The sequence below is a fragment of the Phyllobates terribilis genome, unplaced genomic scaffold (assembly GCF_046119375.1).
Source record: "Phyllobates terribilis strain yellow unplaced genomic scaffold, ASM4611937v1 Scaffold_5__5_contigs__length_657084704, whole genome shotgun sequence".
NCBI lineage: Eukaryota > Metazoa > Chordata > Amphibia > Anura > Dendrobatidae > Phyllobates > Phyllobates terribilis.
Genome location: NW_027362765.1, coordinates 238,171,960 through 238,244,048, shown reverse-complemented (window position 1 = coordinate 238,244,048; position 72,089 = coordinate 238,171,960). Strand labels below are relative to the sequence as shown.

Here is a 72,089-nt window from a genome sequence, read left to right as displayed (position 1 = left end):
CCTAATTTTTGGCAGCTTTTGCTTGGAAGGCATAAGCAAATACTATGGGAGACACACTCCCCAATAATGGGAATAATGTTTGTAATATGCTGTACTGCATTGCTCTTGTAAGGGGCATTGCAAGTTCCTCCATCGTAATTTTTGGCAGATTTTGCTTGGAAGGCATAAGCAAAGACTATGGGAGACACACTCCCAAATAATGGGAATAATGTTTGTAATATGATGTACTGCATGGCTCTTGTAGGGGGCATTGCAAGTTCCTCCATCCTAATTTTTGGCAGCTTTTGCTTGGAAGGCATAAGCAAATACTATGGGAGACACACTCCCCAATAATGGGAATAATGTTTTTAAGATGCTGTACTGTATGGCTCTTGTAAGGGGTATTAAAAGCGTCTTGTTAAGCTACTGCGACCTCCACCACTTTTCCGAGGGGCATTAAAAGCATCTTGTTAAGCTACTGCGACCTCCACCACTTTTCTGAGGGGCATTAAAAGCATCTTGTTAAGCTACTGGGACCTCCACGTCTCTTCTGAGGGGCATTAAAAGCGCCTTGTTAAGCTACTGGGACCTCCACGTCTCTTCTGAGGGGCATTAAAAGCGTCTTGTTAAGCTACTGTGACTAGAGATGAGCGGTGTTCGACTAGAACTGTTCGCCAATCTCAAATTCGAGCTGTTTTGGGCGGTGTTCGAGTTGTTCGACGAACCCGAACGATTTGCAAAAAATTCGGCTGTTCGAGGTTATGTTCGATAACTGTTCGTACACCAAAAGCTTGTCCTGCATGTCTGGTGCTATTTAGAGCACCAATCATGCAGGGATTGTCTGCCACTCACTGTAATGCCACAGCCATGGTGGTTGTGGCATTACAGTGATTGCCCAAATCGATGGGAACAGTGCCAACAGTGAAACATGAAAAGCCGGCAATTCATCAGCGGCATACACCGGTACCCGACAATTTAGAACCGAAAGAATAGAGCTTCACACATAGATTAGATAGATAGAAACATGTCAGCCACATATATATGAAGCACAGTGACAGTGTTGATTACTGTACTTGTCATTTAGTGTAAAGGATTTATTAAAAAAAATAATAGTGTTTTTATGCACCGTCTCTTTAAAAAAGCCGGCCGGCAATTCAGCAGCGGTACCCGACAATTTGGAATAGAAAGAATAGAGAATCACACATAGATTAGATAGATAGAAACATGTCAGTCACATATATATGAAGTACAGTGACAGTGTTGCTTACTGTACTTGTCATTTAGTGTAAAGGATTTATTAAAAAAAATAATAGTGTTTTCATGCACTGTCTCTTTAAAAAAGCCGGCCGGCATTTCAGCATCTGTACCCGACAATTTAGAATAGAAGGAATAGAGCATCACACATAGATTAGATAGATAGAAACATGTCAGTCACATATATAAGAAGTACAGTGATAGTGTTGATTACTGTACTTGTCATTTAGTGTTAAAATAAAGGATTTATTTAAAAAAAAATTGGCGTGGGGTTCCCCGTAATTTTAGTCTCTAGCGGAGGTTAAGCAGACGGCTGGGGCAGATGTTTGAAGCCTGGGAAGGGGGTAATACCCACGGAGCTTCCCAGGCTACTAATATCAGCCCCCAGCTGAATACCTAGCCTTTACTAGCTATTAAAATGGGGGACCCCCCCCCCCCCAAAAAATGACGTGGGGTCCCCCCTATTTTAATAGCTAGCAAAGGCTAGGCAGACAGCTGGGGGCTGATATTAATAGCCCAGGAAGGGTGCCATGAATATTGGCCCCCTCCCAGGCTAGAAACACCAGCCGTCAGCTGCCCCAGAAATGGCGCATCCATAGGATGCGCCAATTCTGGCACTTAGCCTCGCTCTTCCCACTGCCCTGTAGCGGTGGCAGTGGGGTAATAGGGCTGGGGTTGATGTCAGCTTATAATGCCAGCTGACATCAAGCCCAGGTTAGTAATGGAGAGGCGTCTATAAGACACCCCCATTACTAACCCCATAGTCAAAGTTAAAAGAAAACACAAACACCCAGAATAAAGTCCTTTAATTGAAATAAAGACACAATCCTTTATTGTTCTAAATTAAACCATACTTACCACCACGCCCATTCCAGCTGAAGCCAACGATCTCCTGCAATAAAAGTAAAATAATAAAGCAACCTCATCCTTACCTTTCCATGGTTCCCAGGACAGCTTCAGCTCTGCTACATTGAGATGACAGGCTGGACCGCAGCAGAACGCTGCCATCCAGCCTGTCATCCCGCAGACACTGAGAAGCGCAGGCATGCTTGCGCTCCTCAGTGTCTCGCTGTGACGGCATAAAGATGAGCCGACAATGAACTCGGCTCACCTCATGCACGTCACTGACAGCGTGGGAGAATTCTCCTGCACTCAGCGCTTCAGCGTGAGAATTTTCCCACGCTGTCAGTGACGTGCATGAGGTGAGCCGAGTTCATTGGACATGAATGAGCTCACCTCATGCACGTCACTGACAGCGTGGGAAAATTCTCACGCTGAAGCGCTGAGTGCAGGAGAATTTTCCCACGCTGTCAGTGACGTGCATGAGGTGAGCTCATTCATGTCCATTGAACTCAGCTGACCTCATGTACGTCACTGAGGAGCGCAAGCATGCCTGCGCTTCTCAGTGTCTGCGGGATGACAGGCTGGATGGCAGCGTTCTGCTACGGTCCAGCCTGTCATCTCGATGTAGCAGAGCTGAAGCTGTCTGGGAACCATGGAAAGGTAAGGATGAGGTTGCTTTATTATTTTACTTTTATTGCAGGAGATCGTTGGCTTCAGCTGGAATGGGCGTGATGGTAAGTATGGTTTAATTTAGAACAATAAAGAATTGTGTGTTTATTTCAATTAAAGGACTTTTTTCTGGGTGTTGTGTTTTTTTTAAATACTTTACTTGAAATTCATAGTGGTCATGTCTAATATTGGCGTGACCCCATGAATTTCGGGCTTAGGGCCAGCTGATAATGCCAAGCTGGCCCTAACCCCTTTATTACCCAGTGAGCCACCGCACCAGGGCCCTGGATGAGTTGGGTACAGCGCCAGAAGATGGCGCTTCTATGAACGCGCCATTTTCCGGGGTGGCTGCGGACTGCAATTTGCAGCTGGGGGGACCCAGAAAGCTTGGGCCTCCCTGCGCTGCAGATTCCAGCCCCCAGCTGCCTAGTTGTACCTGGCTGGACACAAAAATAGGGCGAAGCCCCACGTATTTTTTTTTTTAATTATTTCATGAAATTCATGAAATAATTAAGGAAAAAAGGGCTTCCCTATATTGTTGTGTCCGGCCAGGTACAAATAGGCAGCTGGTGGTTGGGGGCAGCCCGTTCCTGCCTGCTGTACCTGGCTGGACACAAATATAGTGCGAAGCCCCACGTCAATTTTTTTTTAAAATTATTTCATGAAACTAGATGGTGGCCCGATTCTAACGCATCGGGTATTCTAGAATATGTATGCGGCAGACCCGGCGCAATCAGCAGAGCGGTGTTTAAATTTGGCGCCAAAATCGCTGACTGGTCGCGGCCAGCAACCGCGACCAATCAGCAAAGCGGTGTTGAAATTTGGCGACTATATCACTGATTGGTCACGGCCGGCGGTCGCGACTAATCAGCAGAGCGGGGTTTAAATTTTGCGCCAATAATGCTGATAGGTTGTGGTTGCGACCAATCAGCAAAGCGGTGTTTAAATTTGGCGCCAATAATGGTGATTGGTCACGACCTCGACCATTCAGCAGAGCGGTGTTTAAATTTGGCGGCAACAATGTTGATTAGTCGCGGCCGGCGGTCACGACCAATCAGCAGAGCGGGGTTTAAATTTGGCGCCAATAATGCTGATTGGTCGCGGCCGGCGATTGCGACCAATCAGCAGAGCGGTGTTTAAATTTGGCGTCAAAATCGCTGATTGGTCGCGGAAGGCAACTGTGACCAATCAGCCGAGCAGGGTTTAAATTTGGCGCCAATACTACTGATTGGTCGCGGACAGCGACCGCGATCAATCAGCAGAGCGGTGTTTAAATTTGGCGCCAATAATGCTGATTAGTCGCGGCCGGCATCCGCGACCAATTAGCAGAGCGGGGTTTAAATTTGGCGCCAATCTCGCTGATTGGTAGCGGCTGGAGTCCGCGACCAATCAGCAGAGCGTTGTTTAAATTTGGCGCCAATCTCACTGATTGGACGCGTCTGGCGTCCGCGACCAATCAGCAGAGCGGTTTAAATTTGGCGCCAAGCTCGCTGATTGGTCGCGGCCGCTATTTAAATGTGGCGCCCAAATCGGTGATTGGTCGCGGGCAGCGTCCGCGACCAATCAGCAGAGCGGTGTTTAACTTTAGCGCCAAGATCACTGATTGGTCGCGTGCGGAGAGCGCGACCAATCAGCTAATCGTATTGGTGAGGACCGGGGAGCGCCGCTGCCTGGTCGGATACTTCCGTTGCGAGAAGCCGGGAGATGAGCGACTGCTCGCAGCAGAAGTATCCCGACCCGCAGCGCCGCTCCCCGGTCCTCCCTTGACACCCTAGCCGCTGATGTCCCCACAGAATCCGCATGGTGTTACAAAGATCCGGACATTTGTGTTAAAAATCGCTGATCGCGACCAATCACCAATTTGGGCGCCAAATTTAAATATCGGCCGCAACCAATCACCGATCTTGGCTCCACATTTAAACAGCGCTGTGCTGATTGGTCGCCGACGCTGGGCGCGACCAATCACCGATTTTGGCGCCACATTTAAATAGCGTCCGCGACCAATCAGTACAGCGGTGTTTAAATGTGGAGCCAAGATGGGTGATTGGTCACGGAGGATATTTAAATTTGGCGCCCAAATCGGTGATTGGTCGCGGCTGATATTTAAATTTGGCGCCCAAATCGGTGATTGGTCGCGGGCAGCGTCAGCGACCAATCAGCGATTTTTAACACAAATGTCCGGACCTTTGTAACACCATGCGGATACTGTGGGGACATCAGCGGCTAGCGTGTGAAGGGAGGACCGGGGAGCGGCGCTGCGGGTCGGGATACTTCTGCTGCGAGCAGACGCTCATGTCCCGGGTTCTCGCAGCGGAAGTATCCGCACAGGCAGCGGCGCTGACATCCAATTGGTCGCGGCCGCTATTTAAATGTGCGGCACAAATCGGTGATTGGTCGCCGTCTTGACCGCGACCAATCACTGATCTTGCCGCCAAAGTTAAACACTACTGTGCTGATTGGTCGGATATTTAAATTTGGCGCACAAATCGGTGATTGGTCGCGGGCAGCGTCCGCGACCAATCAGCACGGTAGTGTTTAACTTTGGCGGCAAGATCAGTGATTGGTCGCGCGCCAAGACCGCGACCAATCACCGATTTGGGCGCCACATTTAAATATCGGCCGCGACCAATCACCGATCTTGGATCCACATTTAAACAACGCTGTGCTGATTGGTCGCGGCCGATATTTAAATGTGGCGCCCAAATCGGTGATTGGTCGCGGTCTTGGCGCGCGACCAATCACTGATCTTGCCGCCAAAGTTAAACACTACCGTGCTGATTGGTCGCGGACGCTGCCCGCGACCAATCACCGATTTGTGCGCCAAATTTAAATATGAGCCTCATGCACGTCACTGACAGCGTGGGAAAATTCTCCTGCACTCAGCGCTTCAGCGTGAGAATTTTCCCACGCTGTCAGTGACGTGCATGAGGTGAGCTCATGTCCAATGAACTCAGCTCACCTCATGCACGTCACTGACAGTGTGGGAGAATTCTCCTGCACTCAGCGCTACAGCGTGAGAATTTTCCCACGCTGTCAGTGACGTGCATGAGGTGAGCTGAGTTCATTGGACATGACCTCGGCTCATCTTTATGCCGTCACAGAGAGACGCTGAGGAGCGCAAGCATGCCTGCGCTTCTCAGTGTCCGCGGGATGACAGGCTGGATGGCAGCGTTCTGCTGCGGTCCAGCCTGTCATCTCGATGTAGCAGAGCTGAAGCTGTCCTGGGAACCATGGAAAGGTAAGGATGAGGTTGCTTTATTATTTTTCTTTTATTGCAGGAGATCGTTGGCTTCAGCTGGAATGGGCGTGGTGGTAAGTATGGTTTAATTTAGAACAATAAAGAATTGTGTGTTTATTTCAATTAAAGGACTTTATTCTGGGTGTTTGTGTTTTTTTTTTTAACTTTGACTATGGGGTTAGTAATGGGAGTGTCTTATAGACGCCTCTCCATTACTAACCTGGGCTTGATGTCAGCTGGCATTATAAGCTGACATCAACCCCAGCCCTATTACCCCCTGCCACCGCACCAGGGCAGCGTGGAAGAGCGAGGCTAAGTGCCAGAATTGGCGCATCCTATGGATGCGCCATTTCTGGGGCGGCTGACGGCTGGTGTTTCTAGCCTGGGAGGGGGCCAATATTCATGGCACCCTTCCTGGGCTATTAATATCAGCCCTCAGCTGTCTGCCTAGCCTTTGCTAGCTATTAAAATAGGGGGGACCCCACGTCATTTTTTGGGGGGGTCCCCCATTTTAATAGCTAGTAAAGGCTAGGTATTCAGCTGGGGGCTGATATTAGTAGCCTGGGAAGCTCCGTGGGTATTACCCCCTTCCCAGGCTTCAAACATCTGCCCCAGCCATCTGCTTAACCTCCGCTAGAGACTAAAATTACGGGGAACCCCACGCCCATTTTTTTTTTAAATAAATCCTTTATTTTAACATTAAATGACAAGTACAGTAATCAACACTGTCACTGTACTTCTTATATATGTGACTGACATGTTTCTATCTATCTAATCTATGTGTGATTCTCTATTCTTTCTGTTATAAATTGTCGGGTACCGCTGCTGAATTGCCGGCCGGCTTTTTTAAAGAGACGGTGCATGAAAACACTATTATTTTTTTTGATAAATCCTTTACACTAAATGACAAGTACAGTAAGCAACACTGTCACTGTGCTTCATATATATGTGGCTGACATGTTTCTATCTATCTAATCTATGTGTGAAGCTCTATTCTTTCGGTTCTAAATTGTCGGGTACCGGTGTATGCCGCTGCTGAATTGCCGGCCGGCTTTTTTAAAGAGAGCGTCTTCTGAGCAGTTTGTCAGCTTTTGGACACCTTTGAAGGTGTTTTCTATGTGTTTCTATGTGTTTTTGTTTGCCTGCCATTGGTTTTAAAGGTGTTCGACGGTGTTCTAAGGTGTTCGACGAACAGTTCGACGAACAGTTCCTCGAACATCCCGGTGTTCGACGAACCGAACCGAACCCGAACACTACGGGGGTGGCTCAACACTACTAGAGACCCATCTGTTCCCTGCCAGGTTACAATTATAGAGTGCCCCAAGGGCAGACACCTGAACTTTAAGTGTTCCCGTAGCCAACCCTAGGTCAGGTCCCTTTTGTAAAAACTCTAGGACTTCTCTAACTGCAGGTTTATCCGACAATGGGGAGTCTATAAAATCCAGGAATTTTCCCCAGATTCTGGAATAAATTTTAGTTGTTATGGGCTTTCTACTACCCAACAGGGTAGAAACTAGGCCAGGTGAAAACCCCCTATTGCTCAGTAACAACCTCTCAAATTCCAAGCTGCCAGATGGAAACCTTTGGCTTGTGCATGGAATATTGGCCCCTGGATGAGAAGGTCCGTCCTGTCCGGCAGGACCCATGGATCTGAGACCGACATTAGGCGAAGCAGGGAGAACCAGGGTCTTTTGGGCCAAAAGGGGGCTATTAGAATTATCCTCGCCCCCTCCTCCCGAATTTTCCTCACAACTGCCAGGATCATCACTATCGGTGGAAACGCGTAGGCCTTCCTGAACTTCCAGGGAATGTGGAGAGCGTCTACAGCATAGGGATTCTCTGTTGGATATAGTGAACAGAATCTCTCCACCTTCCTGTTCGCCCTGGTGGCGAACAAATCTATGTCCGGTGACCCCCATAGCTGGATAATCTGTTGGAAGACTATCGGGTTTAGAGCCCACTCTCCTTGTCTTTAAGTGTGGCGACTGAGGAAATCTGCTCTTGAATTTTCTATCCCCCGGATGAAAAGAGCACTGAGGGATGGGAGATGTTGTTCTGCTAGATGCAGGATCCTGTTTGCCACTACCATAATGGAACGAGATCTTGTTCCTCCCTGGTGATTTATATACGCCACTGTCGTCCGATTGTCGGACCTGATCTGGACATGGTGACCCTGTATGTGGGGAAGGAAGCCTATCAGGGATTTCTCCACTACCAAAAGCTCTTTTAGGTTTGATGACGCTTCTTTTTCGTGACGTAGCCAGAGCCCCTGAACTGAGAGCTCTGCCAGATGACCCCCCCCCAGCCGGAGCCACTTGCATCTGTTGTAATTGTGTGGTCGACTGGTTTGGACCATTGTAAGCCTGCAGTCAGAGTCTCCCTGTTTGTCCACCAGGAGAGGGAGTTTACTGTCTCCAAAGAAAAAGATAGTTTTCTTCCTAAATGTCCGTTGAAGGATTTTTGAGCCGACAGGACCTCCCACTGAAGAAGCCTCATATGACTCTGGGCCCATTTGACTGCCGGGAGACAGGAAGTCATGGAGCCTAGTAGGGACATTGCTTCTCTCAAGGACATCACGGGAGACCTTATGGCCCTTGAGACCAGGCTGATTATTTTGCAAACCTTGTCTTCCGGGAGGAAACAGGATTGGTGTTGGGAATCTAGGGTCAAGCCCAGAAAGATCTGAGTCCTTGAGGGGGATAGCTTTTGATTTTTGAATATTTATTAACCACCCCAGGTGATGTTAAGCTGTCCTGACCTCTAAAAGTTGAGAGGAACAGTGGTCCTCCGATTTCCCTATTATCAGAAAGTCGTCCAGATAGGGAACAATCACCACGTTCTTGATTAGGAGAAAAGCTGTCACCTCCGCTATAACCTTTGTAAATACTCTCGGTGCTATCGAGAGTCCAAAAGGTAGGGCAGTGAATTGGAAATGTCTCAATTGCCCTTGGATGAACAGGGCTACCCTTAGGTACTTCCGGTGGTCTGGATGGATTGGGACGTGATAGTAGGCATCTTTTAGGTCGATGACCGCCATGAAACAATTGTGGTGTAAGAGTTTCACTCCATAGTTCACTGATTCCATCTTGAAAGTCTGGTTGATTATCAGCTGATTTAGACTTTTGAGGTTGATAATGGTCCTTAACCCCTGAGGGTGGTTTGCACGTTAATGACCAGGCCAATTTTTACAATTCTGACCACTGTCACTTTATGAGGTAATTACTCGGGAACGCTTCAACGGATCCCCCTGATTCTGAGATTGTTTTTTCGTGACATATTGTACTTCATGATTGTGGTAAAATTTCTTCGATATCACTTGCGTTTATTTGTGAAAAAAACGGAAATTCGGTGAAAATTTTGAAAATTTAGCAATTTTCAAAATTTGAATTTTTATGCCCTTAAATCAGAGAGATATGTCACACAAAAGAGTTAATAAATAACATTTCCCACATGTCTACTTTACATCAGCACAATTTTGGAAGCAACATTTTTTTTTGTTAGGGAGCTATAAGGGTTAAAAGTTGACCAGCGATTTCTCATTTTTCCAACAAAATTTACAAAACCATTTTTTTAGGGACCACATCACATTTGAAGTCACTTTGAGAGGTCTTTATGACAGAAAATACCCAAAAGTGACACCATTCTAAAAACTGCACCCCTCAAGGTGCTCAAAACCACATTCAAGAACTTTATTAACCCTTCAGGTGCTTCACAGGAATTTTTGGAATGTGGAAGAAAAAAATGAACATTTAACTTTTTTCACAAAAATGTTACTTTAGACCCAATTTTTTTTATTTTCACAGGGGTAACAAGAAAAAATGGACCCCAAAATTTGTTGTGCAATTTCCCCTGGGCACGCAGATACCCCATATGTGAGGAAAAAACACTGTTTGGGCGCACGGCAGGGCTCGTAAGGGAAGGAGCGCCATTTGACTTTTTGATTGTGAAATTTGCTTGAATAATTAGCGGACGCCATGTTGCGTTTGGAGAGCCCCTGTGTAACCAAACATTGGAGCTCCCCCACAAGTGACCCCATTTTGGAAACTAGACCCCCCAAGGCACCTATCTAGATGCATAGTGAGCACTTGGAACCCCCAGGTGCTTCACAAATTGATTCGTAAAAATGTAAAAGTGTTTTTTTTTTTCACTTTTTCACAATTTGAGCCGATTTTCCATTCAATTTGTTAGCGGACACCATGTAGCATTTGGAGAGTCCCCAGGTGCTTCACAAATTGATTCGTAAAAATGAAAAAGTCAGCGATCACCTCCCCTTGCCACCGCAATGCTGCGATCGACTTCGATTGCAGCATCGCGGGAGTTAATGTGCTGGGAGCGGTGCAGGACCGCTCCCTGCACATAGTACCGGGTGTCAGCTGTGACAATCAGCTGACACCCGGCGGCGATCGCGCCCGCACACCCTGTGTGCGCGCGCGATCGCCATGACGTACTAATACGGGTCTGGCTCTTAAGTCCCAGGGCACAGACGCGTATTAGTACGTCAAATGTTGTTAAGGGGTTAAGGACCCATTTGTTTTTTTTACCACAATCAGGGGGGAATAAAATCCCCATCCCCATTGTGAAACTGGAACTTCGTGAAGGACCTGCTTGTTGACTAAGTCTAATACCTCTGATTCTAGAGCCATCTGCTCCTCCCTGGACTTCCTCCTGGAGGTGATCATCAAGGTTCGGTGAAGGACCTGACAGAAGCGTATCTTTAGGCCGTTCTTTATGATATCCATTTATGATATCCAAGTGATGGCTTCCCAAGCTGGGATAAAATGGGAAAGCCTTCCCCCGACCTCTAGCCTCGCGTCATTGGGGAGATTTTTTGGAACTGGAGGATGGTCCTCCAAACATGTAACCAGAGTCCTTTTTCGATCTGGGCTCCCATCTTTTCCTTTCTCCCGGAGGGCGACCCTTGTTAAATCTCTTCCTCCGAAAATAGGACCTTTTTGTTTCCCCCGTGAACCCTGGGAAACCTCTCTTTCTGTCGCCAGCCTTCTCCAAAAGCTCGTCCAGTTTTTGGCCAAACAAAAGTTTACCATCACAAGGAAGAGAACAAAGCTCATGCTTAGATTGTAGGTCTCCTGGGCAACCCTTGAGCTACAGGGCTCGTCTGGCAGCATTAGACAAATTAGCAAAGGCAGATTGGAGAGGATTTTATCTCTGGACATCTTTTTATCCTTGAGCTGGTCTCCTAATTGCTGAAGCCACACCATAAGTGACCTAGCGACACAAGTGCCTGCTACTGCTGGCTTCAGGCTCCCTGCCGCTGCTTCCCAGGTGTGACGCAGGAAGGAATCTGCCTTCTTATCCAGAGCATCCTTTAGGCTGCCCGAATCTTCCAGGGGTAGGGACGATCTTTTGGATGATCGGGCGACAGAGCTGTCAACTTTAGGAATTTTGTCCCAGGACTCAGAGACACTATCCTCGAAGGGGTACCTCCTTTTAGAGGATGAGGGCAATACTCCTGATTTCTCCGGCTTCCTCCATTCCCAGTCTATAAGGGTCTGAATTTGGGGATTCACTGGAAAGGAGCGTCTCTTTTTTTCCTCCAGACCTGCGAACATAATATCTTCCAGGGACCTGGCTGCCTTCTCCTCCCTCAACCACATGGTAGATCTGACCGCTCTGACCAACTTGTCAGTATCCTCAATAGGGAAACAGGGCCTACCACTGTCTGATGAAGAGGAGGATGAAGAATCACTGAGGCAAAGATCCTCTGACTGGGAGGATAAATCATAGTCGGAGGAGATATCTTTATGGGATCTCTTTTTCCCCTTTGGTAAGCCTTTCAGGGAATCCTGCACCTCTGAACGGATTACGGACCTCAAATTAGAAGCGAAATCCGGGGTGCTCTCCGCTATCGTTTGGTTAATACAGCTTGCACAAAGCTGTTTCTGCCAATCTATGGAAAGGGGGGCCTGGCATAAGGCGCAAACCCTGTGCTTCTTTTTGGCGCTACTCTTCTTAGGTTCCTAAGGAATGAAGCACATAATAACTTTCCATTACTATTAAGTGACATTCACGAAGATCACTCACCCCTGAAGTCACAAAAGGGTACCGGATTTGGAGGCTGTGGCGGGACATAAGACGAATCCCTTCTGGATGGCCCTGAAGCGTCCGACACCTTACTCCTCCTGCTGCCGCTGCGGTTGCTGGAGCGGCCGTCCGTGTGCGAGGTGTCCGACTGCTTCTTCCGCTGGCGTTGATGCGGTGGAGGGGTCAGCTGCTGCTGCTCCTGGCTGTCCTGGTCTGCCACAGCTGCTATACCCGAGCTTGAGTATAAGCAGCGCTTGTCAGGAGCCCCCCCCCACCTTAAATAGGGCACATCCGGACCTCCTCCGGTCCATGTGTCCTCCCCCCCTCCTGACACCCACCGGCCGATCTTTGAAAAAACCGTCCGGCAAGCGTTTACAGGGCGCCGCCACCTAGGTTCTGGGTGCCGCCCCCGACGTCATCGGGCACGCCTCTCCCAGCGTGCACCACGCCGTGACATCAGGAGCGTCATACCTGGAAGACGCTGCTCCAGGAGTGCGACCGGCAAGGAGCCTGCGGCAGGGAGAGGACAGCGCAGCGGTCTGCGGGGAGCCGGAGCCCTCCTCACCGCCTGCGCCCACTCGGACACGGCTCCAGGGAACCGCGGATGGCGCTTCTGGGACCCGGAACACAGTGCACAGGCAGGTGCCCGCTCTTCCACACCGGAACGGGCCCAGGTAAGAAGACACCTTTCTTCAGACAGGTTCCCATCAAGGAGAGGAAACCAAACTGAAGCGAGGGAGAGGTACCGCCCTTTTATTTCAGACGGTTTCCTGTCCTTGGTGGGGCGGATCCCTCTCTCAAGGTGTGCTGTCATGGGTGAGGGGAAAAAAATCCTTATACTCAACTGTCCGAAGATGTCCCCCGCTGTAATCCACCTGACCGCTCATGCAGAGGAGCCAGGGAGAATGACTCGCTCTGGCGACAGGACACTGCTCGCTGAGCGCAGCTCCGGGTCCGCTAGCTGGAGCGAGACATTCTCCCCGCTCCTCGGTATGAGGGGTCAGGTGGATTACAGCAGGGGACACTTAGGACAGGTGAGTATAAGGATTTTTTTATTTCATTCTTATTTTTACAGTTGGAGACAGCGGGAGCAGAATACTACTCTCAACATTGTCTCCTGCTAGTGCTGATCGCAGCGCTGGCAGGGGAAAATGATGAGGGTAGCGTTCAGCATCGAGACAGCTCTGTCTGTACGCTTATTCCCAGGCGCTGGTACGTGTGCTCCTGATGCGGCACATGGTTACCACACAGGTACACACAGACACAGATATCTCCGGTACAGGTTTTTCCTGTACTGGAAATATCCGGACACATGAAACAGGCCTAATCAGGTGATCAGCAGGAATAAAACAGAGTAAAAACATGCTACTTTTTGACCAGGGGTCTTCTTTAATATAAACAATTTGTTCCATAAGACCCATGGACTTTCTATTAAATTCTGATGCTGAATTCCTCTGCCCCATAGAATTAGCAATTAACAGGGATCCCGTGACCTGGATCGATCAACACTGCTTCAAAGAGGTCATAATATGTAAAAATGTGTTTAAGTGCACTTCCAAGGGAACTAGTCAGTACATTTTTACATTTGGGAGCTGTACAAGCAATTGTCCGCTTAGGAAATGATTCCTCTTTTGTGGAGATCCGATGTACCAATCATGAAAAATCTTACGTGGCATGTAAATTAGGCTGGTAGTGTGTCTTTCAAGTGCATTAGCTTACAAAGTGCACTTCCAGCCTGAGATGCATAAGTGTTCTACAGTAGATTTCTCATAAATGACATATTAGGTCTAAAAAAAAAGGTATACTTTTTATAGGGGGACAATGCCTATACTGTCAGATCAGTATTTCTTTATATAAAAATTAGCTGACAGGATCCCTTTAAAGAAAAACGGTCACCTGATTCATACTGCCCAAACTGTGAGCAGCATGAATCAGACCTGGCAATGGCTGGCTGAGGACACCACACTTTCAATGGAGATACCGGAGCAAATAACAGCTGATCAGTGGGAGTGTCAGATCCCCACTGATCTGCTATTAATGACCCACTGTATCATGCAGACAGGTCATCATTACCATATGCCAGGACAACCCCTTTAATGTAGTATTTGTCAATATCTGGAAGCAGGTGACACAGAATCATACCATTGACAATGTATGGACACAGCTAACCTCCCCTCCCCCAGTGTTCAATGACCTCTGCACATGTCACAGAGCATGCCCACAACACTTTATGAATCACTTTCTGCTGTAAAGCAATTTAAGTGAATCAATAATAAAAAAAAATAAAGGTGATCTATTCTCTTCTAATGAAATATCCAGGAGGGATGTTATATTGCATATTTCTCTAGATTTCAAACTGCAGCATATAATGAAAAAAACTAAAGAGATGAACTGGAGTATAAGTTAGTGTTGGTATGCATGCAACATGTAGGAGCATGTTCACACTGGCCAACAAACACACAAATCCTAAAATAAAAACAAAATGTACTACTGCTATTTATGTACTGCAGGGTATTTGCTCATTTTATTTTTATCTTAGGTTTCATATAATGAAAAAGCATAAAATAATAATATGTTGATTTAAAGGGGTTCTCTCATGAAGATGAGACCAATTTTAATGGAAGCCAGACAGACAATGGTATTTATTCATTTATTATGTATTTATTTATTTAATTAGTCATGTACATTATAATTTAATCATTGTATCTATTCATTCATCATATACTTATTTTAGTCATCATTTATTTTTTTGCCATATGTATTATTTTATTCATTATTCTTTTAGAATCATCATGATGTTTTTGATCAAAGGGTATTTACATTACATAGATATGATAATCTGCTCTCTAATCCATCTCACATACTGTAATCGGCTTCTTTTAATAAGGTTTATTTTATGCTAATAAATGTCCATTCTCTTAATTTAGATGACTGCAACTGTTTTGTGCATCTTCACCTTCCTACCCAGGATCGCTGTGTTTCAACAATGGCTTCCCATGTGACGTAGCATCTTGTGGTCATGGTTCGCCTTATGGCACAAGACATTAGCTATTGGACAGATTTAGAACCACTGTTTTATCATTAGGAGAGTAAATCTGCAGCCATAACTCCTCCGTATTCATGCGCTCTGTATAACCCCATCCCCACCACTGATTAACAGCTTTCTGCCTATGCAGAGTATACACAAAAAGCTGCCAAGCAGAGGTGTGGGCGGGGTTATGCTGAGCTCAGTATTCAGAGAACTGGTAAATCTGCAGCAGATAAAGGGATTTTACCAAAACTGTAGCAAGCAGCCCAGTAAGTGATACATCACTAGAATCAGGGTCTCTGACCCTTCATCATGTATGAATGGGGTAGCAAAACTTGGTGACAGATTTTCTTTAATGTGCTCGCTGGCACTGCCCTGTAATGAGAGCAATTGATTTTAACTCATATTGTCATATTTCCATTCATTCCTTGGCACTGTGCACTTTTTCTGGCAATAAGTTATGTTTGTTCAGAATTCAAACTTTTGTCTGTATGGCGTTGACAACCCCTTTAATTTCTAAAATAGTGCAAGCCAATAATCGATAAATGGTGTTATTGATTATTTTTAGTGCTCATGCACACAAATGTAAAAATCGGAAGAGTGCTACCCGTCATTTTGACGGATAGCATTGTCCCCATGTTATTCACTAAGGCCGAGCACATGTCAGATTTTTCCTCGGATTGAGTCAGTCCAAGGAAAAATTCACAGCATGCACAATTTGCCTCAGATTCGTATTGCACTCAGCCATATAGGTCTATGGGTCTGTGGGAAAAATCAGACCCCACTCGGATGACATCCGAATGCGGTCCAATTTTCACGGACTGACAGAATGGAGAAGATGGAGACTTTTTTTTCAGCCCCACTTCCGGGAGAAGTCGTGTGAGCTTAGCCTTACAGAATCCTATTTATCAAAATTAAATCACATTATACTTGGTTTACAGCATCCATTTCAGCATTTGGGATAGTGCGGATAGTGATATTTGCATCTTCTCCAATCCAAAAAACTGGGAATACCTTCTCAGTGAAGAGGCAGGAGAAAGAATGCAGAAGATGCAGGCAACCATCATTAACTCCATAGAATGTCAGACTGCCAGAACTCAAGTCAAGGTGAACGCCAAGCTCTGTGAACATTGATGAATGAAGCTTAGTTTCTTTCTTGTCATGCCAAACAGACTGGCGCATACTACGCAGCTGCAAGCTCCATGAGGAACTGTTATGTCCAATTTTATTTTCCTGTTCCTTACTACGTTTCAAGGATCCGTACGCTACTCCTATATCTACAAAGTAGGTGGATAGAAGAACCTCCCAGTAGTGACTTCCCTCAGAAAAGCCCTCAGTGCACATTACATTCCAGGTCTGAAATCTGTTTGGGGAATCTTCCACATCATTTTTCCGGAACCATTCTTTATGTGTGGCTTTGCAGTTCTCATGTGATATATCTATGTATTTGTTGGCAGTCTCAGGGTCGAATTTTAAGTTACGGTAATCTGTGGATCAAAACAGATTCAGTCATAGTGTCCATTTCTGATTTAGAGTAGCCATGTAAACACCTACGTTTTAGGTCACTTGTAACCAGTGAAAAATGTCCAAATGAAATAAAAAAAGGTTAACTCCTGACACTCATATTGCTAGGATACACTTTCACTTTGTTATAGTTGGGGGTCCGACTGCTGCCCCTATCCATCCTGAGAATGAAAGGACCTCAGTGCTGGTTTGGCGCTGCGCATTTTTCCCCTGCACAGTAATTGAGGCCATCCTGCAGTTCCATCAATAAAAAAGTGGCTAGCAGTGCCAAATCACAGCTATGGTCTCTTAATCTTCAAGATTTGTAGGGGTTGCGGCAGTCAGAACTTTGCTGATCATAATATAATATCTAAACCTAGGGCTACATGATGATTTTTGACTGAGACACAAACAAAGATCGCACTATGCAATTGCAACATCACAGCATAATGTGCTTGTTGTGACTTACAAGTTGCTCTAACCATGACATGCAAGTTGCAAAAAAGTCCTCGAATGCCAAAAGTCATGAAAGATAGTGGATGATCTATGAAATTAAAATAAAATTGATTTTTGATGAATAAACAGTAATTTTTTTTATTGCATAATGGTTTCAAAGAGCCTCTTGTAATTTCCATCAGCAGTCATTGCATATTAAAGGCAATTATGCCACATTTATTAAGCTCAACCCTCACCAATCCTCCTAAATTGATATGAAGACAAACAGCAAATTCCGTATGTGCTAGGTAAAGAAGGAATGGCCTTCAATAGCACAATGTGCACCTGATTTATTGAGAAAAATGGTAAAGGACAATTCCATGTAAACTATGTTGCATGTGTATTGGGTAACACAGCACATAATACTATGCCACACTGATCTAAGTAATGTTACTTTACATTTCCCCCTTGAGGAAGCTAGATGCGAAATGCACGTGAGTGCGCAGGTTCCTGGAGACTGGTATGTGTGATATATCATCATTTACATTCATATCTATGCGACTTTATATTACTGTTATGCTTTCCTTCCATACAATCATGATTAGATATATTTCATTAATTTAGTTGCACATGATCATGTTTGAATATATTAATGCACTTTATAATTATCTTATCTATGATCAGGTCTAAATATATCAATGCACTTGTACTTCATATTTATGATATCTATGATTTATGTTTTTCTGATTGTATTTATGAGATGGCTATTCATGTGATATGGATCCCTTTTAAATATATACAAGCTATAAGCATCACACTTCCAGCTTTTACGGTGATCCGCTCATTGTGCTGACTTTTCTGGAACTTCTTTTTAATATAAGGGCATATGTTTTTAGCAAGATTTAATAAATATTATATTCTATTCTCTATAAAAGTGTGGCCAATTTTTCTTATAGGATTTATGATTTACCTTTACAAAGCTGCGTTCTGAGGGCGCTGATCCTTCCCCTTCCGGGGGTTTTCTGCGGAGATGTTTTATGTTCACTCAAAGATGGTCCTGCTATACAACAGGCGTCATTTACAGTAATACCAGATGGAATACCGGAGGCCTCTAGAGAACAGAGTGGGAAACGTTATCTGATATAACACTATGCACATCTCTTCTATTATTCTGCCCATTACACCAGCCTTACCTATTGGTTTTTGAGGGTGTAAAAAATTAGGAAGTTCCTGTTGAAGCAGCCTGGTAACTTCTGGAAGAATCTTAGTCACGGCTTCCATTTGTAAGTTACCACATAACGGAACATTTGGAGAAGCTGGAGCGGTCCCGACTGGTACAAGTTTAGGAACACCCTGAAACAGTTACATGCTAGGATTTAGACACCCATGCAGAGATTTTATTTATTGACCTTAGTGCACAATTGTACTGTATACCGTATTTTTCGGACTATAAAGACGCACTGTGGGGTGTAGGGGGTAGCGGCGGAGGAGCAGGGCACAGGAGGCAGCAGCCGCCTGCTACAGCCTACACTGTCCCCGCTGCTAAAGAAAATGAATATTCACGGCTCCCGACGCCCATCGGTGTGGGGAGCACTGAATATTCATTCTCCTTAATCGCCGGCATAGTGTAGCCACAGCACGGCTCCTGCTGTTGCCAGGCGATCGAGTGTGCCCGCTATTAAAGGGCATGAATATTCACCCCTCTCTACGCCCATTGGAGTGGAGAGGGGTGAATATTCATGCCCTTTAATAGCGGGCACACACGATCACCCGGCAGCAGCAGGAGACGCGCTGCAGCTACACTGTGTGCCAGCTATTAAGGTGAGTAAAGTCGCTGCTCCCCACGCACATAGTCCCGGAGTGGGGAGCAGTGACTATTCCCGCAGCTGATCTCGCCTTGTGAGGGTTCATGGCAGTGACGCCATGCGTGGCTCACGTGTTGAGATCAGTGCTGGCAGCAGAGCAGGACGCAGCGCTGGAGGAGAGAGAAGGAAGGTGAGTAGAAGTGTTAATTTTTTTTATGTGCAGTGTGATGGGGATTCCATACCAGTATGGGGATTGCTGTGGCATGCATCCCATGATAAGGATGAGGGATGCCATGCATTCCAGGATAAGGATGAGGGGTGCCATGCATACCATGATAAGGTTGAGGGGTGCCATGCATACCACGATAAGGATGAGCGGTGCCATGCATACCAGGATAAGGATGAGGGGTGCCATGCATACCAGGATATGGATGAGGGGTGCCATGCATACCAGGATAAGGATGAGGGGTGTCATGCATACCAGGATAAGGATGAGGGGTGGCATGCATACCAGGATAGGGATGAGGGGTGGCATGCATACCAGCATAGGGACGAGGTGTGCCATGCATACCAGGATAAGGATGAGGTGTGCCATGCATACCAGGATAAGGATGAGGGGTGCCATGCATAAAAGGATAGGGATGAGGGGTGCCATGCATACCAGGATAAGGATGACGGGTGCCATGCATACCAGGATAAGGATGAGGGGGGCCATGCATACCAGGATAAGAATGAGGGGTGCCATGCATACCAGGATGGGGATGGGGGCCACGTAACATAGGAAGTGGGGGCATATATACCAGGATGGGGGATATTAACAGAATTGGGGGACATTACCCCTATACCAGTGTCAGCAGCAGATCCTCTCCCCCTTAACAGTGCATCATGACAAAATTTTTGGCTTACATTCTTTTTTCTATCTTCCTCCTCTAAAACTTAGGTACGTCTTATAGTCGGAAAAATATGGTATATATTTCCACTCCTGAACAATGAAATTGCAAACACTAAGATGAAAAAGTCTTGGAATTATGGAAATCACAGGATGAATAGACATGTTACTGATATGTAAATGATAAAAAGATGGAAAATTTTCAAAACGTTTTGATATTTTCAGTATTAAGTATGAACAAATGCAGAAATCCCCGGACTTGCACACCTTTACTGCTATCAATGAGGTTATTAATGGCTGTCTTGAGGAATATTCTGCCATGCTGAATGCACTTGGGCAAATCATCAAGATTCACTGCTGGCAGCTCCCTTTGCAATTGCTAAACAATGATGTCCCAGATGTGCTCGATGAGAGATAAGTCCAGAGACGCTGCAGGCATGGTAACAAGTTTAGGCCACACAAACTACTCACAGTAGCACAAGCAACATGTAGCCTGGGGTTGTCATGTTGAAAAACTGGGCCACTTTGGAGAAATGGCCATACCACTTGTTCCACGACCAAACCAACGTAACATCAAGCTGTTCGTTAACCTGGAACCTAGTCACTAGACCTAATATGACGTCATGTGGCCAAGTAAGCGCCAGAGGAGCCAAGGATGCCACAGAAATGAAGACCGTCTGCCATGTAGTAATGGACTGGACATTGGACCAGGGCAGTGCTAGTCAAACTCGTTATCTGTATTAACCAACCAGTCTTTTTCTGTACAACAGAGGGAACTGCACCTTCCTATACAGTTGGCCACTGCAAAAAAATAACAATGTGTGGTTTACATTTTTTTAACATTGCGGCCACATGGCAACGTCTGCCACTGTTAGGCTATATAACAGAGCAAGTAGGAGTCTCTGGCAGAGGTATACTGCTGGAACTACTCTCAATGTATACCTCTGACGTAATGTGAACAAATCCTTACAGAGACAAGCCCTTTAAGAAGAACTCCCATGTGAAGCGCTACAGAGCTAAGTCATCTTGAGCTGCATATCTACAAGAGTCTCAATTTACTCTATATTACTTCCTTGTCAAGTGTGCTGCACAGGATTATCTGGTCTGATGAAGATCTTACAACATATTCATTGTCCTGTTAGCTTGCGTGACCAAAACAGAAACTAAAATTATTTTGAGAGTGCAGTACGTTACTAAATACAGGTGTCTGGTTTGAGAACCTGGTTTCTATACGGCTCCCCCAGTGCAGAACAGTGTGCTGTCAATAGGTACTTAGTCCACCTATATGGGTAGGTTTAGAGGGGTTTTCCACTTTAAAGGGGTATTCCCATCTCCAAGATCCTATCCCACTATGTAGTAGGTGTAATAATAATAATATTAGCAAATACCTCCAATTAGAAATGTAATATAGCATTTTTGATTCGCTATGCCACTTACCTCATGAGCAGGCATTGCAGGACCTTAGGTATCCATGGTTCCGACCACTAGCAGCTAGCTAACTGTCAATTTATCAATGGACGTAACCATGGATACTCAAGGTCCTGCAATGCCTGCACATGAGAAAGAGACATAGCCAATAAAAAAAAACAACTGTACAACATATCTAATTGGAGGTATTTGTTAATATTATTATTTCACCTACTACATATTAGGATAGGATCTTGGAGATGGGAATACCCCTTTAAGCAAAGTGAATCCCAAACGCTTTTATATATGTAACATAACAAAGCAAGCAGGTACTCACCCTCCCTGGAGTCAGCGCCAGATGTTTGGCGCTGCTCCAGTCTCAAGATTTTGCTGCAGTGATGACATAGAATTGACAGGTAACATCTCCAATCCAGCCAACCACTGAGCTCCACAGCTCTGCCGATGTAGACGACACTAGCCACTGAGCTCATTGATTGGCTGCAGCCAAGAAAAACAAAGTTACATAATTAGTACGATTGAAATAAGACAAGTGTCCATCCAGCTCAACCACAGAATGGGAAAGGATAAAAATAAGGTTTGTATGTACAGCCACAATGTATAATCCGCTCCGCTGCCAGTAGAGCTAATAAGTTTACACATTTACATAGTTCTTCATGTTATTTTCTTCTAAAAAAGCATTTAAGCCTATTTAGAACCTTCAATGGTTCCCACTGTGACCAGCTCCTGAGGTTGATTATTCCATAGATTGATAGTTCTTATGGTAAAGACGGCGTGTCTGCTTTGGAGATTGAACTTGTCTTTCTTCAGGTGGAGAGATAGAACCCCTTGTCTTTTGAGGGTTTTTACGTGAAACAGCTTTTGACCATATTTTTGCATTTATGTACTTATACAAGTTAATCGTGTGTCCCCTTAGACATCTCTTCTCAAGACTGAATGAATTTAGAAATAATGTAAAATTATTTTTTAATCATATAAGCAAAATCTAAAAGTTCAAAATCACCCTTTAAAAAAGAAAAAAAGAAAAAAGAAAAAGGAAATAGCATACTAAAAAAAATTAACATATTTGTATCGCTGTATGCATAATAGTCAGAAATAATGAGCGATCATAATTATTATGGAATAAAGAGATCAGAAAGTCATATGGGACATAAAAATGGTACCAATAAAATATGCTGTTTGTCCAACAAAAATCAAGCCTTCACACAAAATGTATAAAAGTTATGGCTGTCAGAAAGTGGCGACAAACCAGTTTTATTTTGTTATTAAATGAATGGCATGATCCAAAAGCAGCAAAAAAAAAAAAGTTATAGGGTTAAGAACAAAAAAAGTGCAGAAAAACAGCATGCATTTTTACCACAAATAGATTAGAATGTGTATTTTGTATATGTAGAAATTATGAACAAAGCATGTTTTATCAGGGTTGATGCAGACGAGTGATCGGAGGGTGATCAGATTTTCTTGGATGTGGAGAATTTCAAAAATAAAAAGTTTCTCCTATTCAGTCTGCAAAAATCTGAGTGTGTCATCCGAGTGTGGTTTGAGGTTTTCCAAGGACACATAGACACGAATGGGCAAGTGCCATCCGATAATGGGAGGCAAATAGTGCATGCTGTGATTTTTCCTCGGACCACTCGACCCGAAGAAAAAAAATCAGACATGCACTACCTCATTGATTAACATTGGTCCGAGTGCAACCCGATGCTTTGACGGAACCCACTAGGGCCGAAACTAACGTCTTCTGCATGAGCCCTTAGGATGATTTTCAGACTGGCTAAGGATACAAATCCCCTTTATCAGAATATATAAGTTCATAGTTCAACACAAAGTGTGTTAAATAGGTTTCTATGTATAATAAAAAATACATTTTACACAAGATTTCAATACCCTTTAATTCAGCATATGACCACTTTACCTCAAGAAATGCCACCCCATCCTTCCTCAGCAGCATTGCCGCCTCCATGCGATGCTGTTCCAGGTTTTGCAGGTGGCTCTGTAGAAGCAGGACATGCTCTTCTGCTTGTGTCAGCGCCGCAGTCTTTTCACAGCCCACAGCCTCTACAGCCAGAATGCGACATTCCTCCAAAGTCTTTTGCACTTGATTAAATTTCCCTGTCATTCCAGACACAATCTTTTCATAAGAATCCTAGAGTTATTGAAAGGGTTATAAAAGCAGGTTGGACATCACTGGGTTTAGCACAGCTTTTGGATTTCTACCTCCAGACACATCTGAATTCTAATGTTTAGTCTCCCTGTGAAGTCACAGAACCTGAGGTAAATCACTCCAAGGTAATGCCTTTCCACACGTCCTCTTACGCCACGTGCACACGGTAAGTATTTGGTCAGTTTTTTACCTCAGTATTTGTAAGCCAAAACCAGGAGTGGGTGATAAATACAGAAATGGTGATGTGTTTCTATTAGGCCATGTTGAAATAATTCAGTATTTTGGGAGTTTTTTACCTCAGTATTTGTAAACCAATACCAGAAGTAGGTGATAAATACAGAAGTGGTGACATGTTTCTATTAGGCCACGTTCACACATACAGTTTTTGGTTACTTTTTTTACCTCAGTATTTGCAAACGAAAATCAGGAGTACATCGGTCAGAGGAAAAGTATAATAGAAACACGTCACCACTTCTGTATTTATCACCCGCTCCTGGTTTTGGTTACAAATACGGAGGTAAAAAAACTGACCAAATACTCAACGTGTGAACGTGGCCTTAGAGTATGTGCACATGAAGCCTGTTTCTGGTGGATTTTGCCTGAAATGTGCCAGAAAAAGTGCTCAATAAACATTATAAAGAATGAACAGATCTACTGTACTGTCAAAATGACTTGCTGTTTATTTGTTCAGTCCTTTTCAGCTTCAGGCTTCGAAAGCTGTGAAGCGACAAAAAAGAAGCGACCTGAGCATTCTTTTCACTACTTTATATATTGTTAACAAAAAGAGCAGCCAAGCCGCCCCAACAATGACATAAAAGACGACAAAAGATGCTTCCCATAGCTTCTTCCTATAGCAAAAACTCAGCGATATGTCACCATGTGCACATAGCCTTAAAGGGAATGTGTCACCAGGTTTTTACTATGTAATCCGAGAGCGGCATGATGTAGGAGCAGAGACCCTGATTACAGCTTATGTCACTTATTTGGCTGTGTGTTGCTGTTTCAATGAGATAAGTACTTTATCAGCAGGAGATTATCAGTATCTGACTAGCTGCCTTGTGCATCCTGGTGCAGGCACCCAGCACAGATTAGCAGCTCTCTGTCAATAAACATTGTACAGAGAAAGCAGCCAATCAGTGGTGTGAGCGGGACTCATCATTCCTAGCTCTGCTAAATCTCCAGGAGAAAAAAACTGTGATTCTGTCATAATTGCTGCATGCAGTAAACTAACTGATACATCGCTGAGCTCAGGGTCTCTGTCTCTACATCATGTTGCTGTCAGATTACATAGCGAAAACCTACTGAAAGATTCCCTTTATGCCCCCCATACACAGACTGATGTCGGCTAAACCCGCTGATATTGACGGGTTCGGCCAACAGTATAATGTAAATGAGGACGTCAGGAGAAATGTCGACCACACGTGTTCGATTTCAGACTGCCAATCACTTTGTTCTCCCAGAGATAAGCTTTTGGTTGAAGTGTCAACCGGCGGCTTTCTCATAAAGAATACAGGGGCGCTTCTGCCGAGCGAGCGCTTTTGTGTATGGGAATGTCAGTTGAGATAGCTGACGGGCGAATGATTGACTCTTCGGCCAACAGCAATCTAATGTCAGGGGTGTGTCAGAGGTGACAGACAGTCGTCCTGCAGTTGGTTGCAGGAGATCTCTATGTTTGGCATTACAGACATCTTCTTAGAGGCTGGCTGTCTCTAGGACCCAGCGGCTACCTCCTTCTGGTTAACTAACTCCCTTGCCTGGGTGTATAAATACCTGGTGTGTCTGAGAAGGAGGTGCAGGCGATATTCATTACTACTTGTGAGGCTTTAGCAAGAGCAGTACTTTGTCCTCTCTGGAGCTTGAGGCCGTGTGCGCATTTGTCTGGTGTCGTCTAAAGCTAAGCAATCCCCCCTGTTTGTCTACCCTTGTTGTCTATAGAGTTTAGTGGAGATCGACTAGTGCTCATCTCCTCCTCTTCCCTAGCCTTAGCAGTACGCCAGGGAAAGTCAGGGCGAGGCATTGGTGAAGAGCCAATATAGGGATGGTAGCTGAGACAGGGTGACACTAGACCAGACTAGGAGGTCTCCACTCCCCCCTTTACCTAGTGTGTGGGCTCCCTTTCCTCTTCTCTCTGTGTTGCACTAAGTCTTTCCCACACCTTGCGTGACATTATCGCCGGCCGAGCACGTTTTGAGAGAAAAAAAAACAACTGACATTTTGCTCGTTTTTTTTCCTGTGTGTTTTTGGGCGTGAACCTTTTTTTTTTCCCTTTCTCACTTGGTATGGATACAGCTGCAGAGCTCGCAGATCAGTTCTGTCGTCTCTGGAGGTGAATCCATCCGCTGTGAGGTACAGTAGCAGCATCAGTGGTTACAGGTCGCCAATGTGGGGGTCTCTGCAGGTAGGCCTATCCAGCCTAGGGACAAGTTTTTTGTGTTTAAGGAGGCATGCAAATTGTATTTCAAACTTCGTCCTTACTCCTCCGGTAATGAGGATCAATGGGTTGGTATTGTAATCTCTCTATTGCAGGGAGATCCTCAGTCATGGACTTGGCTTGTTAAACATAATCCGTTGGTGGATTGGCAAACCGGAGAGATTATTGAATGGGGAGATTACTGCCATGAGAACTGTTTACATATTTCCCTTGCTACTGTCCCTATGGAAATATTACCTACCTTTCTGTCTGGTTTTGAGGACGTTTTTTCTGAGAGGGGGTGTCAGGATTTGCCTCCTCATCGTGCTTATGACTGTCCTATTAACCTGACCTCCGAAACTAAACTACCTAAATCCAGATTGTATAATCTTTCTGGCCCTGAGAGACAAGCCATGAAGGATTTAATTGCGGAAAGTCTGGAGAAGGGACATATCAGACCCACATCTTCGCCCGTGGCGGCAGGGTTCTTCTTTGTGAAGAAAAAAGATGGCGGTCTACGTACCTGTTCAGATTTCCGGGAATTAAATCAAATTACCATCCATGATCCATAACCTGTTCCTCTGATTCCTGATTTGTTCAGCCAGGTTGTGGGAGCTAAGGTATTCTCCAAGTTGGATTTAAGGGGAGCCTACAACCTGGATAGAATCAGAGAAGGGGAAGAATGGAAAACAGCATTCAATACCCCGGAAGGACATTTCGAGAGTCTGGTTATGCCTTTTGGTTTGACCAATGCACATGCGGTATTCCAGAATTTCATAAATTATAATTTCCATCATTTGGTGGGGAGGTTTGTGGTGGTCTATCTGGACGATATTTTAGTTTTGAGACTCATCGAGGGCATGTTAAGCAGTTGCTCCAGCTATTAAGGGATCACAAACTTTATGCCAAACTAGAAAAATTAGTGTTCACCGTTCAGGAGGTGCAGTTTTTGGGGTACTTGTGGTCATCTTCGGGTTTTCGGATGGATAACGGAGAAGATCCGTGCAGTCCTTGATTGGGAATGTCCCGAGAACCTAAAGGCCCTACAACGTTTTCTGGGTTTTACTAATTTTTACCGGAAATTCATCCAAAATTATTCTGTTATAGTGAAACCCCTTACTGACATGACTAAGAAGGGGTCTCATTTTTCCAAATGGTCAGATGCTTCCCTTCAGGCGTTTTCTTCCTTAAAGAATCATTTTGCCACTGCACCTATATTCAGTCAACCCGATGTTTCCCAACCCTTTATTGTGGAGGTTGAAGTGTTGGATGTCGGGGTTTGGGCTGTGTTGTCTCAGAGTCCGTCCCCTGGTAAATGGCGTCCATGCGCCTTCTTTTCTAAAAAATTGTCTTTGGCTGAGAGAAATTATGACGTGGGTTATAGAGAACTTTTAGCGATCAAACTGGCGTTCGAGGAATGGTGACATTGGTGGGAGGGGGCTGTCCATCCTATTACTGTTATTACTGACCATAAGAACTTGTCATATCTCCAGTCAGCTAAACGTGTCAATGCTAGGCAAGCCAGATGGTCCCTGTTTTTTACTAGGTTCAATTTTGTTGTCACTTTTCGTCCAGGGGTCAAAAATGTCAAGGCTGATGCTTTGTTCCGGAGCTTCCCTGGTGGTGGTGATCATGAGAACCCTGCCCCGATATTACAGAAAGGGGTAGTCAATTCGGCACTTTATCCTGAACTGGAGGGTGAGGTGTTGGAGGCAGGGGAACGCCCCAGCCTGCTGCCCTTCAGGAAAGTTATTTGTACCACCTGATCTGCACCGCAAAGTAATTAAGGAACATCATAACTCTGTGCTTGGTGGGCATCCAGGTGGTAAGGCAACCGCAGACCTCCTCTCTCGTCGTTTTTGGTGGCCGGGGTTGCATCGGGATGTAATTGAACACGTAGCTGCTTGCAGTATTAGCGCGAGTAATAAGGTTTCGTATACCCGTCTGTCTAGTACTCTTCTTCCGCTACCTATCCCTAGTAGGCCATGGACACACTTGTTCATGGATTTTATTACTGACCTACCAGTTTCTGTAGGTAAAACGGTGGTTTTGGTGGTAGTAGATAGGTTCAGTAAAATGGTTCATTTTGTCGCATTGCCTGCACTTCCAAATGCCAAGACACTTGCTCAGGTGTTCATAAATGAGATAGTGAAGCTTCACGGGGTTCCCTCCAATGAGGTGTCAGATTGGGGTACCCAGTTTGTTTCCAAGTTCTGGAAGACACTCTGTTCTCGACTGCGGGTGCAGCTGTCTTTATCCTCTGCCTTCCACCCTCAGTCGAATGGACAGACCGAGCGTGTCAATCAGAATTTGGAGACCTACCTCAAGTGTTTCGTTTCCAAAAATCAGGAGGATTGGGCATCCTACCCAAGGCTGTGAAGTCTGTAAGCCAAACCTCCAACTCCTCAATTTCCATGACACAGACTCCAACTCCGATTCCACAACTCCGACTCCCTCATACATGGCTCATATTTAAGTGATAAATTTACTGTAGCACAGATTCATCTCCGCTAAAAGTCTAGACCCTTAGATCAGGAATAGGACAGACATTTATAGGACATTTCATAACTTTCCCAAATTCTTATGAAAAAAATATTCCCCACAAACTGCATTGAACTACTGTACCCAATTTATTACATATTTTAGGAGTTGGAGTCGGTCCATTTTATACCAACTCCGACTCCAGCTCCAACTCTACAGCCCTGATCCTACCTACCACTGGCAGAATTTTCCATTAATAATCATCGTCAAGAATCCACTAGCAGGTCACCGTTCTTCGGTGCTTACGGTTATCACCCACAGTTTGGTACCTTTAGTGGGGGAGGAGCTTCAGGAGTTCCCGAGGAAAAAGGTTTGCTTCGTCGCTCTCCTCGTTATGGCAGGGTATGCTGAGTAATTTAAAGTTCATGGGAGACAGGTATAAACGTATGGCTGACAGAAAACACTTGCCAGGTCTGGACCTGAATGTGAATCATTTTGTGTGGCTGTCTACCAGGAATATAAGATCGAAAGTTCCTTCTTGGAGGCTGGAACCTAGGTTTATTGTTCCCAATAAAATAACTGCCATCATTAATCCAGCAGTGTTTCGTCTTGAACTTCCTCAGGCCCTTAAAGTCCACAACGTGTTCCATAGGTCCTTACTTAAAAATATGTGGAACCTCTTGAGCCCTCGCCTCTACCATCGCCCCCAGTAATGGTTGATGGTAATCTGGAGTTTCAGATTTCGAGGATTGTAGATTCTCATCTCCAACGTCTTTCTCTACAATACTTGGTGCACTGGAAAGGCTATGGTCCAGAGGAGAGGATGTCGGTTTCAGCATCAGAGGTGAATGCTCCTAGATTGGTTCGCTCATTTCACACCTCTTTTCCTGAGAAACCCGGTCCTGAGTGTCCGGAGGCCACTCGTAGAGGAAGGGGTACTGTCACGGGTGTGTCAGAGGTGACAGACAGTCGCCCTACAGTTGGTTGTAGGAGATCTCTACGTTTGGTATTACAGACTTCTTCTTAGAGGCTGGCTGTCTCTAGGACCCAGCGTCTACCTCCCTCTGGCCAGCTCCCTGGCCTGGGTGTATAAATACCTGGGGTGTGTAAGAGGGAGGTGCCGGCCATATTCATTACTACTTGTGAGGCTTTAGCAAGAGCAGTACTTCGTCCTCTCTGGAGCTTGAGGCCGTCTGCGCATTTGTCTGGTGTCAACTAAAGCTAAGCAATCCCCCCGTTTGTCTACCCTTGTTAGTCTATAGAGTTTAGTGGAGATCGACTAGTGCTTATCTCCTCTCTTCCCTAGCCTTAGCGATACCCCAGGGAAAGTCAGGGCGAGGCACCCGTGCGGCCATTGGTGAAGAGTCAATATAGGGACGGTAGTTGAGACAGGGTGACACTAGACCAGACTAGGAGGTCTCCACTCCATCCTTTCCCAAGTGTCGGGGCTCCCTTTCCCTCTTCCCTCTGTGTTCCACTAAGTCTTTCCCACATCTTGCGTGACATCTAATAAGTATGGCTGTCATTAGAGAATATGGACAATGTAAAACAGACCTTGGAAAAGTGTCTCGCAGGCTACATCTGTCTCTCTGGCTGTTCCAATCCGGCCCGCGGACCAAGAGAGCCGAAGGGCTGAAACAGTAGCCCACTAGCCGCGCCGTGTCTTCCCCCGCCCGCCATCCATCCACTGCATCGGTCATGTCATCGCCTTAGCTGTACCCTGCAGAGAGTCAGTGCATCGGAGAGAGCAGAGGCGGAGCGCCGTAGGAACTGGAGCGAGGAGCGTATGTGGTGTTGTTTTTTTTTCATGTGTTTGGAATATTTGTATGCATATAGGGGGCTGTGTGGGGCTCATGCTGTATATAAGTGGCTAGGTGGTGCTCATTTGGTATATTTGGGGCTATGTGGGGCTCACACTGTGTATAAGAGGCTATGTGGGGCTTATACTATATATAGGAGGTTATGTGAGGCTAATACTGTACATAGGGGGGCTACGTGGGGCACATGCTGTATATCAGAGGCTACGTGGGACACATGCTGTACATCAGAGGCTGCGTGGGGCACATGCTGTACATCAGAGGCTACGTCGGGCACATGCTGTACATCAGAGGCCACGTGGGACACATGCTGTACATCAGAGGCTACGTTGGGCACATGCTGTACATGGGAGGCTACGTGGGGCACATACTGTACATGGGAGGCTAAATGGGGCTCATACTGTACATGAGAGGCTACATGGAGCACATGCTGTACATGAGAGGCTACGTGAGGCTCATACTGTACATGTGAGGATATGCGAGGCTCATGCTGTATGTAGGAGGCTATGTGTATATAGGGGCTGTGTGTGGGCTCCTACAATATATAGGGGGGCTATATGTGGTCTCATACGGTATATAGAGGGATGTCAGCATACTTAATTCTGTTCAATATTAAGTCATTCAATTAATATAAAAAGATTATAATTGCGGTAATATGTTAATATTAATATTGAGCAGAATTAATTTTAGCTTATTGGTTTGGCCCTCCATAACAGTTATGGTCTCTCATGTAGAAAATGAATTGCCCACCCCTGATATATATAGTGCTCACTTTATGCGGTAGAACAAACTGCAATGTAAGTATACCTTGCACTGAAGCATGCGCTACAACCCCCCCCACTGCCCTGCCCCATTCCCTAGAAATCTCCAGCAAAGATTTTGTGATCATCTAGCACAATAACAGGCACATTAACCCTGCTGCATGCATACAGTACCTTAATGTCTTCTATTTTACACTTCCATTTTTCAATCTCTTCTTCTGTATGCTTCTGTTGACGGTCACTGGCTATCAAGTCATTTGAGAGTATCTCCTATTTATGTGGAAATAAAGAAAATGTATGAAATAAAAAACAGCATTATACAGGTACAGGATGAATGAATTACTTATCACATCTAGCACTAGAGTTGACTTAACCCTTTCGTGCTAGAGTCTGTTTTCGCCTTCGTGAACGGGCCAATTTTTTCAATTCTGACCAGTGTCACTTTATGAAGTAATAACTCTGGAACGCTTCAATGGATCCCACTGATTCTGTATTTTCGTGACATATTGCACTTCATGATATTGGTAAAATTGGTTCAATATACCTTTTGTTTAATTCTGAAAATATCAAAAATTTGGGGAAAATTTTGAAAATTTCGCAATTTTTAAACTTTTAATTTTTATGTCCTTACATTTGTCACACAAAATAGTTAAGAAATAACATTTCCCACATGTCTACTTTACATCAGCACAATTTTTGAAACATATTTTTTTATTAGGAAGTTAGAAGGGTTAAAAGTTGATCAGCAATTTCTCATTTTTCCAACAAAATTTACAAAACCAATTTTTTTTAGGGACCACATCACATTTGAAGTGACTTTGAAGGGCTTATATGACAGAAAATACCCAAAAGTGACACCATTCTAAAAACTGCACCCCACAAGGTGCTCAAACCCACATTCAAGAAGCTTTTTAACCTTTCAGATGGTTCACAGGAATTAATGGAATGTGGAAGGAAAAAAAGAAAGTTTTACTTTTTCCCACATAAATGTTTCGCCTTGTTCCTTCTATTCTTCTGTCCTTTTCCAGTGATTGCTCTCTTCGTATCATGTGCTCAAAGTAGGCAAGTTGTAGCTTGGTGATCCTTGCTTCGAGTGACATGTCTGGCTTGATTTCTTCCAAATTTGATTTGTTTGTTCTTTATGCGATCCATGGTATTGATAGAATCCTTCTCCAGCACCACATTTCGAAGGCGTCGATTCTTCTTCTGTCCTGGACGTTTCGTTATCGTCCAGGTTTCGCAGCCATATGTTACTACAGAAAAGACAAAACTATGTACGAGCCGTGTCTTCGTTGCCAGTGAAATGTTCCTTGATTTGAAGACCTTGTCCAGTGACTACATTGTAGATTTGCCCATAGCTATTCTCCTGTTGACTTCCAGTGTCGTTGCTGCATCTTGAGTGATCATTGATCCGAGTAGGTTGAAGTCCTTTACAACTTCCAGTTTATCGCCGTCCATCTCAAATGTGTCCTGGTCATACCTGGCAGTAGTCAATATCTTTGTCGTCTTTGTATTGAGTAGGAGTCCCATGCTCGAGCTTTCCATCTTGACACTCCGTAATAAGTCCTTCATTCCATCTATGCTTGTTACTATCAATGTTGTACCGTCAGCGTATTTAAGATTGTTGATAATTCATTCAGCAATTTTGATTCCTTCCTTTTTTTCAGCAAGCCCAGCCTTCCTGAAAATAGCTTCTGAATATAAATTGAAGATAAATGGTGACAGGATGCAGCCTTGCTGACGCCTCTACCTACTTTGACAATGCCATGTCGCTGTGTTCCGTTTGGACTGTTGCTTCTTGGGAGGTTACACAGAGCTCATGAATATAGAGAACTACAAGTGCTTCGCACTAAATTATAATATCATCAAAAAGTTAATTTATTTCAGTTCTTCAATACAAAAAGTGAAACTTATATTATATAGAGTCATTACAAACAGAGTGATCTATTTCAAGTGTTTATTTCTGTTAATGTTGATTATGGCTTACAGTCAATGAAAACACAAAAGTCATTATCTCAGTAAATTAAAATAATTAACAAAAAACACCTGCAAAGGCTTCCTAAGCATTTAAAAAGGTCCCTTAGTCTGTTTCAGTAGGCTCCACAATCATGGTGAAGACTGCTGACTTGACAGATGTCCAGAAGGCAGTCATTGACACACTCCACAATAGGTCATTGCTAAAGAAGCTGACTGTTCACAGAGTGCTGTATCCAAGCATATTAATGAAAAGTTGAGTGGAAGGAAAAAGTGTGGTAGAAAAAGGTGCACAAGCAACCGGGATAACCGCAGCCTTGAAAAGATTGTTAAGAAAAGGCCATTCAAAAATTTGGGGGAGATTCACAAGGAGTGGACTGCTGCTGGAGTCATTGTTTCAAGAGCCACCACACACACACATATCCTGGACATGCACTACAAGTGTCGCATCCCTTGTGACAAGCCACTCATGACATATAGACAACTCCAGAAGCGTCTTACCTGGGCCAAGGAGAAAAAGACCTGCGCTGTTGCTCAGTGGTCCAAGATGTTGTTTTTTTAGATGAAAGTAAATTTTGCATTTCATTTGGAAATCAAGGTCCCAGAGTCTGGAGGAAGAGTGGAGAGGCCACAATCCAAGCTGCTTGAGGTCTAGTGTGAAGTTTCCACCATCAGTGATGGTTTGGGGAGCCATGTCATCTGCTGGTGTAGATCTACTGTGTTTTATCAAGACCAAAGTCAGCACAGCCGTCTACCAGGAAATTTTAGAGAACTTCATGCGTCCCTCTGCCGACAAGCTTTTTGGAGATGGAAATTTCATTCTCCAGCAGGATTTGGCACCTGTCCACACTGCCAAAAGTACCAATACCTAGTCTAAAAACAACAGTATCACTGTGCTTGATTGCCCAGCAAACTCGCCTGACCTTAACCCCATAGAGAATTGATGGGGTATGGTCAAGAGGAAGATGAGAGACACCAGACCCAACAATGCAGATGAGATGAAGGCTGCTATCAAAGCAACCTGGGCTTCCATAACACCTCAGCAGTGCCACAGGCTGATCGCCTCCATGCCACGCCGCATTGATGCAGTAATTGATGCAAAAGGAGCCCCGACCAAGTATTGAGTGCATTTATTGAACATACATTTCAGTAGGCCAGCATTTTGGATTTTAAAAACATTTTTCAAGCTGTTGTTATAAACTATTCTAATTTACTGAGATAATGACTTTTGTGTTTTCATTGGCTGTAAGCCATAATCATCAACATTAACAGAAATAAACACTTGAAATCGATCACTATGTTTGTAATGACTCTATATAATATATGAGTGTCGCTTTTTGTATTGAAGAACTGAAATAAATTAACTTTTTGATGATACGCTAATTTTGTGAGAAGTACCTGTACATGACAGAAGGTTAGTAGTCCTCTGGTGTTGTTTTCCTGATGATAAAACAGTGATTTTATCAAAACTACACTAAGCAGTCCAGTTAGTGACATATCGCTGGAATTAGGCTGCGTGCACACGATGCGTTTTTCATGATTTCCGCAGCGGAAACGCATCAAAAACGCATGGTAATCCGCACCCCATGGTCCCCAATGGCATTCCGCAATGTCAATGCACATGCTGTGGATTTTTCCGCAGCGTTTCTGCAGCGCTCATAAATCCGCAGCATGTTCATTAATTTTGCGGAAGCGCCGCCATTGACTTGCTTTGAGACGCATAGAATCCGTGTCTGTACATTTGTACAAGCGGATAATATGCGTTTCAATGTGCGTATGGTACCCAGTTCTGGAGGAGAGAAGACTCTCATCCAGACCTGGGTACCATTGTACCTGTGAAAAAAAGAATAAAATAAAAAATAGAGTTTATATTCACCTGTCCGGCGGCCCCTGTAGCGCTTCTCCTTCCAGGACCTGAGATGACGTCGCGGTCATGTGACCGCAGGCTGTCTCGCGAGATGCCGGCAAGCCAGGAAGGAACCAGGAAGGAGCGCGACAGCATCGGAGGTAAGTATAGCTTTATTTTTTTATTTTTACGGTCACACTGTATAAATCCATGCCGTTTGCATGGATTTATACAGTGTGACCTAGTTGTCAAGCACTTTCCAAGTGATGCTATCGCCTGGAAAGTGATTGTCAGTCCGCATGCGGAAACACATGCGTTAACGCATGTGGATACGCATGTGAATCCGCATGTATTCCGCATGTGTTCTGCAGGAAAAACAGATTGTGCATGCGTTTTTTCTGCCAGGGGGATGCAGAAATGCTGCAGAAATTTTCTGCTTCATTTCTGCATCGTGGGCACATAGCCTTAAGGTCTGTCTTTACATTATTCTACTCTAGGATTAGGTAGTAAAAACCTGTTGACAGATTTTCTTGAAATAGGTAGTATAGTTTGCAACATCCTTTTTTAAGGGTCATAATATCTTTACGAATGAATATAAACCCCTCGCAATGAAATTGCAATTATAAGCCATACAGTTGTTATACATAGGCTACCATGTTATAAAACCTATACTGCGCAGGATACATTCTTTGCCAAGTCCAACAGTTTGGAGCAGCGGGATACAGGTTCCTGTACTGTAATTACCACCATAAACCTGCCCAGTGATACCAAAAATACACCCCTGTGACATTAATAGGATGTACCACTCCTTGGCAGTCCCCGATACTGCGGCTGCAGACCCCAGGGGTCAGACTCGCAGACATGGACTGGACTCGGAGTAACTGTCAGGACAGGACACAGACTCTATTCAGACTATACAAGTACTGGATCCTCAGACAGAACAGCTGCTGACACAAAGTCACAGACAGGGCTGGATTTGGATACTAAAACAAGCTCCGACACTACGGACTTAGAAACACTAACCAGGACAGACACTGGTGCTGGCTCAGGTACGGTCATGTTCCTGGGGCTGCGGGTGTGGCTTTAAGCACCGCCGAGAGCGGTGTCAGACTTCAAATACTATGGATGCGGCTTTAGGCTCAGTTACCGTGGGTTGGAGTGTCAGGCTTCAGGTGCCGCCGGTGCGGCTTCAGGCACAGGTATCGCAAAGATAGGTGTCTGGGTTCAGGGACTGCCAATGAGGTTACAGGTTCAGGGTTCAGACTCTCGCCACACAGGCCCAGGGGATCAGAATCAGGCTACAGAGGAAACAGGACAGGGAACTAGCCACTCACTAGTTGCACACAAACTAACAAGGGAGAACATTGCTCAGGCACCTCCCTACTGGGGAGGGTGCCTTTTATACAAGGTGCCTCCCAGAGCCGGCCATTTGAAAATAGGGGGCGTGCCACTGGGAAGCCTGTGCGATGTGCACAGGAAGCAGGAGACAAAGAGGTCACGGTGTGGCTGGGGCAGTGAGTATGTCGGCGTCCCTGCAAGGACGCTAGCATTGGTGTAACACTATACGTATGACTCGCCCCCTGGGCCGTGGGGCACTCGGATCTGGGCAATAGGGCAACGATGGGGGTAGTAGTGGCGACCCGGTCCGTGGCTCAGGGTGGTCAGACCAGTGGTAGTCCCTTTATAAGTTTTAAGTGATGTCCGACTACGCCACCCGTGGATCGCGGTCAGTGCGGACCGCCGCTGCCAGGTAGACCGCTGGGGCTGATGATATATGCAGCTGGGATAGTGTGACTCCCCACGGGAAGAGTGCGGCCCCAGGGCAGTATAATGGAAGATGGGGTTGATGGTGTAGGGCGTCCCAGTAGCGTTAGTGCTGGAGGAGCAAGGAGCACACAGACAACAGGTTGCAGTCCAGGGTCTTTACTAGAACAGGTGAACTGACCCACAAACAGTCCCGGCTAGGAGGGGACCTGGATGTCTGAGAGCAATTGGGAAATTGGCCCTGGTCAGGGTGAGGGTGTAGGCCTACCGTGCTCTCTGCGCTCCTTCTGGCTATCTCCTCCTGGTAGGGTAACATCCCACGGTCCCGAGCTCACCGTGTATTCTTGCCTGTATGGCCTGCAACGTGGGTTCCTTTCTGCTCCCGGCCTGGTATGGCTTTGCTGGTCCCTTCTGTTGTGGCAGAGCCACCGGGCTTCTTAGGCCAAGGAACATACAGTCCCCTGCGGACTGGTTATCTGCTGCAGGATGTGGAATCCTCACAGCCTCAGACACCAAAGTTTGGTAAATTGAGTTCTTTGTCTGCCAAGACAGGCTCACTTCGCCTCTTGTCTCTGGCTTGTGGCTCTCCTACTGCCACACTTCCTCTTAGGGTGCAATACAACTGTCCCTCTCTGCTCTGGCACACTTCTCAATCCTGAGACAGGTCGTCCAGTTCTCCCTAACCCTGCCCCCAGTTCCAGCTTTTATAGGGGCAGCCTGCTCCCCCTACTGGCCTGTGACAGGAGGTATTGCATGCTAATGTTCCCCTGACCAGAGAACCTACCCCTTGCTATCAGACACAGCTTTATTATATTTGTGGCATCCAGGCCAGGGTGACACACATACACTTGGTAGGAACTAAGTGATGAGACTTACAGACACTCTCACAATGTCCTGAGCATGGAGGAGGGAAGCAGAGAAGCTCATACAGGGAGACAGTGTGTAAATAGTATTTGGACTCTTGCTAGAGCAGCAGCTCAAAGCAGCTACTAATGGAGCATGAATTAGGCAGTTAAAACAGCATTTTCACTTTCAGCATGGTGTTTTGAGAGAAGGAAACATAGTAACCAAGTATAATTGGTTCAAATTGATGTGCAGTGCCTGGTTTATTGGCCACGTCAGTCATTTCTGACTGCTGGATGGGGCCCTGAGAACTGCCTCTAACCTGACAGCATCCATGGGTCTTGTTATGATTAACAGCTCTGGTGTGATGTCCCATGTACATCTCTCTCTCTCATTATATATATATATATATATATATATATATATATATGCACCGTCGGATCATAAGCCAGACGGCGTCCACAGTGCTTCCATCTGCCTCATTACAGGGAATCTTCCGTCGGGGGATCGGTCTGAATCATGTATTTCAGATTTTTTTTTTTTTACAAAACACTAGTTTTTGCATCACCATATTTTGAGAGCTATAATTTTTCCAGATTTCTGCTGACAGAGTCATGTGAGAGCTTGTTTTTTGCGGGATAAGTTTTTATTGGTACCATTTCTGGGCACATAATGTTTTTTGATCGCTTTCTATTCCAATTTTTTGGAGGCAAAATGAACAAAAACCAGATTGTTTTTTTTTATGCTGTCCACCGTGTGGTAAAAGTGATAAGGCAGCTTTATTCTTCTGGTCAGTACGATACTACATTTTTATAATTTTATGTTTTCTCGCTTCTACACAATAAAAACTATTTTATAGAAAAAATATTGTTTTTGCATCGCTTTATTCTGAGAGCTATATTAATTTCTCTATATGGCGGCTTGTTTTTTGCGGGACAAGATGACATTTTCAGTGATACCATTTTTATTTAGATTCGTCATTTTACTTGCACTTTATTTCATAGTTTTTTGCCACGTTTTTTATCTATTTACAGTGTTCACTATAGGGGTTACCACTGGTCCTTAACCCCATTCCGACCTTGTCAGTAATAGTATGTAGCTGCACCCTTGGCCTTATGGGCCAGCTAAGTACTATTACGCGCGCTGACACCCGATGCTATGTGCCAAGAGCGGTCCTGCACCGCTGCTGGCACATTAACCACCGAAATGCTGCGATCGAAGTCGATCACAGCATTGCGGGGGCAAGGGGAGATAAGCGCCGATACTTACCTCCTCTGCTTATGTTCCTTGCTGTCTGCTGCGGCTCCTGGATGTTGTCACAGTGACCCGATGTCGTCATGACAACATCCGGGTCACCAGACAGCAGGAAGTTACTTTGGTCATGCGCAGTGCATGACCAAAGTAACTTCTCCCTGTGCAGCGCTGACAGGCTGCATAGCATAGGGAGCTGCTGCTCTCTATGCTATACAGGCGATCAGGCTGCAAAAAGTGAAAGTTCCATAGTGGGACAAAGTTTAAAAGTAAAAAAAAAATTATCCCCAAAAAATAAAAATATATTGTACCCATAATATTTATTTATTATGAAAAAAAAAAATAAACCAATAAAAGTACACATATTTGGTATCGCCGCGTCCGGAACGACCTGACCTATAAAACTGTCCCACTAGTTAACCCCTTTAGTGAACACGATAAAAAAAAACAAATCAAATTAGCAATGCTTTATCATCATACCTCAAAACAAAAAATGGAATAACACGCGATCAAAAAGACGAATGTATATAAAAATGGTACCGCTGAAAAAGTCATCTTGTCTAGCAAAAAACAAGCCACCATACAGCTCCATCATCCAAAAAATAAAAAATTTATAGCTATCAGAATAAAGCAATACAAAAATGTTTTTTCTATAAAATAGTTTTTATTGTCTAAAGCACCAAAAAAATGATATAAATGTGATACCGCTGTAGACATACTGACCCGAAGAATAAAGCTGCCTTATCAATTTAACCACACGCGGAACGGCATAAAAAAACAAAAACAAAAACAATTCCTGAATTGTTGGTTTTTGTTTATTCTGCCTCCCAAAAATCGGAATGGAAAAGCAATCAGAGAATGTCACGTGCCTAAAAATGGTACGAATAAAAACGACAACTTGTCCCGCAAAAAACAAGTTGTCACATGACTCTGTTGGCCGAAATATGGAAAAATTATAGCTCTCAAAATATGGCGATGCAAAAACTAGTCTTAGGAAAAAAAAAGTGTCTTTTAGTGTATGACACCTGTCAATCATAAAAACCCAATATGAACTTGGTATTGCTGTAATCGCACCGACCCAAAGACTAAAGTCGTCTAATCACTTATACCGCAAGAGGAACGGAGTAAAAAATAAACCCTAGGATTAGGGTTGTGCTAGGGTTAGGGTTGTTTTAGGGTTAGGATTTTTTCAAAAGTGAAAAAAAAGAAAAAAAGATGACGATATGGCGACCAGTGTTGAGCGCAAGTGCTCGCTACTTGAGTTTGTATCGGGTGCTCGGGTATGCACCGAGTATCGCGGGTACTCGAGTGACATGCTCGAGTCTACGCCCCATATGCTTCACAGCCAAAAAACGTTGCTGGGATTGCCTGCCATGCACGAGCGATCCCTGCATGTTTTTTTTTGGGTGTCTAACAACCGTGAAACATGCGGGGCAGGGACTCGAGCATGTCACTTGAGCACCCGCAATACATGGGGCATACCCGAGTACCCGATGCAAACTCAAGTAGCGAGCACTTGCGCTTAAGACTAATGACAACTTATTCAATATGATGACCTAATTATCAAATTCTGTCATACCTCTGGGTTCAAAATGTACACTATACTCCTTGATAAAATCCTTGAGGGGTCTAGTTTCCAAAATGGAGTCAATTGCAGGGGGTTTCCACTGTTTAGGCGCATCAGGGGCTCCCGAAACGCGAAATGGTGTCCGCTCTTGCTTCCAGCCAATTTTGCGTTCAAAAAAATCACACAGTGCTCCTTCCCTTCTGAACCCTTCTGAACCCTGCCATGAACCCAAACAGTGTATTTTCCCCACATATGGGGTATAGGCGTACTCAGGAGAAATTGCACAACAGTTTTTAGGTTCCAATTTCTCTTCTCACCCTTGTGAAAATAAAAAAATTGGGGCTAAAAGATCGTTTTTTGGAAAAAGTTAGATTTTTTTATTTTCACGGCTCCATATTATAGAACTTCTGTGAAGCACCTGGGGGTTCAGGGTGCTCACCACACATCTAGATAAGTTCCCTGAGGGGTCTAGTTTCCAAAATGGTGTCACTTGTGGGGGGTTTCCACTGTTTAGGAACATCAGGGGCAAGCGCAACATGGCGTCCGCTAATTATTCAAGTAAATTTTACATTCTAAAAGTCAAATGGTGCTCTTTCCCTTCCGAACCCTGCCGTGCGCTTAAACAGTGGTTTTTCCCCACATATGGGGTATCTGCGTGCTCAGGGGAAATTGCACAACAAATTTTGGGGTCCATTTTTTCCTGTTACCCCTGTGAAAATAAAAAAAAATGGGTCTAAAGTAACATTTTTGTGAAAAAAGTTAAATGTTCATTTTTTTCTTTCCCATTCCAAAAATTCCTGTGAAGCACTTGAAGGGTTAATAAACTTCTTGAATGTGGTTTTCAGCACCTTGAAGGTTGCAGTTTTTAGAATGGTGTCATTTTTGGGTATTTTCTGTTATAAAGGCCCATCAAAGTGACTTCAAATGTGATGTGGTCTCTAAAAATGGTTTTGTAAATTTTGTTGCAAAAATGAGAAATCGCTGGTCAGCTTTTAACCCTTATAACTTCCTAATAAAAAAAAAATGTGGGTCCAAAACCATGTGGGAAATGTTATTTAATAACTATTTTGTGACATATCTCTCTGATTTAAGGGCATAAAAATTCAAATTTTAAAAATTGCAAAATTTTCATCAAATTTCCAATTTTTTCACAAATAAACGCAAGTCATAACAAAGAAATTTTACCACTAACATGAAGTACAATATGTCACGAAAAAAACAATCTCAGAATCAGGGGGATCCGTTGAAGCGTTCCAGAGTTATTACCTCCTAAAGTGACAGTGGTCAGAATTGTAAAAATTGGCCAGGTCATTAACGTGCAAACCATCCTCAGGGGTAAAGGGGTTGTACCAACTTTATAGCCATCTCCTACCCTAAGGCTGTGTGCCCACTATGCGTTTTTTAAGCGTTTCCGCAGCGGCAATTCTGCCGCAGAAACGCTCAAAAAACGCTTGTTAGTAGGTCTGCCATGTTCCCGAATGATAATCCGCACATGCTGCGGAAATTTCCGCTGCGGATTATCATTGCGGAAAAATCCGCAGCACTACCAATTATTTTGCGGAATCGCAGCGCTGACTTGCATTGAATCGCTTAATATCCGCATGACTACATGTGCACATGTGGATATTAAGCGATTCAATGTGCGGATGGTATCCGGGTCTGGAGAAGAGGAGACTCTCATCCAGACCCGGGTACCATAATACCTGTAAAAAAAAAAAATAATAATTTAAAATAAAAAAAACACATTATACTCCCCTTCTGATGGCCCGCGGTCTTCTATCCGGTACGTCTTGGCTCCCCGGTGGCTCGTGATGGAGTAAAAGGACCTTCCATGACGTCATTCAGTCATGTGGCAAGTCACGCGACCGCTGACTTCGGCGGTCACGTGACCTGTCACATGATTAAATGACGTCATGGAAGGTCCTTTTACACCACCGCGAGACACCGGAGCAGACCGGGGGCCATCGGAAGGCGAGTATAATTTTTTTATTTTTAACTATTTTTATTCTTTTTTTTAACTAACTTGGTCACACTATATAAATCCATGCCTTTTGCATGGATTTATATAGTGTGACCAAGTTGTCAAGCACTTTCCAAGTGATGCTAAAATTGCTTGGAAAGCGCTTGACAACCCGCATGCGAAATCGCATGTACAATCCGCATGCGTTTTTTCTGCCAGGGAGATGCAGAAACGCTCAGGAAAAATCTGGAGCATTTATGCATCGTGGGCACATAGCCTTACACTGGGAAATCTAACTATCCCAAAACCTGGGACAAAGGGAACCATGGTCGATCATGTGCACCACCACTCTATTCATTCTTAATGGGAACTCCTCCTTTTGCAGATCTGCAGCACTCCTTTATGAATGAATGGAGTGGAGGTGCACATGATCGATCACCGCGCCATTAGCCCCAGTTCTTGGGATCGGTAGGGGTTCCAATTTTCAGGAAAGTATCCTATCCCTCAGAAACTTTGTACAACCTCCTTAACCCCTTAATAACATTTGACGTACTAATACGCGTCTGTGCCCTGGGACTTAAGAGCCTGACCCGTATTAGTACGTCATGGCGATCGCGCGTGCACACAGGCTGTGCGGGCGCGATCGCCGCCGGGTGTCAGCTGATTGTCACAGCTGACACCCGATACTATGTGCAGGGAGCGGTCCTGCACCGCTCCCAGCACATTAACCCCCGCGATGCTGCGATCGAAGTCGATCGCAGCATTGCGGGGGCAAGGGGAGGTGATCGCAGATACTCACCTCCTCTTCCAGCTTCCAGCGCTGTCTGCAAAGGCTTCCCGGGTGTAGCCATGACGACCCGATGTCGTCATGACAACATCCGGGTCACCAGACAGCAGGAAGATTGTTTGGACATGCGCAGTGCATCTCCAAACAATCTTCTCCCTGTCCAGCGCTGACAGCCTGCATAGCACAGGGATGGTGCTGCATTCCTGTGCCATGCAGGCGATCAGAGAAAAAAAAGTGAAAGTACCACAGTGGGACAAAGTAATAAAGTATATAAACTTTCAGAAAGTGAAAAAAAAAAAAAATAAAATAAATAATCCACCAAATATAAAAATATAATGTACCCATCAATAAATATTATTATAAAAAAAAAACCAATAAAAGTACACATATTTGGTATCGCCGCATCCGGAACAACCTGACCTATAAAACTGTCCCACTAGTTAACCCCTTCAGTGAACACGGTAAAAAAAAAAAAAAAAACGAAGCAAAAAACAATGCTTTATCACCATACCGCCAAACAAAAAATGGAATAACACACGATCAAAAAGACAAATATAAATAAAAATGGTACAGCTGAAAACGTCATCTCGTCCCGCAAAAAACAAGCCACCATACAGCTCCATCAGCCGAAAAATAAAAAAGTTATAGCTCTCAGAATAAAGCTATGCTAAAAAATAATTTTTTCTATAAAATTGCTTTTATTATGTAAAAGTGCAAAACATAAAAAAACGATATAAATGTGGTACCGCTGTAAACGTACTGACCCAAAGAATAAAGCTACCTTATCAATTTTACCACACGCGGAACAGAATAAAAAAAACAAACAAAAAAAAACAATTCCTGAATTGTTGGTTTTTGTTTATTCTGCCTCCCAAAAATCGGAATAGAAAGCGATCAAAAAATGTCACGTGCCTGAAAATGGCACCAATAAAAACATCAACTCATCCCGCAAAAATCAAGCCGTCACATGACTGTCTGCCAAAATCTGGAAAAATTATAGCTCTCAAAATATGGCGATGCAAAAACTAGATTTTACAAAAAATGCGTCTTTTAGTGTGTGACAGCTGTCAGTCATAAAAACCCCATATGATTCTGGTATTGCTGTAATCACACCGACTCGAAGAATAAAGTCGTCTAATCACTTATACCGCACGAGGAAAGGCGTCAAAAATAAACTCTTGGGTTAGGATTGGGCTAGGGTTAGGGCTGGGTTTGGGGTTAGGGTTGTGCTAGGGTTAGGGTTGTGCTAGGGTTAGGGTTGTGATGGGGTTGGGATTTTTTTCAAAAGTAAGAAAAAAAGATGACGATATGGCGACTAGTGTTGAGCGCAAGTGCTCGCTACTTGAGTTTGCATCGGGTGTTCTGGTATGCATTGAGTATCGTGGGTATTTGAGTGACATGCTCGAGTCTCTGCCCCATATGCTTCGCGGCCAAAAAAACTTTACGGGGATTGCCTGCCATGCACGAGCGATCCCCGCATGTTTTTTTTTGGGTGTCTAATTACCGTGAAACATGCGGAGCAGGGACTCGAGCATGTCACTCGAGCACACGCTGTACATGGTGCATACCTGAGTACCCGATGCAAACTCAAGTAGCGAGCACTTGCGCTCAAGACTAATGACAACTTATTCAATATGATGACCTAATGTAAACAAATTCTGTGTCGTACCTCTGGGTTCAAAATGTTCACTATACACCTTAATAAAATCCTTGAGGGGTATAGTTTCCAAAATGGGGTCACTTGTGGGGGAGCTCCACTGTTTAGGCACATCAGGGGCTCTCCAAACGCAACATGGTGTCCGCTAACAATTTGAGCCGACAATTTGTTAGCGGATACCATGTTGCATTTGGAGAGTCCCTGTGTGCCCAAACATTGGAGCTCCCCCACAAGTGACCCCATTTTGGAAACTAGACCCCCCAAGGCACCTATCTAGATACATAGTGAGCACTTGGAACCCCCAGGTGCATCACAAATTGATTCATAAAAATGAAAAAGTGTTTTTTTTTCACTTTTTCATTTTTACGAATCAATTTGTGAAGCACCTGGGGGTTCCAAGTGCTCACTATGCATCTAGATAGGTGCCTTGGGGGGTCTAGTTTCCAAAATGGGGTCACTTGTGGGGGAGCTCCAAAGTTTGGGCACACAGGGGCTCTCCAAACGCAACATGGTGTCCGCTAACAATTTGAGCCGATAATTTGTTAGCGGATACCATGTTGCATTTGGAGAGTCCCTGTGTGCCCAAACATTGGAGCTCCCCCACAAGTGACCCCATTTTGGAAACTAGACCCCCCAAGGCACCTATCTAGATGCATAGTGAGCACTTGGAACCCCTAGGTGCTTCACAAATTGATTCGTAAAAATGAAAAAGTGAAAAAAAAAACACTTTTTCATTTTTACGAATCAATTTGTGAAGCACCTGGGGGTTCCAAGTGCTCACTATGCATCTAGATAGGTGCCTTTGGGGGTCTAGTTTCCAAAATGGGGTCACTTGTGGGGGAGCTCCAATGTTTGGGCACACAGGGGCTCTCCAAACACAACATGGCGTCCGCTAATTATTCAAGCAAATTTTACAATCAAAAAGTCAAATGGCGCTCCTTCCCTTCCGAGCCCTGTCGTGCGCCCAAACAGTGTTTTTTCCCCACATATTGGGTATCTGCGTGCCCAGGGGAAATTGCACAACAAATTTTGGGGTCCATTTTTTCTTGTTACCCCTGTGAAAATAAAAAAAAATGGGTCTAAAGTAACATTTTTGTGAAAAAAGTTAAATGTTCATTTTTTTCTTCCACATTCCAAAAATTCCTGTGAAGCACCTGAGGGGTTAATAAAGTTCTTGAATGTGGTTTTGAGCACCTCGAGGGGTGCAGTTTTTAGAATGGTGTCACTTTTGGGTATTTTCTGTCATAAAGACCCCTCAAAGTGACTTCAAATAAGATGTGGTCCCTAAAAAAATGGTTTTGTAAATTTTGTTGGAAAAATGAGAAATCGCTGGTCAACTTTTAACCCTTATAGCTCCCTAACAAAAAAAAAATTTTGGTTCCAAATTTGTGCTGATGTAAAGTAGACATGTGGGAAATGTTATTTATTAACTATTTTGTGTGACATATCTCTCTGATTTAAGGGCATAAAAATTCAAATTTTGAAAATTGCAAAATTTTCTAAATTTTTGCCAAATTTTCATTTTTTTCACAAATAAACGCAAGTGATATCGAAGAAATTTTACCACAGTCATGAAGTACAATATGTCACAAAAAAACAATCTCAGAATCAGGGGGATCCGTTGAAGCGTTCCAGAGTAATTACCTCATAAAGTGACAGTGGTCACAATTGTAAAAATTGGCCCGGTCATTAACGTGCAAACCACCCGCAGGGCTTAACCCCTTACTTACCGGGGACGTATTAGTACGCATATTTGCGTACCGCCGGTTCAGTGAGGGCTCCGGCGCTGAGCCCTCACTGAACCGAGCACATGTCAGCTGATTCTTACAGCTGACATGTGCCCGCAACAGCCGCGGGTGGAATCGCGATCCACCCGCGGCTGTTAACCAGTTAAATGCTGCTGTCAATCTCCGACAGCAGCATTTAACGCGCGCTTCCGGGTAGCGCGTCATAAGCCCTGCCCACCGGCGACCCCGTCACGTGATCGCGGGTCGCCGATGGGCGTGCATGACAACCCAGGGTCTGCAGCAGACGCCTGTGGTTGTCATGATCTTGTCGCTATGAGCGCCACCTAGTGGTCGGCGCTCATAGCACAGGACCATTTCTGCTGCATGCAGGGGACCTGCTCGTCCCCTGTATGTAGCAGAGGCGATCGGACAGTTGCTGCTTCTAGTCTCCTATGGAGACTATAGAAGCATGCAAAAAGTAAAAAAAAAAAGTTTTTAAAAATATAAAAAAAAATAAAAAAATATAAAAGTTTAAATCACCCCCCTTTCGCCCCATTCAAAATAAAATATATATATAAAAAAAACCCACATACACATATTTGGTATCGCCGCGTTCAGAATCGCCCGATCTATCAATATAAAAAAAGAATTATTCCGATCGGTAAACGGCGTAACGAGAAAAAAATTCTAAACGCCAGAATTACGTTTTTTGGTCGCTGCAAAATTGCAATAAAATGCAATAACGGGCGATCAAAACATCGGATCTACCCCCAAATGGTATCAATAAAAACGTCAGCCCGGCACGCAAAAAATAAGCCCTCAACCAGCCCCAGATCCCGAAAAATGGAGACGCTACGGGTCTTAGAAAATGGCGCTATTTATTTATTTTTTTTTTTACCAAATTTTGGAATTTTTTTTCACCACTTAAATATAAAAGAACCTATACATGTTTGGTGTCTATGAACTCGTAATGACCTGTAGAATAAGAAGAGCAGGTCAGTTTTAGCATTCAGTGAACATAGTAAAAAAAATAAATAAAAAACAACTGTGGTATTGCACTTTTTTTGCAATTTTACCGCACTTGGAATTTTTTTCCCGTTTTCCCGTACAGGATATGATAAAACTAGTAATGGCGTTGAAAAGTACAACTCGTCCCGCAAAAAATAAGCCCTCACATGGCCATATTGACCAAAAAATAAAAACGCTATGGCTCTGGGAACAAGGGGAGCAAAAACGAAAATGCAAAAACGAAAAATGCTCCGGGGCTTAAGGGGTTGTCCACTACTTTAGATTATCCTCTCAATGTATTCCCCCGGGCCCCCTAAGACTTTTTGTAAATACCTTGTGTTGCAGATAAAGCCTGTGAGCGGCGCTATCACTGGCCGCTCACAGGCATCACGTGACCCCCAGCTGCAGCCGGCTCTGACATCTGCTGATGTCATGACAAGTGCTGGCAGCAGCTGGGGGTCTTTTGTCTTCCTGGTTCCACGGTGGATGCTAGGCTGTGGGCTGGGTCCGGGTCCGGGTCCGGGTCCCCCCCCACGTCACACCCGGCATCCACCCCAGCAGCCACCGCGGGGATCCCAGCGCTGAGTCACGCCTCACTTGACGTGACATCAGCACGGGGTCACGTGATGCCTGTGAGCGGCCACCGATAGCGCCGCCCACAGGCAGTATCTGCAACGGAGGGTATTTACAAAAAGTCTTAGGGGCCCCGGGGGGATACATTGGGGAGGTAATCTAAAGTAGCGCACAACTTCTTTAAGGGCTTTAGCTGCTGCTCTGCCAGTGCTGATGCACATCCATGCACACTTGTATATGTGACAGGCATACCTAAATGGATCATGTTCTGTTCTGCACTCTGGCCCTGCATGTTTATCCGAGGGCTGGGACTTCAGCAACAGGACATTGGCTCAGCATCAGCAGACTATGGGATGGCCTCACCTTCTTCTGCCCGCTCAGCTCCTCCACGTCCTGCACGTCATGTTGCCGGCAGCCTGTCAGCAGACACTTGGCGCAGATGCTGCGACTCTCGGTGGAGCAGTACATGATCAGCGGCTGGAGATGGCGCTGGCACAGCGTGGGCGCAGTATTGTTGGCACCTGGGTCTGTCTGCACAGGTAGCACTAGGGCTCTCCTCATCTCCAGCGCCTTCATGTCATCCACCACTTTACTGAGGCTGAAGTTCTTCTGAGGCTCAGGCCGCTGGGCGAAGGCGAGCCTACAGTCCGGGCAGGTGTAGGGAGGCATCTCCTTGTCCCAGTGCTTATGAATACATGTCATGCAGAAGCTGTGCCCGCACGGAAGGGTGAGAGGGTTGGCGAACACCTCCAAACAGATGCTGCAGTTGAGGTTGTTCCGCATTTGGGAGACAGGGTCGTCTGCCTCCATTGTAACTGCAAGCGTAGCTCCACCGCCTGAAAAAGAAAGTGAAACCTCTGCGCTAACAAGTGCGAACAGCAGGGGGCGCTGCAGAGGAGGAAGGCGTGCGTCACCCGAAAGCTGTGTGTGCAGGACAGGACAATCAAAACAGGTTTAAATGCCCAGCTTAGATGAGACGTCCGGCGCTGCCAGCGCAGATGAGACGCCCGGCGCTGCCAGTGTAGATGAAACGTCCGTGTGTCTTATCTATTCCTCTGGACTTGCATGTATTTTAAACAATAAAGTTTTTTTCCAATATTTATAATCATGGACGTTTTGGATCTATCATTTGGCCTCCCCACCCCCCTTCTGTTATATATGATAATCTGTCTGGACTAATAGTCTTAGATGGGCAGTTGATAATATGGATAATATTAATATTTACGCGTAAATATTGTGTATACTGCCTTTATCTGCAAGTTACCCCCAGTGTAGAGAAGTCTGGCGCTGCCAGTGTAGATAAGACGTGCTTCAGTGCCAGCGTAGATGAGATGTGTGACACTGCCAGTGTGTGAGATGTGCGGCACTGCCAGTATAGATGAGATATACATGAGATGTGTGTTGGTGTGTGGCCTCCAGCCTCCATCCCCTGTGTGTTGGTGTGTGGCCTTCAGCCTCTGTGTGTGGCCTCCAGCCCCTGTGTGTTGGTGTGTGGCCTTCAGCCTCTGTGTGTGGCCTCCAGCCCCTGTGTCTTGGTGTGTGTCCTCCAGCTCCTGTGCGTTGGTGTGTGGCCCCCAGCCCCTTTGCGTTGGTGTGTGGCCCCCAGCCCCTGTGTGTTGGTGTGTAGACTTCAACCCCCGTGCGTTGGTGTTTGGCCTCCAGCCCCTCTGCAGGTACTCTGCTATTTACAGTGCATGCACTCGTCTGGCCCGTAAAATAGACTTGACCAGCCCTTGTGTGCTGGTGTGTAGAGTCCAGCCCCTGTGTGCTGGTGTGTAGAGTCCAGCCCCTGTGTGCTGGTGTGTAGAGTCCAGCCCCTGTGTGCTGGTGTGTAGAGTCCAGCCCCTGTGTGCTGGTGTGTGGCTTGCAGCCCAGTCACTTTTCATGTGTGGCCTATAGCCCCTGTCTATTGGTGTGAGGCCCAGTCCCTGTATGTTGGTGTGTGGAACCCAGCCCGTGTGTTGACGTGTGGCCTCCAGCCCAGCCCTTATTTTAGTGTGTATGGCCTCTAGTCCCAGTGTGTTTGTGTTTGGCCTCCAGCCCCGTCCCTGTGTGTTGTGTGGCCTCCAGCCCCTGTGTGTTGGTGTGTGGGCTCCATCTTAGCCCCTGTGTGTTGTGTGGCCTCCAGCCCCTGTGTGTTGGTGTGTGGGCTCCATCTTAGCCCCTGTGTGTTGGTGTTTGGCCTCTAGACCCTGTGTGTGGCCTCCAGCCTTGGAGTGTGTCCTCCTGCCCCTGTGTTTTACCTCGAGCCACTGTGTTGCCTCTAGCTCCTTTGTGTTGGTGTGTGGCCTCCAGTATAGATATATAGTATATATAGAGTCCAATATATATACAGCATATGATTCCCTGAGGGATTCCCCCTCATTAACATACTCCCCATACTTACGTTCAGACCTACATGTTTTTGGTGGTACGCATGCATCATTGTCCTGTCCAACGCAACTGGTGGTAGCAAAGACTTCTACCTCCGCCTATAGTAGGCAGGGGTGGAATACATGCTTTCCACCGCAGCCATGGTTCAAATCCCACCAAGGACAACATTTGAAAGGAGTTTGTATGTTCTCCCTGTGTTTGCGTGGGATTCCTCCCATACTACAAAGACATACTGATAAGGAATGTAGATGGACAGTGCCGATAATATATGTAAAGTGCTGTGAAATGAATGGCGCTATATGGCTGTGTGCCCACTATGTGTTTTTTAAGGGTTTCCGCAGCGGCAATTCCGCTGCAAAAACGCTTGGTAGAAGGTCTGCCATGTTTCCCAATGATAATCTGCATGTGCTGTGCACATGCTGCGGAAATTTCCGCTGCGGATTATCATTCCGGAAAAATCCGCAGCACTACCAATTATTTTGCATAAATGCAGCGTTTTCGCCACCATTGACTTGCATTGGAACGCATGGAATCCACAGCACTGCATCTGCTGATGCGGAAGACTCTCCTCCAGACCCGGGTACCATAGTACCTGTGAAAAAAAAAATACAATAAAAAATATTATACTTACCTTCTGATGGCCCCTGGAATCTTTGTCTCTGCTTGCCGGCAGCTCGCGGTAGACTAAAGGACCTGCGCTGACGTCATTTAGTCATGTGATGGGTCACGCGACCGCTGACGTCGGCAGGTCTTTAAATCTACCACGAGCTGCCGGCAAGCAGAGACAAGGACTCCAGGGGCCATCAGAAGGTAAGTATAGATTTATTTTTTATTTTTTACCATTCTTTCGGTCACACTATATAAATCCATGCCGTTTGCATGGATTTATATAGTGTGACCAAGTTGTCAAGCACTTTCCAAGTGATGCTAAAATTACTTGGAAAGCGCTTGTCAACCCATATGCGGAAATGCAAGTGAAGAACGCTTCACATCCGCATGTCCCTGGCAGGAAAACGCATGTACAATCCGCATGTACAATCCGCATGTACAATCCGCATGCATTTTTTCTGCCAGGGAGATGCAGAAACGCTCAGGAAAAATCCGGAGCATTTCTGTATCGTGGGCACATAGCCTATAAGTGAGTCAAATAAATAAAAAAATTAGCTTACTTTGTGACTTGTGCTCGTGCAATTTGTATTATTGATTGATCACTGTGATATCTAAGCCTTAGCTCTTATTTTACTGTATCCCCTTTTTTTGTCATGAGGCACCTTATTTTACTTGTGTTTTATATTAAGTTTGGATTTCAATCAAGTGTTTTATTGTATGAAATAACTAATTCTTGCACACTACTTGACCCCGGATGTTGTTTCATTTATGTAATATGAAGTGTTTACCGTGCAGTGGCAAAAGGTTTTTGGACTAAGATGAATACTAATGCTGAGTGCATGCAGACACATCTGCTGAGGGGAATGACATCACCATCAAGGAGGAGGAGGCAGCAATAACCTCGTCATGGCTTGTCCTCCTCCTCCTGCACTTCGTTTTGCTCCTGTCTGTTTGCTTGGCACTAATGTTCCTATGAAGCTGACAGCCGCGAGTCACACAGCAGGGGCCAGCGAGCCACATGTGGCGCATGAGCTACAGGCTGGGGATCCCTGGTATAAGACATACTGTGAAACAGACATCAGATGTTATATCCAGAGGCGTACCTAGGGGGGGCAGGCGGGACAGGTACCCTGGGCGCCGCCAGCAGGGGGGTGCTGTTGGGCCGCTCCGAGGTGTCTCCCTCGGCGGCTGCATTCTGCCACCCCCCCCGTACCGGGATTCAGCCATTCTCTGAGCAGGCTGTCAAGCTGATAGCCAACTCACAGAAAGTGCAGTGCCGGCTCCCAGCGTTCAAGCTCAAGCTCTCACCGTTGGCTTAGAGCTACGTTAGCAGCGTGATCAGGTCATGTTATTACGCTGGTGACGTCACTAGCCGGCGCCCAGAAGAGAGAAGAGCCACTGTAGGTGCTCCTGTGGCTATGGAGCTTAAGACACTGAAGATTCAGCATTGGGTGAAGGCTATTTATTCATAGTGCAGGGGGGCTGTTTATTCATGGTGCAGGGGGGTTGTTTATTCATGGTGCAGGGGGCTATGTATTCATGGCGCAAGGGAGCTATTTATTCATGGTGCAGGTGGGTTGTTTCTTCATGGTGCAGGGGGGCTGTCTATTCATGGTGCAAGGGGGCTGTTTATTCATGGTACAGGGGGGGCTTTTTATTTATGGTGCAGGGGGGGCTTTTTATTTATGGTGCAGGGGGGGCTGTTTATTCATGGTGCAGGGGGGGCTGTTTATTCAGTGTGGGGGATTTATTCAGTGTGGAGGGGGGGATATATTCATTGTGCAGGGAAGATATTTATTCCGTGTGCAGGGGGATATTTATTCAGTGTGTGGGATTTATTCAGTGTGGAGGGGGAATTATTCAGTGTGGAGGGGGGGGATCTATTCAGTGTGAAGTGGGGCTTTATTCAGTGTGGAGGGGCGGGATTTATTCAGTGTGGAGGGGGGGGATTTATTCAGTGTGGAGGGGGGGATTTATTCATTGTGCATGGAAGATATTTATTCCGTGTGCAGGGGGATATTTATTCAGTGTGTGGGATTTATTCAGTGTGGAGGGGGGATCTATTCAGTGTGAAGGGGGGGGTTTATTCAGTGTGAAGGGGGGGATTTATTCAGTGTGAAGGGGGGATTTATTCAGTGTGAAGGGGGGGATTTATTCATTGTGAAGGGGGGGATTTATTCAGTGTGAAGGGGGGATTTATTCAGTGTGCAGGGGTATATTTATTCAGTGTGATGGGGGGGATTTATTCAGTGTGATAGGGGGGATTTATTCAGTGTGGAGGGGGGATTTATTCAGTGTGGAGGGGGGATTTATTCAGTGTGGAGGGGGGATTTATTCAGTGTGGAGGGGGATATTTATTCAGTGTGATGGGGGGGATTTATTCAGTGTGGAGGGGGGATTTATTCAGTGTGGAGGGGGGATTTATTCAGTGTGGAGGGGGGATTTATTCAGTGTGGAGGGGTGATTTATTCAGTGTGGAGGGGGATATTTATTCCGTGTGCAGGGGGATATTTATTCAGTGTGTGGGATTTATTCAGTGTGCGGGATTTATTCAGTGTGCAGGGGTATATTTATTCAGTGTGGAGAGGGGGCATTTATTCAGTGTGGAGGGGAATTTATTAAGTATGGTGGGGTCTTTATTCAGTGTGGAGGGGGGATTTATTAAATGTGGAGTCTGGGATTTATTCTGTGTGTGGGGGGGTTATTTTGTGTGGTTGGGGGAGATTTTGTCTGTGGGGAGCGAGTGGGGGTGGGTGGGTGCAGACGCATCAAGGGAAGCGACGGGAAAAATGTGTGCAGACATACAGTACAGACCAAAAGTTTGGAAACACCTCATTTAAAGATTTTTCTGTATTTTCATGACTATGGAAATTGCACATTCACACTGAAGGCATCAAAACTATGAATTAACACATGTGGAATTATATACTTAACAAAAAAGTGTGAAACAACTGAAAATATGTCTTATATTCTAGGTTCTTCAAAGTAGCCACCTTTTGCTTTGATGACTGCTTTGCACACTCTTGGCATTCTCTTGATGAGCTTCAAGAGGTAGTCACCGGAAATGGTTTTCACTTCACAGGTGTGCCCTGTCAGGTTTAATAAGTGGGATTTCTTGCCTTATAAATGGGGTTGGGACCATCAGTTGTGTTGTGCAGAAGTCGGGTGGATACACAGCTCATAGTCCTACTGAATAGACTGTTAGCTGCTTTTTTTTTGCCATAATACGAATTCTAAGTAAAGAAAAACGAGTGGCCATAATTACTTTAAGAAATGAAGGTCAGTCAGTCCGCCGAAAAATTGGGCAAACTTTGAAAGTGTCCCCAAGTGCAGTTGCAAAAACCATCAAGCGCTACAAAGAAACTGGCTCACATGAGGACCGCCCCAGGAAACTTCCTTTCCTGGGGCGGTCCTCATGTGAGCCAGTTTCTTTGTAGCACTTGATGGTTTTTGCAACCAAGAGTCACCTCTGCTTCTGAGGATAAGTTTATCCGAGTCACCAGCCTCAGAAATCGCAGGTTAACAGCAGCTCAGATTAGAGATCAGGTCAATGCCACACAGAGTTCTAGCAGCAGACATATCTCTGCAACAACTGTTAAGAGGAGACTTTGTGCAGCAGGCCTTCATGGTAAAATAGCTGCTAGTTAACCACTGCTAAGGACAGGCAACAAGCAGAAGAGACTTGTTTGGGCTAAAGAACACAAGGAATGGACATTAGACCAGTGGAAATCTGTGCTTTGGTCTGATGAGTCCAAATTTGAGATCTTTGGTTCCAACCACCATGTCTTTGTGCAACGCAGAAAAGGTGAACGGATGGACTCTACATGCCTGGTTCCCACTGTGAAGCATGGAGGAGGAGGTGTGATGGTGTGGGGGTGCTTTGCTGGTGACACTGTTGGGGATTTATTCAAAATTGAAGGCATACTGAACCAGCATGGCTACCACAGCATCTTGCAGCGGCATGCTATTCCGTCCAGTTTGCGTTTAGTTAGACCATCATTTATTTTTCAACAGGACAATGACCCCAAACACACCTCCAGGCTGTGTAAGGGCTATTTTACCAAGAGGGGGAGTGATGGGGTGCTACGCCAGATGACCTGGCTCCACAGTCACCAGACCTGAACCCAATCGAGATGGTTTGGGGTGAGCTGGACCACAGAGTGAAGGCAAAAGGGCCAACAAGTGCTAAGCATCTCTGGGAACTCCTTCAAGATTGTTGGAAGACCATTTCCGGTGACTAGCTCTTGAAGCTCATCAAGAGAATGCCAAGAGTGTGCAAAGCAGTCATCAAAGCAAAAGGTGGCTACTTTGAAGAACCTAGAATATAAGACATATTTTCAGTTGTTTCACACTTTTTTGTTAAGTATATAATTCCACATGTGTTAATTCATAGTTTTGATGCCTTCAGTGTGAATGTACAATTTTCATAGTCATGAAAATACAGAAAAATCTTTAAATGAGAAGGTGTGTCCAAACTTTTGGTCTGTACTGTAGTATAGAGGGTGATGTGATGTTTGTGGATACAGTATGGGGAGCAATGTTAATGGGATGTGTGTGGACACAGTATGGAGAGCGAGGGTGATGGGATGTGTGTGGACACAGTATGGGGAGCGAGGGTGATGGGATGTGTGCGAACACAATATGGGGAGTTGGGGGATGTGTGAGGAGAAAATGTGAGGATGTAGGGGGAAACATATAAGGAGACTATTGAGGGGAATAGTGTGAGGAGACAGTACGGGGAATAAAAGTGTGAGTGGGCACAGAATAGAGACTGAGTAGTGGGTGGGGGGTAGCATGGGGGGACAGTGTAAGGTCTCAGCCAAAGGGTTGTCATGGACAGATTTGTGCACTCTCTTCCCAGGCCAGTGCAGACCTGGGTTGCGCAAGGAGACCCCCGGAATGCGGACGACCTGGTCTGGCTCGTAGAAAGATACCAGGTGGTCGAGAGGTCCCTAAGGAAGTCGGGTGGTGCTGCATCCTCTTACTGGGGTACTCAGAGGGGGCCCGAGTCCCAAAAGAGGGGTAGTAGATCCACAGCTGGGGGGCAGTCCAAGGTCCCAAGGGGTAGCTGAGGGCTTATCAAAGGCTGCCGGTAAAGACTTGCTTTGCTGGAGGCATCACGGACCTGGACAACTAACCGCCCATTGTCTGATGTCCTCTGAACAAATGGACTGCAGCAGGCGGTGCTCATACTATGCCTATCCCGCCTGCAGTGTGGACTATCAGCCCAGTGAGGGGCCACAGTCATGTCCCGTGACCATAAATGGGGTACTGGTGTTGGGACTTTTGGACTCGAGGAGTTTGGTGATTCTGGTAAGGGCCACACTCTGCCACCAGTTGATCCCTGGGATACACATGGGCGTCTGCTGTATCCATGGGGACACCAAGGACTACCCCGTCGCCCAAGTGACTATAAAAACGAACTGTGGTACTGAGTCCCATGAGGTCAGGGTAGTCAGAGACTTGTTACACCCAGTTATAATTGGGTGGGACTTCAGGCTGTTCTGGGACTTGTGAGGAAAGGCGGGGGTACCCACTAACTCAGACCGAAGCCGGTTCGTCCATAAAGAATCCCCATTACAGTCAGAGAAGGATGAGTTACCCGTGAGTATCAATTGCTGGTGATAAGGATGAGAAAGGGATCCATGAGGATGAGATTTCTGAACTGGGAGTTTCTGGGGAGAATTTTGGTACTGCGCAAATGCAGAATCTTACATAGAAAGGTACATTTGACAATGTGACAGTGATAAATGGGGTTGCTCAAGAGCTGAGGGCTGACACCAGGTTTCCATATTTCACCTTAAATGAGGAGCTGCTTTATCGGGTCACTAAACGAAGAGGGGAAGTGATAGAGCAGTTGTTGGTGCCGGGTTCCTATAGACTTGAGTATTAGATTTGGCCCATTCGCATGTCTTAGTGGGGCATCTGGGAGTAGAAAAAACCCAAGAGCCTTGCAGAGGTTCTACTGGCCTGGGTGTCACCAATATATTGTTAATTTTAGCCTGTCTTGCCCTACTTGTCAGCTAACTGCTCCCGTGTCCCACTTCCAGAGTCCCACGGTTCCGTTACCCATTATACTGTAGAGGTCCCGTTTGACCAAATTGCTATGGACCTTGTAGGGCCCTTAGTTAAGTCCGCCAGGGGTCACCAATATATACTGGTTGTGCTGGACTATGCAACACGGTACCCAGAGGTGGTACCATTAAGAAAATCCTCTGCCAGGAGCATAGCCCGAGAGCTGGTACATATCTTCTCCCAGCCCAGATTGGCCTGCCAAAGGAGATCCTGACAGACCAGGGAACTCCTTTTATGTCAAAAGTGATGAGAGAGTTCTGTAAGGCTCTCCAAATTTCACAGCTCAGGACATCAGTGCACCCTCCGCAGATGGATGGCCTGGTGGAGAGGTTCAAGAAGACCCTAAAGTCCATGCTTAAAAAGGTCATGGAGAAGGATGGTCGAGACTGGGATTGCCTACTCCCCTACCTGCTATTCTCCATTAGGGAAGTTCCCCAGGCTTCTACTGGGTTCTCATCCTTTGAGTTGCTTTACGGATGGCACCCTAGGGGACTTTTGGACATTGCAAAGGAGAAGCCGAGGTAACACCCCACTGGAGCGTCAACCACGTGGCCCAGATGCAAGACCGGATCGCGAGGGTTCTGCCGATTGTAAGAGAGAGCCTCCTTCAAGCACAAGAGGCCCAGGCAAGGGTCTACAATTGGTCAGCGAGACTTGGGCAGTTTAGCCCTGGAGATAGGGTGTTGGTGTTGATACCCATAGTGGAGAGTAAATTCCTGGCCAAGTGGCAATGGCCATATGAGGTTGTCGAAAAGTTGAGTGACGTCAACTGCTAGGTCCACCAACCAGGAAGAAGAAAGCCGTATCAGGTGTACCACATTAACCTGCTCATACCTTGGCGAGACAGGGAGCCAGTGGAAGCTACGTGCTGGGGGCCCATCATGAAGCCCGAGTCGAGGATGTCACAGTGGCAGAGACACTGTCACCGGCCCAGAAGCAACAGTGCAGAGATCTGCTTCAGCGGAACCGGGACCTGTTTTCAGAGCTGCCAAGTTGTACGCAGGTGGTCGAGCATGAAATCTTGACGGAGCCGCATGTGAGGTTGAATCAAAAGCCATATTGGATTCCTGAAACCCGCCACGAGATGATCTCCAAAGCAGTGAGAAGAATTTTGAGCCTGGGTGTCATCGAGGAGTCAAAGAGTGGCTGGTCCAGCCCCATAGTCTTGGTGCCGAAGCCAGATGAAGAATGGCGGTTCTGTAATGACTATAGGAAGCTGAATGAGGTGTCAAAGTTTGATGCGTATCCGAAGTCCCGTGTCGATGAGCTCATTGAGAGGCTAGGGTCCGCCAGATATATCACCACTCTTGACCTAACGAAAGAGTACAGACAGATTCTCCTGTCCCCAAGTGCCAAGGAGAAGACAACCTTCTCTACTCCTGACGGGAGCTTTCAGTACACCAGGATGCCGTTCAGTCTGCAGGGAGCCCCAGCTATCTTCCAGAGGGCCATGACCAGATTCTAATCTCTCGCAAAAATTGTGCTGCAGTTTACCTGGATGACATTGTAATATTCAGCCCGGATTGGGGAAGTAATTTACAGAAGGTCTAAGCAGTACTGGATGTGCTAAGGAAGGCATGGTTTACTGTAAACCCAAAGAAGTGCGCCATGGGGAAAGAAGAGGCAAAATACTTGGGCTAGATCGTCGAAAGGGGCAAAATAAAGCCGCAAGTAAATAAGGTGGAGGCTATCCGAAATTGTCTGCAACCAAACTCGAAGAAGCAATTTTGGGGGCTTCTGGGAATTGTGGGGTACTATCGGCGATTTATCCCGAATTTTGCAGGGACAGCCGCCTTCCTGACTGATCTTCCTAAGGGCACAAAGACATTGATGGCCAAGTGGTCCCCTGAAGCGGAGATTGCATTCCAGGAGTTGAAGTTCGTCCTATGTAAACAGCCAGTCTTAGTAGCTCCTCACTTCACTAAGGAGTTCGTGGTTCAAACTGATGCCTCCGAGGTCGGTTTGGGAGCTGTGTTGTCCCACGAAATAGATGGGGACGAACATCCAATCCTATTCCTGAGTAGGAAACTCTCCTCCTGGGAAAAGAACTATGCCATCGTAGAGAAGGCGTGCTTGGCCATCAAATGGGCAATTAAGACTCTAAGATATTATCTGGTAGGCTGAAAGTTCAAATACAAGTCCCATAGGCATATTGAAATACAAATACTTAGATCATCAATGCATGTAAAGAAATCTAGAACACTCCTAAATGAATACTTGAAAAGAGGAGGAGCAAAGTGAGTGTGTATAAAATATACATTTTTATTAAATACTGGTTAAAAACATTCTTACAAATAACCAGGACAGGCAAAATAGCAACAAGCAAAAACCCTGGGGGTAGGGAAAACACATGCAACATGCAAGTATAGAAGGTATTATATTACGACTGATAGGTGGAATCTTGACATGTATACAATCTGTCCTATGTCACACATGTGTAAATTAAAGTATGTCAGAAAAACCACTATCAAATAATTCAATAAAAATAAACCTTACCCATGTGGCCGGTGAAGCCCCCCCCCAGGGAATGCACAAGCAGAAATTGCAGAGCCCTACGTACGCATGTTTCGCGTGTTAACCACACGCTTTCTCAAGGGTAAGTAGAGGAATCCCATCTGTAGGACCTTTATACCATATGATTTGGTCACATGGTCCAATCTCACCGATGAGAGCGGGTGGGCAGCGCATGCACAGATCACTGCACTCACAAGAACTCCCGCCCCCAGCTGTCAACCTGAATCCCAGCATACCGGGAGGCACAAAGACTCCCAGCATGCAGCTGATCATTCCTAGAGCCGTATGATGGTATGCAGAAAGCACGGTAAGCATCTGTAGATATTATCCGCTGCCTCAGATTGCCGGAGGAATGTGCATAGAATCATTCTCAGGTAAAGAAAACCAGAAACTGCAGATGGATTCACAAAAGAAAATTAAATTAGCATAAAATTAAAATAAAAGGAAAATTAAAAACAAGACACAAACTGCTTGGTGACAGTGGTGGCAAGTGTCAATAAAGTCATAACTTATAAAAAGGACGAGAAGCTGAGTGCTTCATTAAGACCACATGGAACTAGGGTCCCCAGGGTGACAATCCATTTGGTGTTGCACTGCGCCAAACCTTTCCCTATATCTCCTCCTCGTATGCCAGCATGGATAAGGTCAATCCCACTCACTTTGAAGGACTGGGGGCTACATTAAAATGTCAGGGGATAGTTTTTAATTGGGTAATATCAGCCGCTGTCCTGGCCGCAGCAATGTCCCTCACATGTTCCCGTACGCATATCCGCAATTCTCTGGTTGTGAGTCCGATGTATATATTTGAGCATCAGCAAGTAGCATAATAAACTACATTTGTATTAGTACAAGTAATATGATGTTTGACTGTAAATTGGCGGAATCCATCAGCCAACTTGAAGGAAGAATTGCGAAGGACATTGCTGCAGGCAAGACAGCGGCCGCACGGAAAAAATCCCAAATTATGACCCCTATTTCCAAACAAATTTGCCACAGGTGGTGTGTAGTGGCTTTTAACTAACAAATCTTTTACATTTCTACAACGTCTAGATGTCATTAGAAGGGAGATTGGTAGACTCGATTGCAAAGACGATTCTGTCTTAAGAATAGGCCAGTGTTTCTTTAAAATAGTTCTCATATTATGGCATTCATGATTGTAAGTAGAGATGAATCAAATTCTCAAATCGCACCTCTGTCGTTTGGAGAGAGTGTAAAGAAGTGAATTCCGTGAGGTATTCTTGGCCCGTCTATAGCCCGCCTTGATGCATCTCTGACTGTAGCCCCTGTCCTCAAAGCGAGATCTCAAGTCCCTTGCCTGCATATCGAACTTAGCCTCGGATGAACAAATTCGCCTTATCCTGAGGAACTGACCAACTGGGACAGCATGAATAGTTGCCGCACTATGTGTGGATGACGCATGTAGCAGGGCATTAACAGAGGTGGACTTTCTGAACACATCTGTCTGCATAAATGCATCATGATCTGGTAAAGTGCTGAAGGGGAGATATGTTTCCCTGAGGCTATTAGCTTCAGTGAATTAAAACGTTAAATTTCCTCCAGCATATTATTTGCTAAGAGGGGTTAAGCCACCATTTGTAAAAGGGCGTGTTTTATGAGAGCAACCATAGAGCAGGCGGGAGGTTATTCTCCATATCTCCACCTCAGGGTGTGGTCTGCGGTTTAAATACTCGGCCTGCTGAGGGATTCAGTGTTCAGTGTATGGAGAAGCTAGCTCCAGGGAGCTCGTGTTTGTTTTCCTGAACAAAGTCTGCTGTGCTAACCCTGTGTGGGCGGACAGGCCTATGGGCTGTACAACCTTATTTTCTTCTGTTTACCAATTATGTAAATATAGGCCTGTTTGTTTTCATGGACTTGATAGTGGTTTAAGCCATTTTTTTTTAATAAACCACTCAGAAATTTAAAGGAACAGCATTCCTGCATCTACCTCCGTGTGCAGCTTGGTGAGCGATATAAAAAAATATATATACACACATATGTATATAGTGGTGTGAAAAAGTGTTTGCTCCCTTCCTGATTACTTATTCTTTTGTGTGTTTGTCACGCTTAAATGTTTCAGATCACAAAACAAATTTAAATATTAGTCAAAGATACCACAGGTAAACACAGTTTTTAAATGAAGGTCTTTATTATTAAGGAGAAAATAAATCCAAACCTACAGGGCACTGTGTGAGAAAGTAATTGCCTTACCCCTTAAAACATAAATTAACTGTGGTTTATCACATCTTTGGGAAGCTGAGTTCAATTTCCCTAGCCACACACAGGCCTGATTACTGCCACACCTGTTCTCACTCAAGAAATCACTTAAATAGGACCTGCCTAACATACTAAAGTAGACCAAAAGATCCTCAAAAGCTAGACATCATGCTGCGATACAAAGAAATTCAGGAACAAATGAGAAACAAAGTAATTGAGATCTATCAGTCTGGAAAAGGCTACACAACAACATCCAAACAACTGCAGTCCTCACTTGCCTCAGTTAAGGTCAGTGACTCCACTATAAGAAAGAGTCTGGGTAAAAATGGCATACATGGCAGAGTTCCAAGACAAAAACCACTGCTGAGCAAAAAGAACATAAAGACTCGTCTCAGTTTTGCCAGAAAACATCTTGATGATTGCCAAGACTTTTGGGAGAATACTCTGTGGACTGACAAGACAAAAGTTAAACTTTTTGGAAGGTGTATGTCCCATTATATCTGTCATAGAAGTAACATAGCATTTTAGAAAAGGAACATCATACCAACAGTAAAATATGGTGGTAGCGTGATGGTCTGGACGTTTTTGCTGATTCAGTCACTGTGACTCCCCGGCGCCTGCGCACTATACCACTGCAGGGAAAAATGGGTCCGGGAGCAAAAAAAAGCACGCCTGACATTAGAGGCGCTTTGCGCTGGATGTGAAAGAAAAGAATGCACGTCACAGGGTCCAATGACGTGCAGGGGAGGAATATGGAAATTAAGCAGATAGGCGGGGATTTCTTGACGTCCCGTGGGCGCCAAGCATATGAAAACGGATTTTATAAAAAGACATTTCTCTGCAATCAGACCGCTAATATGGGACATACAGGTATGCATAGATTTACATTTCTATAACCTGTATGCCTATATTAGAGGTCTGATAACTCCCAGGGGGTGACAGATTCCCTTTAACAACTTATATTGAAAATATACAGTACAGATCAAAAGTTTGGACACACCTTCTCATTTAAAGATTTTTCTGTATTTTCGTGACTATGAAAATTGTACATTCACACTGAAGGCATCAAAACTATGAATTAACACATGTGGAATTATATACTTAACAAAAAAGTGTGAAACAACTGAAAATATGTCTTATATTCTAGGTTCTTCAAAGTAGCCACCTTTTGCTTTGATGACTGCTTTGCACACTCTTGGCATTCTCTTGATGAGCTTCAAGAGGTAGTCACCGGAAATGGTCTTCCAACAATCTTGAAGGAGTTCCCAGAGATGCTTAGCGCTTGTTGGCCCTTTTGCCTTCACTCTGCGGTCCAGCTCACCTCAAACCATCTCGATTGGGTTCAGGTCTGGTGACTGTGGAGGCCAGGTCATCTGGCCTAGCACCCCATCACTCTCCTTCTTTGTCAAATAGCCCTTACACAGGCTGGAGGTGTGTTTGGGGTCATTGTCCTGTTGAAAAAGAAAATGATGGTCCAACTAAATGCAAACCCGATGGAATAGCATGCCGCTGCAAGATGCTGTGGTAGCCATGCTGGTTCAGTATGCCTTCAATTTTGAATAAATCCCCAACAGTGTCACCAGCAAAGCACCCCCACACCATCACACCTCCTCCTCCATGCTTCACGGTGGGAACCAGGCATGTAGAGTCCATCCGTTCACCTTTTCTGCGTCGCACAAAGACACGGTGGTTGGAACCAAAGATCTCAAATTTGGACTCATCAGACCAAAGCACAGATTTCCACTGGTCTAATGTCCATTCCTGGGGTTCTTTAGCCCAAACAAGTCTCTTCTGCTTGTTGCCTGTCCTTAGCAGTGGTTTCCTAGCAGCTATATTACCATGAAGGCCTGCTGAACAAAGTCTCCTCTTAACAGTTGTTGTAGAGATGTGTCTGCTGCTAGAACTCTGTGTGGCATTGACCTGGTCTCTAATCTGAGCTGCTGTTAACCTGCGATTTCTGAGGCTGGTGACTCGGATAAACTTATCCTCAGAAGCAGAGGTGACTCTTGGTCTTCCTTTCCTGGGGCGGTCCTCATGTGAGCCAGTTTCTTTGTAGCGCTTGATGGTTTTTGCAACTGCACTTGGGGACACTTTCAAAGTTTTCCCAATTTTTCGCACTGACTGATCTTCATTTCTTAAAGTAATGATGGCCACTCGTTTTTCTTTACTTTGAATTTGTATTATGGCAAGAAAAAAGCAGCTAACAGTCTATTCAGTAGGACTATCAGCTGTGCATCCACCAGACTACTGCACAACACAACTGATGGTCTCAACCTCATTTATAAGGCAAGAAATCCCACTTATTAAACCTGACAGGGCACACCTGTGAAGTGAAAAACATTTCCGGTGACTACCTCTTGAAGCTCATCAAGAGAATGCCAAGAGTGTGCAAAGCAGTCATCAAAGCAAAAGGTGGCTAATTTGAAGAACCTAGAATATAAGACATATTTTCAGTTGTTTCACACTTTTTTGTTAAGTATATAATTCCACATGTGTTAATTCATAGTTTTGATGCCTTCAGTGTGAATGTACAATTTTCATAGTCATGAAAATACAGAAAAATCTTTAAATGAGAAGGTGTGTCCAAACTTTTGGTCTGTACTGTACATCATAGGTCCTTATGGGATTAAAATAATTACATTTATTTAGCCTTGAGAAGAGATGTCTAAGGTGGGACAAGGTTAACTTGTTTTGTATAAAACACCATTAAAAGACATGGGGGCACTCCCTGCGCCTAGAAAAGGTTCAATCTCTATAGGAGGCAAGGCTTTTTTATTATGAGAACTATTAATCTGTGGAATAACCTCCTTCAGGAGCTGGCCATAGTGGGAGCAATCAATGTTTTCAAATAGGGTTTAGATGCTTTTTTAGAAGAAAATAACAACTACTTTTGTAAATATATAACAATTTCTTATTGTGAATGTTGATCCAGTCAATTTATCAATTTAAAGTTACTGGAAGGAAAAAGAGCGCAAACTAGGGCTTCAAACTGATAAAACCCATGTCAGTAAAAAAGGTTTTAAGCTCACCTTTACAGGTTTCCACCTGCAACCTTATGTATATCAATACCAGCTGCTGCATAACCGTGGATCAAAGGACCGAAGAAAAGAATCAAGTGGAAATCAAACGGTTTTTCCTGTGCTGCTGGTCCACCACGTGGAAAGGACATCTCATGAATCCAGTGCTTCCATTAAAGGATTGTATTTCTGTTTGTTACACTTTTCAAATTAACGCATTTCAAAGTCTTTTCGACTTCTTCATCAGGACATAATATAATAAATCTAACCATATATCATACAACTTCATTTATATACTCTCTCAAGAAAAGAAAAAAAATGAAAAACAGGGGAGGGGAGTTCAAAGGAACCACATCATAGGGTAAGTTTCAGAGTTCCCTATTTGTCCTTTAATGCATTCAAAAAAACGTTTGGAGTATTGATATATTATCATTTAAAAACTGTATCATCAGCATTAAATATCATTCTTTATAACTGAACACAAAAAGAAAAGAATTCAAAAGGAAAAAAAATACAGGTGGCGATCCTTAAAAATCTCTATCAGGCTATGTGCCCACGATGCAGAAATGCTCCGGATTTTTCCTGAGCGTTTCTGCATCTCCCTGGCAGAAAAAACGCATGCGGATTGTACATGCTTTTTTCCTGCCAGGGACATGCGGATGTGAAGCGTTCTTCACATGCATTTCCACATTTTCTGCTTCATTTCTGCATCGTGGGCACATAGCCTCAGGCTATGTGCCCACGATGCAGAAATGAAGCAGAAAATTTCTGCAGCATTTCTGCATCTCCCTGGCAGAAAAAAACGCATGCAGATTGTGCATGCGTTTTTCCTGCAGAATACATGCGGATCCACATGCGAGTTCACATGCGTTTCCGCATGCAGATTGACAAGCACTTTCCAGGCGATAGTGACTCGCCCCCTGGGCCGTGGGGCACTCGGCAATAGGGAGACGATGGGGGTAGTAGTGGCGACCCGGTTCCGTGGCTCAGGGTGGTCAGGCCAATGGTAGTCTGCTATGTTCTGCTGATAATGTCCGACTACGCCACCCGTGGATTTGCGGTTATTAGGAACCGCCGCTGCATGCAGACCGCTGGGGCTGATGAGGTGTGCAGCTAGGGTAATGTGACTCCCCACGGGAAGAGTGCGGCCCCAGGGCAGTATAGTGGATGGTGGGAGTGATGGTAGTGAGCGTCCCAGTGATGATAGTGCTGGAGGAGCAAGGAGCACACAGACAATAGATTGCAGTCCAGGGTCTTTACTGAAACAGGTAAACTGACCCACAAACAGTCCCAGCTAGGAGGGGACCTGGATGTCTGAGAGCAACGGGGAAATTGGCCCTGGTCAGGGTGAGGGTGTAGGCCTACCGTGCTTTCTGCGCTCCTTCTGGCTATCTCCTCCTGATAGGATAACAGCCCACGTTTCCGAGCTTTCCGTGCTTTCTCGCCTGTATGGCCTGCGACGTGGGTTCCTTTCTGCTCCCAGCCTTGTACGGCTTTACTGGTCCCTTCGGTTGTGGCAGGGCCTCCAGGCTTCTTAGGCCAAGGAATATACAGTCCCTTGCGGACTGGTTCTCTGCTGGGGGATGTGGAATCCTCCCAGCCTCAGACACCAAAGTCTGGTAAAGTTAAGTCTTTTCTCTGCCAAGACAGGCTCTCTTCGCCTCTTGTCTCTGGCTTGTGGCTCTCCTCCTGCCACACTTCCTCTTAGGTGCAATCAACTTTCTGTCCCTGCTCCACTCTGGGACACGTCTCAGAGCTGAGACAGGCCATCCAGTTCTCCCTAACCCTGTCCCCAGTACCAGCTTTTATAGGGGCAGCCTGCTCCCCCTACTGGCCCGAGACAGGAGGCATTGCATGCTAATGTTCCCCTGATCAGAGAACCTCCCCCTTGCTCTCAGACACAGCTTTATTACACTTGTGGCATCCAGGTAGGGTGACACATTCCCCCCTAGTGAAATTTAGTACTCCGGGACTAAACAATAAACAAAGATAATATACATGACAATAAAACATTAATAGACAGACGACGCACAAATTGAGTTCTTAAGGTCACAGTGTGGCCTGTGACCGGGTGTCCATATCACCAGTACAACGGGAGCCTTAACCAGGTGGGGGTCTGTCCTACCCCAAGTCCTTCACAGTCTTAGTTCATTCCTGGATTAAGCTCCGAACACAGTCCATACAAGGTCCCGGTTATAAAAAGTCCATAACCTGTGAGTCCTTACGGTAGCTGCAAGAAACTGAAACACTCTATTAATAAACATGCAGGTAACTCTGGCAAACATTTTAACATTTGGCAACAGGGTTATTTACAATTTAGTGCATCCTATATTCTCCAGCGAGCGGGTATCTGTCCCTTTGTGCTCCTGGTTGACCTCCTTAACCCACTGTCTGGTGGTGGACCAACCTGGCTTTCCCCACTAGCGTTAGGGGTACAGCTACCAGCTGGGTGTACAGGTAGGGCAGGCAGCTGTCTGCGGGTTCTTTGGCTTACCGCAGGCATGGCAGGCTCACTGTCAGCAGAGGGTTGACTCTCCTGGGCTGCTGGAACAGGCTCTTCTGCCTCTGGAACCGCTTGCTCCTCTTCACTTTCCGGCTCTGGTGTTGGTTGTTGCTGTGCCGGTTGCAGGAAATGCAGGACAGGTACCACTATGGCATCATTTATGCGAGTCCAGGACTGAGGGAACTCTCCGAGAACGGTGCTGATCATTTCTTCCTTGTCCTCTGCGGGTTCAAGGTCACTCTGATCCTCTTCTGCACTACGGAGTTGCTCTGGGCATCTTTTGAGGTGGTCTCTGGAGACGACACTAGTGGTTTCTCCTCCGTCCTTGGTGATTACGCACACCTTTGGGTTGTCGTGGTCAGACTGCAGTACGGTGTAGGGTTCCCTTTCCCATTGGTCGTCCAACTTATGTAGCCTTCTTTTTCGCTTTAGGACTTGCTCACCAGGTTCTAGGGGACCAGCAGGGGCGTGTTGATTGAAGAGTCTTTCTTGCTTCTCTCTCACCTGAGCCAGGCTCTTCTCCACACTCTCCTGTACCTTCTTGTACTGCAGTTGCCTTTCCGCATCCCAGTCCGCATCCGGGGAGGTGTCCTCAGGTATTAGGACTCCCATCTCCAGGTCTACGGGCAGCTTACCCGGTCTGGCTCGCATCAGGTAAGCCGGGGTGCAGTTTGTAGCGTTCACCGGGATATTGTTGTACATGTCTATCAGGTCCGGCAGTTTTTCTGGCCACAGGCTGCGTTCCTCCAGGGGCAACGTCTTCAGGAGATCAATGACTATATTGTTCATCTTCTCACACATCCCGTTGGTTTGGGGGTGGTAAGGCGTTGTCCGAATCTTCTTACAGCCATAGAGGTTGCAGAACTCCTGGAAGATTTCAGCCTCGAACGCTGGACCCTGGTCTGTCAGGACCTGTTCCGGATACCCGTGTGGACGGCAGAAGTATTGCTGGAAGGCTCTGGCCGCTGTTTGGGCTGTCAAGTCCTTTACCGGGACCACCACTAGAAAACGGGAATAGTGGTCCACGATTGTCAGGGCATAGATGTATCCTGACCGGCTTGGAGCCAATTTGACGTGGTCCAGAGCTACCAGCTCAAGAGGCTGCGTGGTGACGATGGGCCTCAAGGGTGTCTTCTGGCTGGTGCGGTCCTTCCTCCTTAGGTGACAAGGGCCACAGTCTCTGCACCATTTTTCCACAGCTCCTCTCATACCGACCCAAAAGAACCTTCCTCTTAGTAGGAACTCCAGTTTCTTCCAACCGAAGTGTCCCGCTCTGTCATGGTAAGCCCCCAGGACCATAGCTGCATCTCGCCTTGGGACCACGACTTGCCAGGTCAGCTCATGCGTCCGGTGGTTAACAATCCTTCTGCACAACTTGCCTTCGTAGAGGAACAGCTTGCTCTTCTCCTTCCATAGCTGCTTGGCTTCCTCTGGGGCATCAGGATCTAGGTGGGCGTCTTCCTGGGTCAGCAGATCTTTCACCAGGCAGACTGCAGGGTCACTATCTTGGGTCTCGGCCCAGCTGTGGTGAGGTAGGGGATTCATCATCACAGTTGTTAGATCCTCCTCCTTCACGCGGTGAGAGTGTTGAGCGGCTCCATACCGGTGAAACGCAGGGAGTTCTACCTCCTCCAGCTTTTCTGGGTCTTCGTCACCTTCAGGTAAGTGAGGCATTCTTGATAGGGCGTCCGCGTTGGCGTTGGTTTTGCCTGCCCGGTACTTGATCACGAAGTCATAGTTGGAGAGACGGGCCATCCACCGCTGTTCCAGGGCACCCAGTCTTGCATTGTCCAGGTGTGTCAACGGGTTGTTGTCCGTGTACACGGTGAACTTTGCGGAGGCCAGGTAATGCTTGAAGCGTTCCGTCACGGCCCACACCACCGCCAAGAATTCTAGCTTGAAAGAGCTGTAATTCTCCGGGTTCCTCTCGGTGGGCCTCAGCTTCCGGCTGGCGTATGCGATCACCCGTTCTCTGCCCTGTTGGTTTTGGGACAGTACGGCTCCCAGTCCCACATTACTGGCATCTGTGTGGAGAATGAAAGGCTGGCCATAATCAGGGTAGGCCAGGATCTCATCCCCAGTGAGGGCCAACTTTAGCTGGCGGAAGGACTCCTCTTCCGGTTTATCCCACTTGAAGGGTGGCTTTTGACTTCTGGACTTAGACTGTCCGATCAGGAGGTCCTGCATAGGAGCTGCCATCTTGGTGAACCCGGGGATGAACCTTCGGTAGTAGCCTACCAACCCGAGAAACTGTCTCACCTCTTTGATGTTCGAGGGGCTTGGCCAGCTCTTGATTGCTGTGACCTTATCAGGGTCGGGGGCCACTCCTTCCGCGCTTACCACGTGCCCTAGGTACTGGACCTTTGGTTTCAGCAGGTGACACTTCGATGGTTTCACCTTCAGGCCGTAGTCTGCCAGGGCTTCGAACACCTCGGCCAGGTGCTTTAGATGGTCCTCGTAGGTCTTCGAATAGACGATCACGTCGTCCAGGTAAAGGAGGACCGTCTCGAAGTTTCGGTGCCCTAGACAGCATTCCATCAGCCGCTGGAAGGTCCCTGGTGCGTTGCAGAGCCCGAAAGGCATACAGTTGAACTCACTCAGTCCCATCGGGGTGGTGAAGGCGGTCTCCTCCTTGTCAGCCTCTGCCACAGGAACCTGCCAGTACCCGCTAGTAAGGTCCAAAGTAGAAAAGAAGTTAGCAGATTTTAGTGCGGCTAAAGACTCCTCTATTCTAGGCAGCGGATATGCGTCTTTGTGGGTGATACGGTTGATTTGTCTATAGTCCACGCACATTCTCATGGTGCCGTCTTTCTTTTTGACCAGAACCAAAGGGGCTGCCCAGGGGCTACAGCTGTCTCTAATGACCCCAGCTTCTTTCATCTCTCTTAGCATGCCCTTTGCGTTCTGATAATGTGCTGGGGGTACAGGTCTGTGCCTCTCTTTTATTGGTGGGTGGCTCCCTGTGGGGATGTGGTGTTCTATCCCTTTTACTCTGCCGAAGTCTAGCGGGTGCTTACTAAAGACTCTCTCGTACTCCCGTACCACCCGGTAGACTCCTTGTTTTTGGTGCAGGGGAGTGGAGTCAGCACCCACGTGGAGTTTCTGGCACCAGTCCTCCTTTTGTTTCTGGGAGCCATTACCCTCCGCCTGTGGAGATGGAGGCAAGGGTTCCACGGCCCTGATAGCTTGGTGTTCGACGACAAACAGTTTGGCGAGTGTAGCGTACCTGGGTAAGTGTACTTCCCTCTCCCCAATGTTGAGGATGCGGACGGGCACCCTCCCATGACGGACATCAACCACCCCCCGGGCTGTCAAAATGGTGGGCCTGCTGTCTGAGTACACGGGTTCTACAATGGCTTGGTAGTCTCTACCTCTCAACCCGATTGCAGTCCGACACCAGATCATCATTTCACTTTTGGGAGGCATGGAAATGGGGAATGGATCACTGAGTCTTACGCTACCGATCTCACCACCAGACAGTTCTACCTGCTGCCGTCTCATCAGGGCTTTTATCTCTTTGTTGAGGACTCTCTGTTGGCTGGAACTAGCATTCACCGCCACCTGTTGTAGAATTACAATTACTTCTGAAAGACAATTTTCAATTATGTTAGTACCCACAGTTATTTTAGGGTGACTTTCATGACGGTCAATGTCCACAATAATCACTCCCTGTGCCGGCAGTTCAACTTTACCAATTTTAATGGTCATCTCCTTGAACCCCATCTGCGGCACGGGTAAGCCATTACTGGCGATGATGCTCAAGTTACTGTCCGGATACCGTGTGATATCAGCATCAGTCCAATACTGCTTAAAAAGTACATAAGGGATTGTGGTTACTTGCGACCCAGTATCATGGGGATACCGTCCAGCACCACGGGTAAAACCGGGCGCCCCCCAACGTACTTATCACGCCAATTATAAGGGCCTGGTGATCTTATGCCTGGGGGTCGGCCCTCTGCCCCAGGTTGGACCCGTTTAAATTACAGTACCTGGAAATGTGTCCGGGCTGGTTGCATCGACGGCAAATGGGCTGTCCATCCTCTGCGTAGCGGTCTGTGGGCCTCCCTCGGAACGACGGGATCCTCCTCTGTCGACGCCACGGGACATCCTCCGGACTTGAAGCCAGCTTGATGGGTCTTGACGGGTCCACTTGCAACGCCTGGACGGTTCTGGTCAACGCCGCGACGCTCCTGGTCAGCTCCTGGACTTGGTGGTGCAGGCCTTTCGACGGGGCTTGGTTCAGGGCCTGTGCATCAGCCTCCACGGAGTCCATAGAGGAGGGCGCCGCCTCCTGGTGGTAGGTGATAGCAGGGCGCCGGGGGTTTATAGCGCCACTGGTTGCAGATTCACGGAGCACCCTTATGGCCCTGTCCTTAAATTGGGCAAAGGTCAGGTCGGGGTTCTGGAAGAACATGAGGCGCAGCTGGGCCCTGTGGGCGCTGGACAGCAGACCCTCTATGAATTGTTCTGTTAGCAGCTTATCGGTTTCCTGCACACTGCCAGGGTCAGTTTGTTGAATAGCCCTCAAGGCTTCCTGCAGATTTAGGGCATAGTCTCTGATGCTGTCCTGTGCCCGCTGCTTACATCCATAGAACCTCATTTTAATCTCAGCGGAGGTACGTGTATCAAAGGTACCCCGCAGCCGGGCCAGAATACCCTTCACAGTCCCTTTCTCCTCAATGGGCCATGATTTTACCTCCCTTTGGGCTGTGCCAGTTAACTGCCCTGTCAATATGCTGACCTTCTGTTCCTCTGTCAGGGGGTAAACTTGGAACAAACTATACAGTCTTTCCTTGAAGTCAGTTAGGGCATGGGGCTCCCCTGAGTATTTGGGCAGCCAGGCCGCTCCAGGGATGTAGGGCAGGGAAAAGGGCATCACCGCTGCTGCAGCTGCGTTGGTGGTAGTGGGGACCTCTGTGTCCGACATCTTCCTCCCCCCTAGTCAAGCGTGGCCTACCTTCCGACGATCCTCTTCTGTAGGCCGCGGCTCCGCTGCTGCTGCTATGGACGAGGACCTGGCGTCGCGTCCTGATGACGTCAGCGTTGCTCTCTCTCCCTTCCAGGACCTTGCGCAGCGTCGGTGC

The 72,089-nt window shown here is 45.9% G+C and overlaps 1 protein-coding gene across 1 annotated transcript; it reads right to left on the bottom strand.

Annotated features, from left to right (window-relative positions):
- Window positions 1–14,710: 14,710 nt before the first annotated feature.
- On the bottom strand, window positions 14,711–48,576 carry TRIM65 (tripartite motif containing 65). Its single transcript, XM_073683914.1, has 6 exons — window positions 48,064–48,576; window positions 30,918–31,013; window positions 23,026–23,256; window positions 18,185–18,344; window positions 17,962–18,102; window positions 14,711–16,540 (listed from the first exon to the last, which is right to left on the bottom strand). Exons 1-6 carry the CDS (start codon window positions 48,508–48,510, stop codon window positions 15,978–15,980), a joined length of 1,638 nt encoding a protein of 545 aa, XP_073540015.1. The 5' UTR covers window positions 48,511–48,576; the 3' UTR covers window positions 14,711–15,977.
- Between the last annotated feature and the right edge of the window lie 23,513 nt (window positions 48,577–72,089).

Excerpts from the sequence above, each read along its gene's own strand:
- TRIM65 (XM_073683914.1), bottom strand. The coding sequence starts at position 48,510 with ATGGAGGCAGACGACCCTGTCTCCCAAATGCGGAACAACCTCAACTGC. Across the intron at positions 31,014-48,063 it reads AGCTGAGCGGGCAGAAGAAG|GAGATACTCTCAAATGACTT; the intron begins GTGAGGCCATCC and ends CCACATAAATAG. Across the intron at positions 16,541-17,961 it reads CAGAACGCAGCTTTGTAAAG|ATTACCGTAACTTAAAATTC; the intron begins GTAAATCATAAA and ends TTTGATCCACAG.